The 72,089-nt window shown below is 38.8% G+C and overlaps 1 protein-coding gene across 1 annotated transcript; it reads right to left on the bottom strand.

Moving 5' to 3' along the window:
* Positions 1-24,919: 24,919 nt before the first annotated feature.
* LOC117293646 (ribonucleoside-diphosphate reductase large subunit-like) lies at positions 24,920-39,581 on the bottom strand. Its single transcript, XM_033776029.1, has 18 exons — positions 39,489-39,581; positions 39,192-39,280; positions 36,878-37,055; positions 35,690-35,790; positions 35,195-35,254; positions 33,625-33,664; positions 33,160-33,236; positions 32,807-32,892; positions 31,338-31,479; positions 30,820-30,903; positions 30,175-30,416; positions 29,530-29,731; positions 28,962-29,111; positions 28,485-28,706; positions 27,588-27,800; positions 27,073-27,168; positions 26,050-26,238; positions 24,920-25,302 (listed from the first exon to the last, which is right to left on the bottom strand). Exons 1-18 carry the CDS (start codon positions 39,505-39,507, stop codon positions 25,066-25,068), a joined length of 2,427 nt encoding a protein of 808 aa, XP_033631920.1. The 5' UTR covers positions 39,508-39,581; the 3' UTR covers positions 24,920-25,065.
* Positions 39,582-72,089: the final 32,508 nt, after the last annotated feature.

Raw genomic sequence — 72,089 nt, forward strand, 5'->3', positions numbered from 1 at the left:
AAACATTGATCAGGACTTGTTGATGACCTAAATATTAGAATTTGCCCCGCCCCGACTCGGCCCAATCATATTTCTTGACATTGCATAAAAAAAACTAAGTTTTGTGAACAGCGCCTCTTTTTTGAAAGTCACATTTTTTAATTCCCCTTGCACATAAAGTTTGTACTGTCTTAATTGTTTATTGGTTCTCAGAATATTTCCCTTTTGGTTGTGATTGGGCTATCATTATGGTTTGCATGTCTGCTGGGGAGAAACACTTTCGTTTATTGTATCCTGTTGTGACACTTCTGCCTCAAACATGGTAATTTTTCCAAAAACAATAAAAATGCATTTTGAAGAAAGGGTTATCCCTTAGATAATTGATAAAAAACAAAAACGAGCATGCTTGTTAAAAAAATATGGCACTGTTTCCATGCTCTTTAAGTAACATATAAAAAGTTTATAACCATGCTTTGCCACTGAGAGTTCTTGTTTTGTCATGACTACTTTACCTAAACTGCGCCAATAAAGTATCTAAACACTTACAAATGGTAAGATTTATCGGAACCTGAAATAGTATACAAGAAATTAATTGTTCGTTTCTATTCACCGTTAATTTCTGCACATTTTGACTTATCTTGTGTTGCGCTACGATGTTGTTTGGTGGATTTATGGACACTTGAGTGGCTTAAGGTCGAATTTCAAAAGTTGCAAAAGCCCCTATTCACCCCAATTCCAGAAGGGAACTCACATAAGCATCACACTCCGACAAAATCAAGACAAAAGACACAAACGTTTCGTTTATATGACCATGAAATTAATTGCCGTATATTTAACTTTAAAACTGCTGATATCCTGTCCCCCATTCTTGGTATGTCCTCCATCACACTGTCCTGAACGCCAAGGAGTCGTCTTCTCATACTCTCAATGAGACCTCTGATCTGTCCCTGGTCAATCCCCTGCCATTTACCGATCAGGATGCGTCGCAATCCCTCAAGAGTGGTGTCAGGCTTGATGGACTTGTTCACTTTCTTCTGCTGCAGAAGTCACCCTCGGACGGCCACTCCTTGGCAGGTCGTCCACATTTCCCTGAGCTTGGTAGCGATTCCACCATTTACTGACCGTCTCTGGTGACGTTGTTATCTGATGAGCTGCAGCTTGCATCGACGTACCGGCTTCTATCAAACCAACGATCCGTCCTCTTTCCTGTTTGGTCATTTTGAGCCATCTTATCTTGAAACACCTTTCCTTGCTTACCATTGTTGTATGCCTCCCATCTTTGATCCCTTTGCTTGGTTACTGACAACTATTGCTGATGTTCATCGCAAACGATTTATCCAACACGCGACCAAAAAAAATCATTTATAAAAGGCGGGCAAAAGAAACGCTGATCTTACTCGTCACAATACAACGATTTAGCTTGAATAGGGGCTTTTGCAACTTTTGAAATTCGACCTTAAGCCACTTAAGTGCCCGTAAATCCACCAAACAACATCGTAGCGCAACACAAGATGTGTCAAAATGTGCAGAAATTAACGGTGACTCGAAATGAATAATTATTTTTTGGCATACTATTTCAGGTTCCGATATATCTGACCATTTGTAAGTGTTTAGATACTTTATTGGCGCAGTTTAGTTGTACAGGTATGATTCACATTGCAAGAAGAGAAGTAGTGCGATGAGCATTCTTTACTATTCTTGTCTATACATGGCCTTATAACAGTCTTCTGGGTCCCCTGCCCGCTACCAAACTAAACATTTTCATCCCTATCAGAACAAAGAGGCTCTAAAAGTGAGCAAGTACTGTGTCCAAAGTATCTAAATGGCCATTCACCTGCTTTGGCCTTCTGTAAGCAGTTCCCCCATCCATGGTGGGGTTCCTTTCAATTGTACTGTTGCAAACAATAAAAGAGTTGGTTTATTTAACGTGATAAACAATTCAGCAGGTAATGTTTGACAATGTTTTTTGTTGATCGTTCTCAGAGACATATATAATAATTATGAACTAGTAAGATAGTGAATGGAAAAAATAATCAAACTAACCTGAATAAACTTTTGTCACTGCAAATCCATCTTACTTATTTATGTTGAGCAGGTGCAAGTATTTACAACTTCTTTCAATGTTGTTCCATTAAAGGAACACGTTGCCTTGGATCGGTCGAGTTGGTCTTTGAAAAGCGTTTGTAAACGTTTATTACAAAATGCATATGATTAGAAAGATATTTTAAAAGTAGAATATAATGATCCACACAAGTATCACTCAAAAACATCTTTTTAACCATGCATTTTATAACAAGCGGTTACAAACGCATTTCAAATACCAACTTGACCGATCCCAGGCAACGTGTTCCTTTTAAATGATCTCTTACGCTCATCTTGCAAATCGTTAGTATCATTGTTTTTAATAAGATCTTGGCAAACTTTTCCAACACTTTTAAGCGGGCTTTTTAATTTCCCACATTTGTGTTGGACATGATTGGATGCTCCAAACCATCTGCCTCAAGCACAGAAACTACATTGTTTATGATCTCTATCTCTACGAAAGGTTTTACATTTGGTAGCAGGCAGGGACCAAGGAGAGTAGGCCCTGTATTAAAGACAACTTGCTCTACTTGCAATGGGAATCATACCTGTACAATAGGTAAAGTAGCCAAATCAAGAACTCTCAGTGGCAAAACATTGGTTATGGTTTGGTTGGATACCATTATGTTTAAATAAAAACTTTGTATTAATTACTCAAAGGGCATGGAAACAGTGCCAGATTTTTAACAAGCATGCATTGTTTTTGGAAAAATTACTATACTTAAGGCATGATCAGTCACAACAAGATAACATAAACACAGTGTTTCTACCCAGAAGACATGAAAATACCAATAACTTTCAAAAAAAGAGGCGCTATTCACAAAACATTGTTTTATGCAATGTCAAGAAATATGATTGGGGCTGGGCCGGGCAAATTCTAAAATTAAGGTCATCAACAGTTCCTGATCAATGTTGGGTAATCCACTAAGCCTATAGAGTGCTTAGGAAAAGCTGCAAGATTGATAGAATTATTACTTTTTAATGTTATAAATTCAATATGAAGAAAAAACAATTCTTACCAGAAATAAAAAGACAAACCCGAACGGAAAATATTCTGAGACCCCTGAAAAAATGAAATTTTGAGGGCAAAAAAATTGGTAAAAATGTTGATTTTGCAAGTTCAAAAAAACATATTCTAATGCACGTTCTAAAAATAGCACAAGGGTAAAATTTATAGCAATATTTTGTTGTCTCAAGTAAAGCCAAGGATGATACTTTGTAGTGATGTAAAAGGTTTTATGAAGTATTTTTGTTTTTTGGTGGGGTGGAGTTGTAAATATTAACTACAAAAAAAAGTTTTTCAGACCCCAAAATCGGCCCAAAGTGGCCTAAACACAAATGAACTGTTACCATGGCAACGTGTTATATTATGATTTGAAATGTAAATGCTGTTTATTTGGACCCCAAGTCCCTACCATCCACAAAGTATAAGAAAAATATTCCTTTTTTTTTTACCATGGACACGTATGTCGATATTATGTGAAAAGACCCTTAAAAAGGCATTTTTTCACGTTTTTTGGAAAAAAGTCTAGATTTGAGGCAGTACTGTCACAACAGGATACAATTGCCCAAATTTTTGACACCAGATATGGAAAGACCAATGTTGGCCCTAATCACAGCCGAAAGGCAAATTTTCTGAGACCCCTGGCAAGTTGACATTTTGGGGTCAAAAAATAGGGTAAAAATGTCGATTTTGCAAGTTCCAAAAACATACTGTAATGCATGATGCAAAATAGCACAAGGGTGATATTTAAAGCAATAATTTTTTTTCTCAAGGAAGGCCAAGGATGATACTTTGTAGTGATATAAAAGGTTTTTTGAAATAATTTTGCATTTTGGTGGGGTGGAGTTGTAAATATGAGCTAAAAACCAGTTTTTCAGACCCCAAAATCGGCCTAAAATGGCCAAAAAACAAAATGAGCCGTAACCATGGCAACGGGCTATATATAGAATTGAAAATGCAATTTTGTTTACTTGCACCCCAAGGCCCTTCCACCCACAAAGTATTAAAAAAAATCATTTTTTTGACCGTGAGCAACTATGTCAATTATTTACCTGAACTGACTCTTAATAATTTAAAAAGCCTCCTGAAAGCTCCTTTAAATTAAGAGATGTGTCGGATGCCTGGACGGGACAGGACAGAACCTTCACAGCATCTTGAGCTCAAGTGGGAATGAGCCAGGGATATTTAGAGTCAAAACTAAGAGGCGGAAACCAATCTTATTCTGAGAGGTATTGGCAGGAAGACGCTGATGGACGCAGGAGGTCGAGGAGCGGATTGATCAACATTGATAGACAAGATAAAGAAAAAAGAAGAGAAATAAGACCTCCCCCCCCCCAAAAAAAAAAAAAAAAAAGAAAAAAAAAAGTCCGTGTGGTCCTGATATAGAGGAAATCAATCCATAAGAAAGAAAATAATCGATCGAAGGAAGATTTCTTCCAATTTTGTTCCCCTTTAAAAGCTCCGTAAAAAGAAACCGATATAAACAAAATGATGAAGACGAAGACATTAAGAGTGCAGAGGCAAGTCAAGTCAATAAAGAGGAGCCATTTCAAGAAATTTGGTTTCAATATTAACTAGATTTCCTTAAAAGATGGTTTATATAATTGTATTTCCTGTATCTTTCCTGGGTTTACCAAATCCATTTTTGGACATCCACTTTAATTATTTAAAATAAAAATATAAACATTAACAGCAAATTAAAAAACGAAAGCAGCTGGCTGAAAAGGACCCAAAAGTTAGTAAAAATAAACATTTTGGTGAAAAATCAAAGACAAAGTTTGAATATAAAATATTTATACTGCCAAATTTGAAAACAAAAGCAGTACAGGTTAACTTAGAAGCAAGATATATCTTTGGTTTTTTGACCCGTTCGATTATTGCAGCCCCATAATAAAGACTTATGCAATAAGACATAACCTGGAGCAGTATTATGTTAAAATAATCTGGAATTGAAATACACAGTAAGAAAATTTTCATTCATGAAGCATTTCTCATAGTAAATGTTGTTGAATCCTTATCTCAAAGTAGTGTTTCTAAAAAATATGATGCAGTGTTTCCAAACAAAGGTTGTTATGAACCACTGAAGTGCTTCTTTCCGAGTAAGTTTCATGGTTTACTATATTAAGGAGAAATTGGCATATACACCTTTTTTAAATACCAAGCGAATTCCACATGTATTATAATGCAGTATGTGTGCAGTACTTTTTGCTTACAAATAAATGCCTTTTAACGAACAAGTTCAAAGAACTTGTTTTTGTTTTCATTCGGCGAAAGTTGAAAAGGTACAAAACGCACTCCTGGAACGTTGATTCACGTGTCTCAGCTCTTAAAAAACGTGATGTTAGCTGGGTGAAATTGACTACAAAAAGCAGAAGGGGGGGGGGGCAGAGGGGAAGAAATCAAGGTTACCCTTCACTTCAATTTGTGTATTATATTCGGAAAAAAAAAATGCACTTCTGTAAATTTAGACACGGGCTGACTTCTCTAAAAACAAACGTGTCCGTTATTCTAATTTTTTAATTTTTACTTGTTTCTAGGGGGGAGGGGGGTAATATAGTACAAACAACTTGGAGGGTCTTGGCATCAGGTACTTTAACAATATATCTTGAACATCAGAGAGAAAGAAAATGGAGGAAATAAATCTCCACATCCGCACTTATATCTTGAAATCCGACCTCTATCATCCCTCTTTCGGGACACAATTCAAGGCCTGAATAATCTTGAACTTTTTTTGAAGAGTTGGTTTTATAAGTTATTGTATTTCTCTCTTTAATATTCGAGGTGAGGATAGTGTTCTGAAACGTATAGTTCAGGAGCCGTGGATTATATAGGAGGAGATGGGGTTTCAATTTGAAGAGTTTATGGAGTGGAAACGCATTATGAAACAAACATAAATTATTTTTATACAACGTTATTGATTTGTTGAATAGTAGTAATTATTATGGGCGCGGTGTAGTGTATCTGTATTCGTTTACGATAAACAAGTTTGTGATTTTTTTGTTAAGAAGAGTTCACTTAAAAACTTGTTTCCTGATTGCACAGGCATGGTATGTTTTGGGGACTGGAAGTTTTGCACCGTGCTAGGCCTACGTTTGTTGTATTTATTGGTTTATTAAAAACATTCAAACTTCGTAGCCGAAATAAATACATTAAAACATTTTGAAGATAGTAATAAAAATTAGTAATAATTGTGGATGTCCGTCACTCAGTGACGCTCCTGGCGCAGTAACATACAGTATTTCCTGCAAGGTGTGGGACTACGTTTTGAATTATGAGACCTAATTCTGATAGCACCATGTAATGTTTTTACAAGGTGCTGTGGCGCAATTTGCTGCCAATCGGACCAGGAACACCGGGGCGAACCCTTTCTCTTTTCGATAACTGCACTGAGTTCTTTTACACGCGTTACATAACACGTAGGTACAACGGCTTAACGTCCCACCCGAAGGACGAAGCAATGGTGAAGTGTCTTGCTTAAGGACACAGGTGTTTGTTTTCTATTAACATTGATCATCGTCAAAGGCCTGTATGGATACTTACTTGACCCAACATACCCACGAAATTTAGAAAAGGAAATGAGAAAGTTGACTCAATCGGTCATCGGAGTCACGAGAAGAGGGTAAAGGCCCGATCACACAGGCCCAGATAACGAGAACAACAACGAGAACTATACAAATGCACGCCCTCGATTGGTTGAATGAGCGTGGGCGTATTCTGCGTGGAGCAATTCAACCAATCGAGGGCGTGCATTTTTATCGTTCTCGTTTTCGTTCTCGTTATCGGGGCTTGTGTGACCGGGCCTTAAAGAAAAAAACCTCAAGTTTCAAATATCACGTTTTTGATTACTTATTTCTAAATATATATATATATATATATATAGTATTTCAACCGAACATAATATTTTTTACTAATTTCCCGATCAATTAAAGGCAGTATTAAAGGTAGTATTAAAGTGTATCAAATGACACTTATTGGTAATTACTCAAAATAATTATTAGCATAAAAACTTTCTTGGTAACGATTAATGGGGAGAGGTTGATCGTATAAAACGTTGTGAGAAACAGCTCCCTCTGAAGTAACGTAGTTTTCGAGAAAGAAGTATTTTGTTTTTTCCCCACTAATTTGACTTCGAGACCCCAGATTTAGAGGATTTGAGGTCTCGAAATCAAGCATCTGAAAGCACATTACTTCGTGTGAGAATGGTGTTTTTTCCCCATTATTATCTCGCAACTTCGACGACTGATTGAGCTCAAATTTTCACAGGTTTGTTATTTTATGCATATGTTGAGATACACCAACTGTGAAAACTGGTCTTTGACAATAACCACCACTAGTGTCCACTGTCTTTAAGGGCCGTTCAGTGTAATCAATTTGTACAAACGTTTCGGTTTGACCGAATATTTAGTTTGACCCACCAACCCAACATCCAACTGTTAGTTATTAAAAGACAATAAAGACAAAGCAATGCCTCAAATGAAGCAGATATTTTAGATCAATGTTCTTCCAACTAAGAATTTTTCAAGTGCCCTTTTTGTTTGGCGCCAAGCATGCAACTTTTGTTGAGGACATTTTCTGCCACAGCCTTGGAAACACTGTTACCGATATCGCAACACGAATTACTGGAGAAGAGATATCCGTACCACACAATCATCTGGCTCGATCCAGATTTCATAAACTTGCACAGCTCCTCCTGGTCAGCCTTCGAACTAGCCTGAACATCTGACGTCAAACTTTAAGGCTAGTGAATAACGCAAGATACCTGCCTCCAAACCGGCGTGTGTTTTCACCTTTGACCTCGGTCATGTCACATAGAGATACGCAGTTAAGCAATGCACTGTTTGGGCATGGAAAGCTCATGTCATTGCAAGTATCAAATGATATCATTGTACCCAACGGAATCAGTGATCTGAGTAGCAGGTACCTGTCTTTATGTTGCGCCCTCTACTGATAACTTACACAACAAGACTATGGCCCTTTTCGAAACCACTTTGGATTCGGTTTCACGTTTCCGTGCTCTCGTCGTCTGAAGCCCTACTGAGCGCATACACAAAGCAAAACAACCGCGGGGCCAAGCTAACCTGAGCCGATTCCATGGCCGATCCGTGGTTTCGAAAAGGGGCTAGTTGGCCGATGTATGCAGGAGAGACCGTTTAGGTATTTGTTTCCATTGGATTGTTTTCCATCCACCCACATTACGAAACGAAAGTTAAGACCATTATTATCCCGAACGTAAACTTTTTTACTTATATCAGGGTGGGCGGTGGTTTTTAAGGCTTTTGATTGCTTCTTATCTCCGGTGGTGAAGCCGTTTCTAGAAGTTACTGAAAAACAGAACTCATAAAGAACCTTCGATTTTGCAGAGAGGAAAACGACTGCCCATTAAAATGGATAAACAAGTTGATGACCATTATAAAATCAAATAAATTGTACTTTTTGTGAGTTAACCAGGACCCCCCAACCATTGAAAGTTTCAGCTCAATCGGTCACCTTTGACAGTTTTTATACCTCAGGTTTTAGACTCACTATGGCAATAGTGATAGGATAAACATTTGTTTATTTGTTTTACTTATTAATTTTCCCGAACAGTTAGGGCCGTTAAGGGTAATCAATTTGTACAAAATGTTAACCTTTTCTTCAAATTTGGTTTGACCAGCAACCCAACCCATGTGACGTCAGATGTTCAGGCTTGGTTGACCAATAAAACAATGAACAGCACAGAGAATACTGATAGGACAAACGTTCTGGATAAGACCGATAAGTAATCATGCTCTTAAATTTGTTTTTATTCTGGTCCTTTTTCTCAATGTCACGAGTGTTGGTTCTCATTTCCTTCTTTTGACCCAACCACCTGAAGGTATACAAAAATACCGTACTGGACAGTTCAGGGTAGGCGGTTGTCGATGGTTTTTGTTATTCTCTTATCTCCGATGGCGAAGCCGTTTCGAGAAGTTATTGAAAACAGATCTCATAAAGAACGGTCGATTTTGTAGATGAACTTTGAATGGATGACAACGACTGCCAATTAAAACAGATGATTACGTTTATACAAAAAAGAAGAAAGTCAGCTAGCGTAACAGAAAATCTTTGCTCAAAATGTCTGCTAAGTGAAAATACCTTTGAGGAATGATATTATGGTTGGTCATGCAACACGCGGACACCCCTTTATATTGTTCTATTTTATTATTCTTTTAATTTTGTTTGAGTGATATTGCATAAAACTAGACCCTAATTATGGTGCACATCTGACGACTGCACGAGGATAGCCCAAAAAATAAACCGTCAAAACAACACGCTTTTTACCATTACGTCCCTTTTCGAAACTTCGGCTTGGACTCGGGCTTACTGGCTAAGGCTCCGCCAGGCTTTAGAAGACGTGCGCTTTCCTTAACGATCCTTTGGAAGGATCCAAAGCCGAAGAGCGAAGCACAACCGAGATTTCGAAAAAAAACAACATTTTGGAAGGTGACTTGCTAGAAAAATCACTCAATTTGTTTTTATATACTTTTTTTGATTCATTTTAAGTGAAAACAAAACCTGATGGGCCCAAAACCCCCTTTTAAACTATTCCGGGATCCGCCCACGAATATGATGGATTTTATTGGAAGTTGAACAATGATTAGAAACAAATTTGTGTTGATACATTTTAATTGTCCAATTACCTAACAATTTACATATTTTGAAACCACCCTGAGCTTCTTTGAGTCCAAGGACTCCAGAAAAGTAATATTATGTCATAAAATGTCAGCCATCTTGAAAAATGTCCTGTTTTGAATGAAAAATATTTAAAACTCCGGAGGGCACCTAATCTTAAATAACTGGCCCGAAAGGAGCCTTATGTCAAATAGTTTGCTTGTTTGTTAGTTTGTTTGTTTAGATGATCTTCCCATCAAGGGAACTCGGCAAACTCCCACAAGGGGATATAAACACCAAGCTGGCAACAACCAATCTCTCTCATACAAACATTGGTTTAACGTCTACGATTATGAATTGCACAAATCAAAAAATTGTGATTCAGTAACTAGATGACAATACTTATTCTAGTCATTGTGAACTCAGCGGTTAGCCTGGTAGGATTCCAACCCACAACCTTGTGATTGTAAGTGGTGCAGTCTAACCACTGGACCAGCATGGTGACTATATGGTTTAGTACTCTAGTCATTATGAAATTAGCAGTTAGCTGGGTAGGATTTGAACTCACAACCTTGTGATTGCAAGTCCTGCAGTCTAACCACTGGTCCAGCATGGTGACTAGGGTTTAGTACTCTAGTCATTTTGAAATCAGCAGTTAGCTTGGTGGGATTCGAACCCACAACCAGCATGGTGACTAGGGTTTAGTACTCTAGTTATTGTGAAATCAGTAGTTAGCTTGTCGGGATTCGAACCCACAACCTTGTGATTGCAAGTCCTGCAGTCTAACCACTGGACCAGCATGGTGACTATATGGTTTAGTACTCTAGTCATTATGAAATTAGCATTTAGCTGGGGATTCGAACCCACAACCTTGTGATTGCAAGTCCTGCAGTCTAACCACTTGACCACGGTGACTTGCTTTTTATTCACCAGTAGTATTGTTCAGTACGCCACCTCAAACATGAGGGGAACTGACTCCCAACATGAAAGGCAAATTTACCATATATGGAAAGTGAGGTGGAATGGGTCATTATCAAATTTAATAATAATATTTATAGTAAAATATAAAAATAGACTGCAATTAGCCTATAATATGTAAAGGAAACTTGAAATATAATTATATTGACCTTGTTGATCCTTTTTTTACAAACTGTAAGAGTAAACAAGTTACCGGTGGAAAAAAAATCCCGTTAAAAATAGTGAGCCTTGGAAAAAAAATCACCTCCCATGCAGATTTTCAGAAGAAAACCGAAGTATTGAATTTGCCCAACAGCATGATGCAAATTCAAAATACGCGGAAATATCTTGAATCATTGGGAAAAGCACGTGGTGTTTGATGCCGAGTCGGATGGACGAAAAAGAAATCGTTTCCGGAGGACCTTAAAGAATGACCCCAAAATGGAGAAGGATATTATACCTGGACAGTTCCAGAAACTAATGATATTGATTTCGAGGTTTGTCGTCATGAATTGTTCAGTTGAGGCAGGTGTTTTGTACTATAGTCATCCTCACGTACACTTCGTTCTCAATATTACACCTTACAAGACTGAACTTTGTGGGGGGAATCGGCAAGGCGCTAAGGGCTTGTTTGTCAAGCATTATGATAACAAGTCCAGACAGTCCATATCAATTTAACATGTGTACTTTTTATTTGTACAAGCACTATACAACACACGGTTTAAAGGCATTGGACTCCTCCGGTGATTTCCAGAGACCAGTCTTCTCACTTGATATATCCCATGCATAAAATAACAACATTTGGACCCAATTGGTCAAAGTTGCAATAGAGAATTTTGGAAGAACGAACACCATTATATAGGATTTGAGGCATTGCATGGTGAGGTATTAATGTATATTTGGTTTGCGGTAACACCGTGTGTGTCTATCTACTTGCCAGGTAGAGTTGTTCTTAGAGAACTGTCTTGCTTTTATTCTACTGCCGCGGAGTAGATAATCGGAGGTTCGGGAGACTTCTCAGTTCTAAAAAGAACTGTCCTGCTGTTTAACTATTACCAGGGCGGATGGTATAGAAAATAGACTGGACTACTACTTTAGCTTATAGGATCGTAATACGCTAGTCGAAACGTTGAGACCAATTTCAGAACTGACTCCGCGGCAGTACAGTTAATTACGATCCTATAAGCTAAAGTAGTAGTCCAGTCTAATTTCTATACCATCCGCCCTGGTAATAGTTAATAAGCAGGACAGTTCTTTTCAGAACTGAGAAGTCTCCCGAACCTCCGATTATCTACTCCGCGGCAGTAGAATAAAAGCAAGACAGTTCTCTAAGAACAAACTCCACCTGGCAAGTAGATACACACATGGTGTTACCGCAAACCAAATATACAAGAACATCATTGTTGCACGATAGTTTGTGTACTCTCAGATTCCTTAAAAGGACTTCTTTCACTCTTCACTTTTTAATTTGTTTTCTTCTGGCCTCCAACGGGTCAAAGTACGAGTCGCTTTTTAGGGTACTTGCAATAAATAGTATAATTATCAGACAGATATACAAATCATTTTACTATCATCGCACACAATGGGTGTTTTAATCACTTGTTTTAGTCAAAATTTGCTCGTACAGCACATTGAAACAGTGTTAAGGCGCCTTATAAAATGCAATTATACAAATCAAACTTTTATCATCACATTTCCAGTAAAAATTCATTCATTCAGCATGGCAAGCTTTCCCCTGCAGTCTTACAGAGGCACCGTCCACACTGAGACCTCCCCTCCCCCATCTCCCTCTCTCTCATAATCGACCTCCACACCGTCCTAGTTCGGTTGATTGTGTTACCTCTAAATCTAATTCAGAGTCAAATCAAGTCTCGGTTGTATAAGCCCAGATGAACCATAAAATACTTAGAAAGACAGGTGTTTTTTTTTTTTTTTTTTTTTTTAATGCTCGGTGATGAAATACTAATCTACAAGGAGGATAATGTACGTGATTTTAGTCACGTAGGCACACTATGTATCCACTTCCTTTTTTATTTTTATATTTTTATAAAACTGTTGTCTGAGGTCATTATCTGGTTAACCGTCTTATAGAGTAAACGGATGAAACCTAACAAGATAGAGAAAGTCACCTCTAGCGGTATTGGTAGGCAAGGATTACGTGACCACCATCCCCTAACCCCTCCTGCGCTTACCTAAACCAGATGCACATGCTGCAACCCAAAAACCTTACGAATACTATTTTGTGGGATCCTGCTTTAGTTTGTTCTATCATTTCCTTTTCTAAACAATAGCTTCGTGCGCTTTTCTTCCAGCCTCGGATTGATTACATCTGGGCCCAATTTCATAAAGCCTGGAAGCACACAAATTAGCTTAGCATGAAATATCTTCCTTAGTAAAAACAAGATTAACAACCAAATGTGTATTTGTTGCACATTGCTACTGGCATTCAGCTGTTGTTCGCTTACCCTGAAAATCACGTGGAAATTTGGTTGGTAATCCTGTTTTTATAAAGGAAGAAATGTCATGCTAAGCAAGTTTGTGTGCTTACAGGCTTTACGAAATTGGGCCCTGGGCAGATTGGAGAAAATTGGAGCTCACTATCTTTGTATTTGTAATGCTTTCAACCGTCATTATCTCCAAACTGGTTAATTTTACTGTAAATCTGGTGTTGATGTGTTTTGTATCCTACAAAAAAAAGTACCTAAACCCCAAACTCACTTTTAAAACATGTTAAAGAACAATTCGGCTTTTGTCATATGTCGGTTAGATACAAACAACTAATGAGGCACCTATATCCTTGGCCTTAGTTTCATTTGAGATGTTTAAGAGGAAAATGTATAGATAAAAACTGTCAGAAAATACTTTCAAACTACAAGAATACTTCTACTGGTATTACTAACCGAACTACCGTTCTACATGTGGTGTGACTGGTTTCCATCCCGTTCCTGCATATAATCGCTTAGCAGATATATTAAGCATTATTTGCTGCTTACGCCACTTACACAATCGACCCTGGTTAGGTAAAGCAAAATCATAATTGTTATTCGATTTGGGAATAAACATTGTCATCCACTTTAATTGGCATCCACTTTAATTGTCCTCCTTTCAAAGTTCAGAAAACAAATCGAAGGTTGTACATGAGTTCTGTTTTTTTCAATAACTTCTAGGAATGGCTTCGCAATCAGAGAACAACAGCCGACCACCGCGAACATATTCCATTCATTCATTCAATAAGGTTTATTAAAAATATCACACAAAAAAACACGACAGAAGTTAAAAAGACTTAAGTGGGCGTGTTTGCATTGACTTTAAAAAAATTACAAACAACAACAACACACCGACTTAAAATAACAGAAAAAAAGCTGTAGGCATAAATGCCCAAAAATGATAAAATTCGATAATAATGAACCCAACTTCCAAACCCCAAGTATATTGTATCAATACTAACAGAATATTTACTAACTGTTAGTGTTAAAGATACTTGGTGATGAATTGTTTAAGTATAGGCTACGATTGAATGATAATCAATGTCTATGTGTTCAACAATAATTGTGGGTAGATGGGTCACAAGAAACAGAGATCGAATTCCAGTTTTTACTCAGGTGAACGGAAGATTTTTTTAATTGTATTCGCTGGCTTACGAGACCGGGATACAATAAAAACAAATTGTCTCAATAAAGGGGGGTTCTAGAGAGATGGAAGTTTGTCCACAAAGCCTATGGGATGATGTTAAAGGCACTGGACACCTTTGGTAGTTGTCAAAGACCAGTCTTCGTGTATCTCAACATATGCACAAAATAACAAACCTGTGAAAATTGAACTCAATTATTGGTCGTCGAAGTTGAAGGAGTAAAGTGGAAGAAAAATTAATATATAATATAATATTAATATAATACCATTGCCGAACAAATTGTGTGCTTTCAGCTGAAGTCTGGAATTCAATTCAAATATTTTAGTGAGAAATTACTTCTTTCTCAAAAACTACGTTACTTCAGAGGGAGCCGTTTCTCACAATGTTGTATACTATCAACAGCTCTCCATTACTCGTAAACAAGTCAGTTTTTATGCTACCAATTATTTGGAGTAATTACCTAATAGTGTCCACTGCCTTTAAGCACAAACTAGCTTAGCATAACCAAACTATGGATTTAGTGTTAGTCACGTTCGAGGGTCCCTAGCGTCAGTTTCATTAATTATTTTAACTTCGATATTAAACAACTCCTACTTTCCAAACACTTCCGACTGGATGGGTGTCTCGCAGTGTCCAGTGCCTTTTAGTACTAATACTAATGAGGAAATAACACAAGAAGCATCCACAAGGATCCAGCGATGGGAATGCACGCTTTCTATCCATGGGAATCAGTGAAACCGAACTAAAGGTTAAAGATGTTTTGTCAGATTTTCGGCCCCAAACATTAAAAAAATAGATTTTTTTGAGTGAATGGTATTTCAAAGAGTATCCTTCGCTCTAACGAAAAAAAGTTTAACTTTTACTTTAAATGGTCAGGAACCATGACCAAAATTTAAAACGTGTCTTATAAAACACATAATAATTGGTCACGTGATCCCGACAAAAACTAATTATGAGCACTTTATTTCACTGCTACTTATAATTGGCGGACTTTTTCGAGCAATGGCTCAAATGAAAGCTTGTAACTTTCTCGACCCCCTTCAAAATACCTATTGAATTTTAAATCAAAAGTTTTGGGTCAAATCGGCCAAAAATCTGACATAGCATCTTTAAAGGAACACGTTGCCTTCGATCGGTCGAGTTGGTCTTTGAAAATCGTTCTGTAACCGTTTGTTGTAAAATGTATATGGTTAGAAAGATATTGTAAAAGTAGAATACAATGATCTACACACATATGCCTCAAAATTGCGTGGTTTTCTTTTTACCCTGTCGACTAACACGGTCGGCCATTTTTTTTTATGGGAGTCAAAATTTTGACTCCCATAAATGGCCGACCGTGATGGTTCGCGACGTATTAGAAAAACCGTGCAGTTTCGAGTGATACTTGTGTGGATCATTATATTCTACTTTTAAAACATCTTTCTAACCATATTCATTTCATAACAAACGGTTTCAAACGCTTTTAATAGACCAACTCGTCCGATCCAAGGCAACGTGTTCCTTTAAGGCAGTGAAATCGAACCGTTTCCCCTTGTTTTTTTCACGGCGATGTATCACGGCTTTATGCACAGAAACTTGGACTGCATTAATAAAAATAAAAACGGTAGTAAAAATTCCATTATTGGCGATTCCTGTCAACAACAGACTGTTCCAAAACAACGGGTCGATGCCCGGCTCACCCAGGGACGCTAGATTTTCTTTATTGTCCATAAAAAAAAGATAAAAATAAACTTTGGGGATCAAGAGCAAGAGAACAAAATTCATCTTGATGTGGAGACAACCTCTTCTTGTTTTTGACTGAGGTGATTTGATACGCTGTGTATTCAGTCCCTGGTCCCAGGAGATAATGTGGTGAAAAAGATGGCCCTGGAAAAACGGAATGACTGAATATGTTGGACGCTCTGCACTTTCAACTGAAAATAGACAGCTTTGAGAGAGTGGAGGGGAAAAATGCACCATCAAAACAAGATATCGAGGGAGAATAAAAAATAATGAAAGTGGAATGAGGATTGGCATTCCACGGCTGTTTCATGGCATTTTTTTTTTCAAGCGATCGTTCACATTCTCTGACAACAACACTTTTGTATAATAAAAAATTCATCATTTGTAGAATAAAAGGGAGAGCCATTGACCTGCTCACACTAACTTATTCACAATTAGCTTAATAATTAGCAGAAACATCGCTATTTAAATTGGGTAGGATAAATACGTCAGTGAGAGCTTCGAATACGATGTTACAGCGACCATTTTACTACCATGCATATATCCATGAACTGCAAACAAAATTATTGGAATTGATCCGGACTGAAACAACCGTCGGGCGTCCGTTCTCGCCCGACTGCTATCAAAAGCCGATGAATAACGCTTGACTATTTTGTAGATATCATAATACACACAAAACACACTCAGAGTGAAAATGATGGGGATCGAGAAAAACAAGTTGGATTATAAAAGATTTGGGAAAAAGGGTCTGGGACGACGGTGAGGCACATCATATAAACACACACTCCGGGTGTATAGCTTTACATACGGGTTAGGCTCCAGTTACGTGTTGACCGGACCAGGGGAAAGACGTTGCAGTAGCCTACCTTATTTGTTAAAGGGAACTACACCTGTAAAATTTGACACGGATTGCACATCCGGAACGCAACATGGCCATTGTTTGTGTGTTGCGTGTTTATCACCCGATTTCGATCGGCATTTAGTGGCATTGCTTAAAGAGAGCTCAGAAAAGAAACAAAACATATCTGTGAAAGCAATGACGTAGATTTTAAAAGTACACGTGATCCAAGTTCAGACCTCAGTAGACTTTATAATATTGTTCTCTCTAAAGCTCAACAATTAAACCCAGAGTCTGTGAAGATACTGACGTAGATTTAAAGTACACGACCGTGATACAACTTCAGAAATTAGACTATTTATTACAGCTGGGATTCCATCCCAGAACCTAATATTGTATAAATCCACAAATTATTATTGAATAGAAACAGGTCAAGTCAAAATTACATTAAGTTTGGGTTCTTGTGACTGGAACCATCTTCCCATCACCATCCCCCTCCATTTCACTGCCTATTTTCAAGAAAGCACTTAAAAAACACCCTTTTTTTCCTTAATTTTTGTTTACGCTTTATTGCTCATTGTTGTATTATTTGCATTGCCATTGTTTGTCTAAAGCGCTGTGTGGTCTAAATGAAACGCCTGACCTTAGAATTGGTTCAGCCCCCAATACCCGGGTAATCTGGAATAATTATGACCAAGGAGTTTTTATAGAGCGCAACAATTATGTTTATGTACCAAGCCTTTTTAAAAAACCTATCATTTTGGTCATCAGCTCTGCAAATATTTTCCTTTGATTTGACAGTTCACGACATTAGGGAAATCAGCGACTTAAAGATAGCAAAATAATAGCAGAAGGTTAAAGTTAAAGTAGTTCGGGTAATTTCTAGAGTTCATCTTACGTACGATGTCAACAATCGTGTATCTGCTGTGGTGGATTTAAGGGTACACCCCCATCCCCAGCAACCTTATTTTCTGCTGACTGAGCAACAAATGAATTGAACGAAAAATATAGAAAAGAAAAAAAACATTGGTACAAACAAATTTTGCAGAACGCTTTTGAGATGTCAAAGAATAGCACCTACACATTTTGTTTATCCGTGGCCCTAAAGTGGTAACCGGAACCGAAGCCTTGATCAACTTATCTTAAAACATTATTGTAGGGTTGGTGAAAATAATCAACTCACAAATTCTGCTTCCATTCTGAAGATAACTTGAATCTCTTTAAGCTCCTACCAAAAGCGACACTCATGATAGTTAATGTTAATCTGTTGCTCTTTAAAAACAATTGTAAAAGGCTTTTCTTTTTATTCTTTTTCTGTAATTTTTGTTTTTTTGTTAATATATATATATATATATATATATATATCAAATAATAAACCACAAGGGAAACTGACTGGGAACATTTTTTTTAAATGATTTTGGATTGAACAAAGAAAATTGACTAGAGCGGGATTTGAACCAACGACCTCCGGTTTAACGTGCCGGCGCTCTACCAACTGAGCTATCTAGCCCTATGTTGGTGGTCTCCCAATTTTGTCAATATCTTTGTTCGGGGGTGCCTGTCAGAAGCCATTAAACCGCAAACTGCCGTGTAGCCAGGGATCACACCCGGGTAACGATACAACCTGGGAAGCGGCAGACAGGGGATCACCTTAAGGGGATGCGACTTTTTTATATCAGATATCAAATAATAAACCACAAGGGAAACTGACTGGGAACATTTTTTTTAAATGATTTTGGATTGAACAAAGAAAATTGACTATATATAATGAATAGGGTAGATGGCCTTAGCTTTCGATCCAATCCGGACCTTCTTCAGAGGCATAAGACAAGTACAAACAAATACATATCCATTTATAGAAAAAGAGAGGGGGAAAGGGATTAAGGAAAGGATCCAGAAAGAAGCGGGAAAATAACAGCCAATCAAAGTTCCTATTTCAGAAACAATATTGGGGGCTATGAACCAATAGGAGTGAAGTGGCGAGGACAAAGGATGTTTAGAATGAAAGGAAGGGTTACTGGACCATAAAAGTGGTAAATGTATTGTTCGACAACAATGCAGGGAGACATGAAAGGGTAGGATTAGAGAGCAAGTTGCATCATGATGCAACTAACAATGGTCAATTAATAAGAATAGCAAGATCAAAGGTATGATGATTTTAAAAATAGGTATGAGGGACCTGTGGAAAAAAAGGGGGGGGGGTTACTTACATCAGATAGTTACAGTGATGAATTTATAAAAACAACTTTAAACTAGGTTAATTTATACTTTATGTACAGAATATATACAACATATAAGTTCTTAGGCAGAAGTGAAGTGGAGGGTAATGAGAAGTTATTTAACACCAGTGTTTATGTTAAGTCCAAAGGGTTTGACTGTCTTGAGTTGGTGAATCCAGTGTGATTCTCTATTCTTGCGTTGTGTGTCATCACCATTGCAAGCTTCAATCACCAGAAGTTCAACATCAATGACACTATGATTGGGGCTGTTGAAGTGGATAGAGACTGGGTACGGTTTCTTAGTCTTTATGGAAGAGACATGATTCGCAAAGGGAAGACTAAGTTTGGTCTTAGTCTCTCCCACATATTGTAGCCCACATCTCTTACATGATATGACATAGACTACATTAGACGTGCTGCATTCAGAGTCGGTCTTGATGTTGTATGAAGAGCCAGTGGTATGACTCTTCACCTTAAGTGAGGGCTTAATGTGCAGACACGTTTTGCATTTGGAACGGGTACATTTGTGACAGCCCAGTATATCTGTCGGGGGTTGTGTTTGGACTGTACCTGGGGGAAGTTTGGCCCTGACTAGTATGTCACCAAGGTTCTTAGGGCGGCGGAATGCAACCATGGGAACCTCAGTGATTGCTGAGTGTAACCTGCTGGAGGAGTGAAGTATAGGCATGTTATTATTGAGAATTGAGGGAAGTTTGGGTAGTTTGGGGTGGAAGGTGGTGACCAAAGCAACTCTATTGGTAGGAGGTTTTTTAACTCCCGTGTTAGTCAACAGAGTATGACGAGGTACGTTGAGAGCCCTGTTGATAGCAAGTTGGACCCTACGTTCGCTGTGTCCCCTAGATACAAGGTGTTTCCTTAGCTCTGATGAGCGCCTCTTGTACAGGGTATCTGTGGAACAGATACGCCTGATACGTAAGGCCTGACTGTAAGCAATTGCCTTCTTACAGTGACTAGGGTGACAGCTATTGGAGAGAAGGTACTGGTGGGTGTCGGTGGGTTTACTGTAAACATCTGTGACAAGGCCATTAGGAGACTTGGTTATTGTCACATCTAGAAAGTTCACACTGGTGAGAGATTGTTCGGTAGTGAACTTTATGGTGGGGTGAAATGAGTTGATATGGTCAATAAACTCATCCAAGCTGTCTTGGTCACCACACCAGATGGAGAAAATATCATCAATAAATCTCCACCAAACTAGTGGTCGGTTGGGGGCGGAGGACAGGAGTCTGTCCTCCAACTGAGACATGAATAGGTTAGCATATGAGGGTGCCATTTTGGTACCCATGGCAGTACCCTGTACCTGTAGAAAATGCCTGTCAGAAAATGTGAAATTATTCTTCATTTGAATGTGGCTCATGAGTTCCTTAATATGACTCACTGAGGGGCGGGACTGATTACTAGCATTGAGGGCAGAGACACATATATATATATATGTTTTCCCCTTGTCCCTTTTGATCCTCTAATGCACAACAGCTTAACAAAAATTCATGTTCGTCACTAAAACTAGGCCATCACGGTGAACTTTCCACAGCCGGTGGCGTGTTTATGAAAAAAAGAAACAGGGAAACTTTCATTTTTAAACCTTTTCCTTTCTTGTTTTTTTTCTTTTCGGAAAAGGACATTATTCACAATCATTCAATAATGTAACAATTTGGGATTAAAGAGCGGAATTCTGTCAGACTATAGTACCCAAAGAGCTCTCCTTTAAAGAGACGTTCATTGCATTCCGGTATTTGTCAGATTTTCTTTTTCCTTATAGCAATACTCATAATTTAATTGGAAGGGGTGGTTAAAGTCAATTTCATGTTGCATCACGGAAATGGATTGCACCCAAGGCTAAATGAATCTTACACAACAACTGTTTGTGTTCCCAGAGACTATTTGTAATACAATTATTTCCACATCTCCATGGTTGTGTCTAGACAACCGTCGAACAATTCCCCGCAAGCAAACTTCTCTTTTCAAAATGATCATTAATGGAAGGCTTGTTTTTCCCCCTAAAGACATTTTTACAGTGAACTTGCCAGAAAACGCACTAGTTCTGAGCAGCACATTGAAATGCTTCCAGAGTGAAGTGGGTATCGTGTCAATTAAGCTTACCAAACACCGGATAGGATTCTAGTCAGTACCCTCTTAAATTTGACACTTCCAAAGAAACACAATACATCTGAAAAGTGTATGAAAATGCTTAAAGGGAAGAGGGGCATAGCTAAGCTTGTCATTAAGATTATTACACATAGATATAATTCTAGCTGTGACCTCGAAAGTTATACTTGACAGTAGAGGAACTTCCAAAGAACCACAATAATTCTGAATAATATAGTAAAAATGCTTTCCAGGGAAGAGAGGATAGCATTAAGTTAATCAAACACCGGCAAGAATTCTACGTAAGTTAAATATTAATATTCAACACAATGGTTTATCAATGTTGAAATGGCTTCTAATTGTGATTTTAATGCAACGTGTACTAAAATGAAGAAGATGCCTTCTGTGTAACTCTTTGGAATACGTTATTCAATTCTTTAAAGTCGATGTATATTAGCCAGTCAGTAAAGTTATTCAAAGGTACGACTCAGATGAGAAAACAATATTTCCATAACCAGGGAGATGTTTTAATAAAACGGTGCCAATGTCCTCTGAAAGTCTGTCACCATTATGGAAAAATGACACTGGCTGGATGAGGTTGGCTCAATGAGGACTATCCGAAGAGGCTGCAGTTCGACGTGGGGTGAGGGGGGGGGGGGGGGGCAGAATGTCCTGCCACACACAGTGACCAGTGCAACCAACAGTCAATGATTCTGAACCATTTACTGGCCGTTAAGTCAATTCAAGGATTAATATTCATCTTTGCACACCAGACTGAACAGTACAAGTACATCAGTTGCCCTAACATACAACAGTAAACCGTGATGGGTATTATTATGCGAGTAAACGGAATAATAATTGCAGCTTTCAAAGACCTGACGTAGAGGGCGGTACATCGTTTTTACAGAGCGCAACTACGTACTGCTCTAGAATAAAGAGATGAGCGAGCGCAACACACTGCAGCGTCAACAAAATATGTTGAACTATTTAATCTCTCAACCCCATGAAAACAAACCAATATTATGTTTTCCCGCAACTATTATTGTAAATTAAAGTTTTGTTTAACAAGGCTTTAGAAATGAGGAGCCAGGATCGCCCAACATGAAACACCCCTGCCATGTGCACTTTTTAAAGCAAAATGTGCGGTCTATTTTAGGGCCAGTAGTGCACGCAAATTGTTTTCTCCATGTCGACGATCAACCCGATGGGCACACGTACTATTGGACCATTTTACAAACACCCCTAAAACAGCCATGCTCTTAAAACCGTCGGTTAACAGAGACCTACTTGGGGGCTTACATTTTATTCATGTGACTTTCTCTCTTTTAAACGTGTAGTTCATCCACGTGAATACCTTATTGGGTCCATTATTAGTCTCGTTCAGGTCCGTTATTTATTTTCATGAATAAATTACGATTCAACTGCTTGAATGAAGGTCTTGATGTCAATTTATTAAGACAAAACAAGTATGTTCTTGTTGTCATCACAATTCACAATTGAACAGAATATCAGGTTTAGCTTACAGCACATTGTGGCTGGATGAAGTTAGTACAATGCAGCTTATTTCGTTCAGACCAAAGCTGCCAACATTTGAACCTTGGGATCAGGATTTTCCACAACAATCATAGAGATTACACAGAACCTAAAGGGTGAAAAGTTTCCATCATCAGGGAGATTTTCAAATTTGTTCATCAGAACATAGAAACAGAACACTTTCTGAAGAACCAGGGAGACTGTTGGCAGCTCTGGTAAACTCCTCACATTAAACCAATTCCGAAGTCTCCTACAATGCAGACAAACTATAAGCCATCATTTACAAGATTTTTGTTTGCCCAGTTATAAGTTGAATTTGTTTTCCTTTTTTTTCCGTTATTAAATAGTTGTTCACTTGTTTTTTTGTTTTGTTTTTTTGAACAGCATAAAAAGCTCCGTTTTTGTGCAGCTATTCCACAAAGTTATACATGTGTTTGAAAACCCTCCACCTATTTGTACCAACCATTCAAAACCATTCAACAAACTGGTTTTGTATAGTGGCACAACTATAAGCTAAAAGCTCTTGACATGTAATGTGTGTTAGTGAATGGTCAGACAGTAGGAGGGTTGACTATGTACTGTAGAGATGCAATCACCACCTACCACACTGCAGGCTAGGACACTGTTCAAAACCAGAGTGGCTAACAAAAAATGGTCAAACAGTAAGAGGGTTGAATGTGTACTGTAAAGATACAATCACCAGTAAGTAGCTGGCAATGTTGAAAATCATAGTGGTAAAAATGAATGGTCAGTGTTAGTATAGTTTGAATTTATCAGACCATTAACAAATAATGTTTACATCTTTTTTTTTAAAGTGTATTTAAATAGACGTCAAGCCGGCCGTTTAAAGGCAGTGGACACTATTGGTAATTGTCATAGACTTCACAGTTAGTGCATCTCAACATATGCATAAAATAACAAACCTGTGAAAATTTGAGCTCAATCGGTCGTCGAACTTGCGAGATAATGAAAGAAAAAAAAAACACCCCTGTCACACGAAGTTGTGTGCGTTTAGATGGTCGATTTCGAGACCTCAAGTTCTAAACTTGAGGTCTCGAAATCAAATTCGTGGAAAATTACTTCTTTCTTGAAAACTATGGCACTTCAAAGAGAGCCGTTTCTCACAATGTTTTATACCATCAACCTCTCCCCATTACTCGTCACCAAGAAAGGTTTTATGCTAATAGTTATTTTGAGTAATTACCAATAAAAAGGCACTTGGTTTAAGATATTTTTTTTGTCTCGGCGTAGACTGTACAATTTTAAGTTAACAACACAAAACTAAGACACATATTATTTCAACTTTTCTACATAAACTTTCTAAAGGGGTTATGAGTTATTCATATAAAATTTCAGTCCACTTTTTATAATGTGTACACATTATTCAATTTGTAGAGCACTTATCAATGAAGTTTAAAATGTACAATATACCAAATTTTCTCAAATAAATCATAATCGAATCCAATTCTCAAACAAAACTAAACAAAACAAAAAACATTTTTACAGGGCTTATACATATAAACTGGTATAAATTGTATATAAATTTATAGCAAATAGATATCTTGACAAACTTATATAACATTGGATTTAGGTGCAGAAAGAGAGAGGGGTGGAATGTGTATTTTTACAACCAATTCAAAAGGGTTTACCAGATGAAAATAGAAGGATTACAAAACTCTAACAAGAATATAAATAGTGAGGGCAGTTAGTAGTCAGGGCTCAGATTCGAGGTGGTGGGGCGGGGGGGGGGGGGATTAAGCAAGACATCAGGGCTTGTAGCTCAAACAAATCTTAACTGGACCTGACAAGAATACTTTTACAAGACCAGGTTCTAGATGCGCACAAAAGCCTTGCTACACCCAGTTCAAGAAACCAACTGTTTTCAGTTTAACAAGCCAGAGACACTTTATATCTCATTGACAGACATTCATATCAGACACAAACTTTGACATAAAGTCAACTTTGACACATGTTGACATCTGCACACGATTTGTTTTGGTTTTGGTATAACATAGTAAGGCATTATTATTTAATTGAATAAACCAGGACCATCGGACTTGTCTGGTCGTGGGTTAACCGCCCGGTCCGCGCTGTAAATTTTTGAGCCCCGTGCTTACTTCTTGCACTCGTAGACTCAGTAGTCAGGCATGAAATTCGGTCCTTGGTAAAAAGTAGGATTATTTTTATCTGCACGTGTAGGCTTTATACTTTTCAGGCTATTTTATCAAAATTTTCCTGATTGTCCCAAGGGGGAAAAAAAAATAGGGGAAATCGGACTCAAGTAGGATGAATATCATGGCTGACTAGTACAATCTGGAAGCTAGGGTAGTGGTAGGGGGAGGGAAGGGGGTGCTTCTCGATTCACCTAACCACTGCACATAAGACACTCTCCTGGGTTCTCGATGGAACAGAGCATGGCGGCTTCGTTCAGTTTCCTGATAGCTTCTTCATCGTCCACCTTGATTACGTCTTCGTCTTCCTTTGTGACTTCCTTATCGATGGATGCTTTCGCAGAGGCGATGGCCTTTGCCTTGTCCAGTGTGAACTGGATTGGGTTGGCGGCCGGGCGGGTGCGGAGGTAGTACATGCCGGTCTTCAAACCCTGTGGAATGATTGAATAAAGAGAATAAATTATGCAAGGAATTGTTTGTTTGTTTTATTTCCATTCATAAATGAGATCATCCATTGTACATAAAACACATAAGTCCATAAAGTAACAGTTAGTAGAAGGTTTTAGTTCAAATTGTAGTTCTAAAAAAAAAATATATATAATCAAGCGAAGCATAAAGGAATAATAACATTTACTAGAATAGATAACAAAATATTTTTCTCAAAATCAACATGCCTAAAAGGCGACATCTCAAAGCTGAAGTGTTCTGCTTGGATCGGTCTCAGTATCCCAGCATGCACAAGGTTCAGAACCAGAGCTTTTTAATGGATCACTGAATTAGAACCTTTGAAACTGGGATCTAGATCTTAGGAGGTATATAAGAAATATCGCGTTTCCACCTTTCGGTAAAACCCCTAGATTTACGGATTTCAAGGAGCTTTTGTGAACAGCACTAAGAGAAGTAGATCAAAGAGCAAGAAGAGCATTTTTGTTAACCAGGTAGACTTTTAAAAAGTCTGCACTCAGATTAAAGTCCGACACTTGGTTCCGGTGGAATCATTTTACCCATCCCTGCTCCAGTGGAACATCCAAAATGCTTACGTTGGTTGGCATCAACTGGCCTTTTAAGGTCTAAGGGTTAGGCCGGTCGGGATGGCAAGGAGAGTTGAGCCACTCCTCACCCATGAAAAGACTGAAATGTCCCAGTGTTTGTGGGTGAAGGCTCGTTACCATACTTACTTGTTTCCATGCATAGAAGTGCATACTTGTTAGCTTGCTGAAGTTTGGTGCTGCAATGTGTACATTCAGAGACTGGCTCTGATCAATGAACGCTCCTCGGTCAGCGGCCATCTTTAGTACAGTCTTCTGTGAGATCTCCCAGACTGTCTTGTACAGTGGCTTAATTTCATCGGGGATCTCATCAATGTTCTGGAAAGAAATAAAAAATTGAAAAACTCTGAATATTTCTTGTACAATATGAAACTTAGGATGGGGAAGTTTAAAGGCAGTGGAAGACACTTGGCAATTGTCAAAGACTAGCCTTCAGCTTTGGTGTATCTCAACATATGCATAAAATAACAAATATGCGAAAATTTGAGCTCAATCGGCCATCGAACTTGCAAGATAATAATGAAAGAAAATACACCCTTGCCACACGAAGTTGTGTGCGTTTAGACGGTTGATTTCAAGACCTCAAATTCTAAATCTGAGGTCTCGAAATCAAATTTGTGGAAAATTACTTCTTTCTCGAAAACTACTTCACTGCAGAGGGAGCTGTTTCTCACAATGTTTTATACTATCAACCTCTCCCCATTACTCCTCACTAAGCAAGGTTTTATGCCATTAATTATTTTGAGTCATTACCAAACACCATGTGAATATCTCTTTTGAGTAGTGTTGGTTCTGAACAGAACCAGTGGTTAACAACTGATTATTTCAATTAGTATGCTCCAATCGTCGTCAGGAGAGTGCTGGACTCTGTTGCTGGATGCTGATTTTGTACTGCCTTGTTTAATATTTCTTGCGTAAAAACACCCCGTTTAAAAAAGGCAAAGACACCATGTAACTTGAGACATCACATGTTTGCAAAAGAGCCCCACAGCTCGAACCTCCTGCAGCCACAAATATTGTACACAACTCAAAGAGCAACAGACCCTCAACTTTTATTCTCTTTTTTCCCCAAAGCAAATATTAATCAATCCGAAAAACTAAAAAAAAAAATCATCCACTGTTAAAGGAAAAATGAAAAATGCTTTTAAATACCTGGATGGATCCATTGTTTGCAATAAGCAAGTTCTTCATATCATCACTCCATAATCCCATCTCAGTCAGATCCTTCAGAAGATGTTGGTTAACAATCTGCAAATCAAACATTGCAAGTACATTACATTAAAAGTACCAAAAGGCTTATCACTTTGTATATAATATTGGCCTACACACGCCCGACACGCCGGTTATAAACAGCTCCAGCTGGTCATTATCAACCGTTTAAACTACCCCACATGTCGCGCTCTCCACCGATAGGAGAATACTGATTTTTTATGAATACTGATTAAAATGACACTCGCAGTAAAAATATTTAATTATGGTTTCTGTAATGTACAACATGGTAATTGGTACAATAAAAAGCAGTTAACGACAAAATGCACATACAAAATTAAACCCCCAAGATAAAAGGCCAATTGACCTAGAATTACGCAGAAGTACAATTTTATCCCAGTGATGTCCCTAGTTCAGATTACATTCTAGCAGAACTATTAATTCCTCTAAAATCATACCTGGAACTCTCCCGAGAGTACTCTTCTTGTGTAGAAGTTACTTGTGTATGGCTCGATGGACTCATTGTTTCCAAGGATCTGAGCTGTAGATGCTGTTGGCATCGGGGCCAGCAAGAGACTGTTTCTAATTCCGTACTTGGCAATGTCAGCCTTCAATGCGTCCCAGTCATGGAGCTTAGTTGGGGTTACGTTCCACATGTCATACTGTAAAATCTGAAATGGAAAATGAATAGATAAATTACCACTCTGTTACCTATGTGAGACTGCAGGAAATGCAATTACATTTGTACAAGGTTGTGGGTTCAAATCTCCACAACCCTGTCGGATTTAAACAGCAGTTTAAGAACTCGTCACTACCCTTTTATTCCCTTACTGTTGGCTAGTTACTGCATGGTATGTGCAATATATAATCATAGATGTTAACCCAATGTTTGTATGAGAGAGATCGGCTGCTGCTAGCTTGGCGTTTATATTCCCTTTGCCAAGTTCCCTTCGGAGCCGCCAACATTTTCATCTTGCAATCAGGGAGATTTTGATATTTATTTATTTGATTATTATTATTATTATAACAACCAGGGAGATATTTGAAACTACAATAAACAATACATGGACAAAGTTTCCAGCATCTGGGAGATTGTCAAATTTGTTCATCAAGACAAGGAAAGATCAATTTATTTAAAAAAATCTTTCTGCAGAATCAGGGAGTTTGCAGCTCTTTCGCTTTTTTGAAAAATCAATAATTGAACAAAAAGCGAATGTTAACAAAGAGTGGGAAAATGTAAGTCGACACTTTACTATTTTCTATGAATTATTATTTAGTTTCAATGCAAAAGTTGATATTACAGTTCGATAAAAAAAATTATGATATGAACGGCAGGAATGTTTGAAAGACTTTACCCCTTTGCTTGATGGTGATCCTTCGTACGTCTCGTACGGACCAAGCTCCTTGGCGAGCTCACAGCTTGCCTTCAACGAGGCGTAGTATATTGTCTCAAAGATCTGAATGTTCAACTCTTGCGCCTCTTTGCTCTCAAACGGAAAGCGCATCTTGATGAAGGCGTCTGCAAGACCCTGCACTCCGATACCGATGGGTCGATGACGGAAATTACTCTTCTTCGCCTGGAAATAAAGTAATAAAAAATGAATAATTAAAAACTTTGGTGATTTTATAAGTTTAAACGCTCAATCCAACAGCTTCAACTTTAGCGCCGATCAACTAGCTGACTTCAGAGGAAAAATTTACCATGGTCGTCTGCAAGATTGTTTTTTAAACTCTAAAATGTTGAAATTCATTTACCTTTCAAAAAGCAAAGGATGCACTGTCCCTTTATAAACATAAAAAATTTGGGCGAGTATGACTTGAGGTGAACTTACTTCTGGAACTGGATAATAGTTGATATCGATGATCTTATTCAGATTCCTTGTGACGACTTCAGTCACTTCAGCGAGCTTCTTGAAGTCAAAGGTGTGATCACGACGTACGTACATGGGTAGAGCTATCGAGGCCAAATTGCACACAGCAACCTGTCGGAGAGTAAAATTGAAGTATTACATTTTTTTGTCATACATCTTGGTATGGTTTCCTAATTACATTATGGCAAGTTGTAGTATTTGAGGAATCAAGGAAAAGGCACCATACTATTTCCCCTTACAATCCCACTGATGATCCAACAAACTACACAAGTTTGATAGTGACTGCGCACGATTAGCGTCCCCGGGTCGACCCCGGTGTGCTCATCTGGGTAAGCCCCTAACAAGATCTTATTGAACAATCACTCAACCTCTCGTTGTGGCATCATGCACCTCGGGACAGCCCCAAGGGACCAGGGTGAGCCCCTGGAATGACGTCAAAGCTATTCGAACGTACCGGGGTTGACCCAGGGAAGCTAATCGAACGCACCGATAGTAAACAAAATTTAAACCATTTAAGTTTCAATCATACCTCATCTGGGCTTGAATACTCGATAATCTCAGTGCAGAGGTTACTGCACTTTATCGTTCCCAAGTTCTGTTGGTTACTCTTGCTGTTACAGGCATCTTTGTACAGCATGTACGGGGTACCAGTTTCTGTTTGTGCTTGTATGATCGCCTGCCAGAGGTACTGAGCTTTGATCTTTTTGCGGAACTTTCCTTCACTCTCGTACCTGGAGGGAGGGGGGGACAGAACAAGAACATGGATTAGCGAACATCACTAGTTTGTATCAAAGTAGAGATCAAAATTACTTGAATGCTTTCCTGAATTTTTTTTTTCTTTTTAGACGGGCAAACCTTGTGTATGGCCATTTGCTGCCCCTTATGCAACTACACAAAAGCTTGCCCTGAATCATACAACATAGTAAATTGTCTTTACACAAAATTAAAGCGGTCATTTGCAGAGCTGCACACTCTCCCCGATTCTGCAGAATCCTGAAAAACTTTTCCCCTACTTCTATTGAGTGTAATTTCTAAATTTCTCTCTGATTGATGTACAAAATCTCCCGATTTCAAAATGCAAATAAAGGCAGCTCTGCATTATGACAAAGCAAGTTATGGTGGCCGACTACTCAAATCTAACTTACAAATGGCTCAAAATCAAAGATTCACTTACTTTTCATACAGTTCTTCAAATTCTTTGCCCCAGCAATCGGCCATCCCCGGGCACTCATTTGGGCACATCAGGCACCAGTCGCCATTCTGCTCAACTCGTCGCATAAACAGGTCTGGTATCCAGAGTCCAAAGAAAAGATCGCGCGCGCGGTTCTCCTCTTTGCCGTGGTTTTTCTTGCAGTCCAAGAAGTCAAAGATATCTGCGTGCCATGGCTCAAGGTAGATAGCGAAAGCACCAGGTCGCTGTAAATAACAAACAAACAGAGACAAAATTAGGTTTTATTTCTTTCATTAAACTTAAATGATTACGAGGGACAACACTGTGGCAATTTTGTTTTGAGCTGCTTAAACAGCTAAGCAAAAATACTTAAGGATACCGGTCAATACAGATTATACATGTTAAATGCTACTGGTAACCATAATTTGGTAACCATAACAAAGTTGGGCTTAGCGCCTTTTGCTTACGCAGCGCTACAAAATTGGGCTTAGGTCATTTCTTGCTGCCCGATGTATTTTTTCATTGTCCATGAAATGACTTGCACAATATTGGCAGTTCTGGGACTTTCTTAAGGGAAAAAAAAAATTTAAAAAAATAACCTATCTGACTTTTGCCATGCATATCATTAACCTTTAACCTATTACTGACCTTGTTTCCTCCCTGGTCCACGTAGCGTGCTGTGTTGTTGTACACTCTTAGCATGGGTAGAAGACCGTTTGAGTTTCCGTTGGTCTGGTGATGAAACAAGAAATAGATTCAATTACAATTAAGTTATAACTCTCCTAGGGTCAGTGACAGTATTTTGGTGACTGGCCAGCAGGACCAACTAGCTTCCCACTTCACCCATCCTTCAGGTTTGTCACTGGTCCATATTTCATATTAACGAGGGATGCTTTCCAACACCAAACTAGCTACACCCAGACCACTTGAAGAGAGTTTCTCCAGAACCTCAGGTGTTTTAACTGGCAAGTGGCCAGTTGACCATTATTATATATTTCGATGAGCTTTTAGAAACAGTATCCCCGACACAAGAGAAGCAGATACAAGAGGATTTTTTTATGCATGGAGAAAGTAACACCTTTTTTATCACGAGGCAGACACAAGAAAAGTTGGAAATTTCTTATCCCTGTGTTTCATATGGTTTCAGGATTTTGTTTAAAGCTTACCCCTGCGATGTAGCTGCCAGTTGCTCGGATACAATGAACGTTGAGACCGATTCCTCCAGCCGTCTTGGAGATGAGGGCACATTGCTTCAGAGTATCGTAGATTCCTTCAATGCTGTCGTCATGCATCGTCAGCAAGAAACAGCTGAGGAATGCATCAGGTACATCGATTACAACCCAATAATGGAGGCAATTCTAATAGAATCAGTGCATTTGTAATTTGATCATTATTTTCTTTTACTTAAAGCTACCACAAACAAAACTAAGAAAGTTGGATAGGCCTAATCAAGAAGATCAATTATTATTTGAGCAACCTAAACTAAAATAAGCTTATTAATTGCTTAAAAAGCTCCTACACAACATACCATAATGACAGGTTTGCTGAATTAAAGAACTCAGAGGAAGATTGCTAAATATTTACTAGTTCTAACAGATCCGATAGTTAACTAAACAAGCTCTTAGATTAATTGTGAAAACATACCATTATGACAGGTTTGTCAAACAACTAAACACGCTCAGAGATAGAACTTGCTAAAGATATACTATTACTAGTTATTACTAGTTGTAACAGATTTGCAAGTTAACTAAAGAAGCACATGGATGATTGATAACAAAATATTGGTTAAGGTTTTGAAATGACAGGCGGAAAAGGGATTGGGTGTCTAATTTGATAAAGGATTTTAAAGGGAAAGGAAAAGAAAAGAATAAGTGTACACTTTTTAAGACAAATAGTTCCACAGACACCAACAGGAACAGGCCCCTTCATCTTACAAAAACAACAAAAGCTCTCTTGTCTAAATAACTACAAATTGATTTTCAAGTATGATTTCTCGAAGACATGGAAAAGTTGAGAGAACAATTTTAAAGATCAATGTAAAGAAAACAGATGTATTACAAAATCATTTCCCATTTTCAAATCAAAATGCATTAAGCATGTTAGCACAGTTAAATTCACAGAACATATAAAAAACAATCATCACAAAAATGCAGACTTCATAAATAAAATGTTCAAAATATACATCAAGGTTAACATAGTTTCATACGATCAATCAATTCAATACATATTTCAAGCAAATAATCAAGCACATCAAATTCAATCAAGCAAATCATTCCAACAGTTTGATGACAGTTGACAATGAAATATATAGGGCCAAATTGTACAAAGATGACTTGCACCAAAGAATACTTCAAAGAGAATTATTGCACAGCAGAAACGGGTAACCAACCAAAATACCAGGCAATGTATGTATTTTGTTTGTAACCGGTTCCCTGCAAATTTCTGCAAAGCAGACAAATTTGCTAACAGTTTTTTAGTGCAAATTGGTGACAATTTTAGGAGTAGATTAACAGGCCTGAAATTACACGCAGGCCACGACCTTCGTTGCCCCCTTTGCCATTTCAAAACGTTCAAAACTGAAATTCCACGCCTGGATAAAACGATGTCATTGCTGTTACATTGTGGCAATAATTACCTTGAGAGTTGTGGCCTGCAGGTTCCGGCGTTGAATAGCGTCGGTGAAGCATGGGTAAACCATTTCTCAGACAACAGGTTGTAGGTCTGTAATTAAATAGAATCTTGAGTGTTAGTATGGCGTAATTTTAACAAGTAATTTTTGAATTCAGGAGACTTCTGAGTATAACTTCTACTCGAGTGGAAAGTGGGAAATCAGTCGGGACTACTACATTCACTTTAGTTGATCGAGGTGACTTCGCGTTATTAACTTCACCCCCGCGAAGTGATTTCTTAATTGGTCTTAAGGTCTTGACTAGCTTGCTCTAGTCGTCGTCAAGAGACATCATGTGACTGCGATTAACAAAGACTTACCACAATTGCTTCATCAATGTCATTCTCATGGATTCCAACAGCAACTCTCATCAACATGTGTTGTGGACGCTCAGCAACTGTCAGAACAAATAATAAACTGATAACAAATTGCCTTCTTAGTATACAATGGGTACGTTTGATTAGCTTCCCCAGAGTCGGCCCTGCGGTGCTCACTCGGGTGAGCCCCCAACAAGAGCTAATCGAACGATCACTCGCCGTCTCGTGGTGACGTCAGGCACCTCGGGCCAGCACCAAGTGACCCGTTCCACAAGCAGGGCCCTGGGGGCTGACCCGGGTGAGCTCCTGGAATAGCGTCAAAGCTATTCGAACGCACCGGTGGCAGACCGGGGTCGACCCAGGGAAGCTAATAAAACGCAACCAATAGGTGATATCTCTAGTGTTAACGCAACCGAACAAAGTTTTTACCCTTTTATTGGAAAAATGTAAATAAAGTTATTGAACTACCTTTTCCATCAAGTTTCAGTAGGTATGATCTCTCCAATGTCTATAAGAAAAAATAATTCAAGTTTAATTTCAAAATTAGTTTTTTAATAATTTTGTCAACCCCAACAATTCTGTATAGTAACTTAAAGGACGCAAGATACAATATCTGTACACATTTACCATTCACCAAGAAACAAAAGCCCTTTTCACTCTACTCTAATCTCCGGGGGGCACACTGGGGAATAATGTACAACGCTTTAACACTTGGATGGCTTTACCTTCTGCCTCAAGCAAATTAGCATACCTCGGGAAAAGCCATCCCTAGTCTGGAGTAGGAGTAAGCGGTAAAGGCCTGACACGCCCTCGATTGGTTGAATAAGCGTGGGCGTATTCTGCGTGAAGCAATTCAACCAATCAAGGGCATGCATTTTTATTGTTCCCGTTTTCTTTCTTGTTATCGGGGCCTGTGTGACCGGGCCTTAAATCACATTGTGATCTTGAATGCGCAACCAGAAATCAGAGAAAAAGCTATAGGGGCATCCCCAGGGCTGTGTTCCATGGGGAGAAAAGGAACAGTGTGATAAGGGCCATAGAATTAAAGGCAGTGGACACTATTGGTAATTGTCAAAGACTAACCTTCATGGTGAATCTCAACATATGCATAAAATAACAAACCTGTGAAAATTTGAGCTCAATCGGTCATCGAACTTGCGAGATAATAATGAAAGAAAACACACCCTTGTGCGTTAATAGATGGTTGATTTCGAGACCTCAAGTTCTAAATCTGAGGTCTCGAAATCAAATTCTCACAATGTTTTATACCATCAACCTCTCCCCATTTCATCTAGCTAAGAAAGGTTTAATGCTAATAATTATTTTGAGTAATTACCAATATTGTCCACTGCCTTTAAGAGCATATTAATCAGATTGTTTAATGAAATGTCTGAACTTGCAAAATCAAGCATGGCACGAGACAAGCCATGCTGAGTGAAGTCGTTCGATTCCACCCAATGCATTTGCAGAGGATGGTTTGCTCTATGACAGCATAAAATCATGACTACAAAACTCGGTAGGCATGAGGAACTGTTGTCAAGAAACGGAATAAGGTACTTCAGTGGGTGGAAGACGGGAATAATATGGCTTGAAATCAAATGTCCTGCCTGCCGTGATTCTAGCGTTGGACGGGACAACTTTCGCAAAGTGTTTGGCAGTCCAGTGGATATTTAACTTTAAACATGGCCCAATTTCATGGCTCTGCATACCTTTAGCAAAGAATTGACACTTAAAGGAAAGCAGGGAACTCCGCGCTTACGTCAAGCATTTTTTACAGGTCAGCAGGAAACGTTATTGCTCGTGCAGACTCTGTGTTACTAGGCATTCTTCGCTTACACAGGTATTACATGTTTGGTCCTTGCACAGTTAAACGGGAAATGGTGATCGTAAGCGTAGAATTTCGGCGGTAAGCAGAGCCATGAAATGAGGCCATGTCTGGTGGACCACCAGTCCCCCAATTTGAACCCTGCTTGCATGGTCCACACAACTATTAGTAAATAATCAGATCCAAGCTTAATACATTTTCTTTGACACTAACCTTGAATCCGAAAAACTGGTACTCGTAGTCTCTGTCGTAGATAATTGCAGAATTCAGTCTCTGTTGAGGAAAATCATAAAAGGAAATCTTTAAAAAGAAATTCTTAACCCCAAAAAGATTCCATTTGGTAGGGACCTCTGCCCATTTTCATGGAGCTGCCCAACCACCAAAATTAGCAAAGCACGGCAGCATTTTGTTACCAGATTAAGATTAACCACCAAAACAAAACACTGTACGATTTGTGATTGGTTTCATGCTCTTTTCGTTCAAAGTTTTTATTGTGTTTCATTGTTAATCATAACCAATCCATTTATGAAAAATTATCACAAATTGATGTGGGTCTTCATTTTAAAAAAAAATGTGTACAAATAGAACTTAAAAAGAAGACTTGATTTTGTGGAAAAGTAAAGTCTGCGTTCAAGTTTTTATTTTTACGCTTCAATGTGTGCAAGACTTGCACAGTTTATACAGATTCATTTGATTCATTATTCTTACCGCTTTGTGTTCCATAATGATGTCAAATGTCCACTTGGAGATGAGGGGTGAGTGCTTGCCATTCTTGGGGTTGACGTAATTGTACAAGTCGCTCATCACATCTGCAAGAATAAATTTTCAAACTCAGTAAACAAATTTAGTAAAACATCAGAATTAAATAAAAACGGGCCTTAACACCATTTATATAAAACCACCTTACACCATTACTTTATTCATTGGGTCTTATAACTTCCTGAAACTATTAATTACTCCCGTTTGAAGGTGCAGCACTGGTGCATATTCTTCCTGTCAACTGCCTCTACACTGACAAGTAGTACCCGGCAGTAAATGGGTGACTGGTACCCATTTCTTTTACGCCTTGGTGCTTCTCATTCACATCAACTGCCTCTACCCTGACAAGTAGTACCCGGCAGTAAATGGGTGACTGGTACCCATTTCTTTTACGCCTTGGTGCTTCTCATTCACATCAACTGCCTCTACCCTGACAAGTAGTACCCGGCAGTAAATGGGTGACTGGTACCCATTTCTTTTACGCCTTGGTGCTTCTCATTCACATCAACTGCCTCTACCCTGACAAGTAGTACCCGGCAGTAAATGGGTGACTGGTACCCATTTCTTTTACGCCTTGGTGCTTCTCATTCACATCAACTGTCTCTACCCCGACACGTAGTACCCGGCAGTAAATGGGTGACTGGTACTCATTTACGCCTAGGTGCTCCTCATTCACATCAACTGCCTTTACACTGACAAGTAGTACCCGGTAGTAAATGGGTGTCTGGTACCAATTTTTTTTACACCTTGGTGCTGTTCATTCACATCAACTGTCTCTACCCTGACACGTAGAACCAATGAGTTTTGGTACCTGGGGCCGATTTCACAAAGAGCTACTATTGATCATAACGGCAAATCAAACGTAGTTGCTAGGTCACAATACAAATCACTATGGTAATACGGATAATTTGTCTTGCGATGAATTTCATTGCTTTGTGAAATCGGCCCCTGGTACCCATTTGCTCCTGGATACTAACATGCAATGAGCCCAAGTGGCAAGTGTCATGACTGGGATTCGAACCCACAAACTGACAACTGCGCCATCAGAACTCGAGTCTGATGCCCTGGCCACGCCACGCATTCTTAGCTAGCGTTTGAACATCAGGGTAGCGACTAAACTTTCGGGGGAAAACCTACCAGAGAAGCATTTCTTGGTCTCTTTGTGCAAGTTTGACACTGCGATACGAGCGGCGAGGACTGCGTAGTCAGGATGTTTGGTCGTCATGGTAGCAGCGGTCTCGGCAGCGAGGGTGTCCAGTTCCACCGTAGTGACACCGGGGTAAACGCCGCCGATTACCTTTGTAGTGATTGCTTCCTAAAAATTACCGGGAAAAAAACACAAAGTTCACAATGGATTAAAATTTATCAACCAGTGCTTGAGTTTTTTCTTTTCTTTTAGAGGTGAACAACTGTTGCGAATTCTCGAATTTTCGTTATGCAGGCCTCGAAATACCAGGTGCCCTGTGCCATTGCAGTGATGCCCTCGAAAAATAACGACAATATATTGCCTGCCCTTTTTTATCCAACGTCGGTGGCCCTTTTGTAAAGTTGTTAATGCATACTAAATGTCGGCTTGTATGTTTACACTTTTACAGTTGAGTATGGTTGAGATAATTATCTAAAAAATTCACTAGAAAGTCCCACAAAACACAGACCTACCACTCCGCAATCACAATTTATACAATGCCCACAGCAGTCACATAGTTTCCTAAAAAGGCTTGTAGTCTTTTTTATTTGCATTCTACAACAAAGGCAAGAAACAATGAACGCTAGAGGGCTTTTCAGAACCATGCAAAAGAATAACAATAAACGCCCCCTATTGGCGAAATATCACAGTGCATCACGCGATACCGCCTTGACCAAAGACTGCACATGTCTGCACATGCTTAGGCAAATGCGTTTCCCCCCCGAATTGCAATAACCACCAATGCTGGTGTGCACGCTTAAACCGTATAACAGCATAGTCTTCGCTGGTATGCACGCAATAAGCCCCTGACAGCATGGTCTGCGACGCACTTATACATGTAGTTCCTCGGAATATTAGCTTGTTTATGAAAAGGACCAAAATGACGCAAAATTTCGATACCTTGGATCGATAGAAAGATTATTTTACTGTGTAACATTAGTTTTTTTTCTTCCTTGTTCGGGGAAGTATTTTAGCAAAAAATGCTGTGATGAAGACGCATTGACTTTTGATCCCATGCGCGATTGTGTAAAAAAAAATGTTAAAACCTTAGTTTGTAAATTTTAGTCTTTTCCATGATAATGCCCTTCAAATTTTACAAAAATGCCGTGGTGCCCTTTTTACACTTTCAAAGCAGCTGCGGTTGGTGCCCTTCTAATTCTAATAAAAGCACAGCAATTATTATTGCAGTGCCCTTTTGAACACAGAGTTCGAGGCCTGGTTGTGAATTTGTGCCATCAAAATTTGAATCGCATTCGCAGGAAGTACGACCTGGGGCCGATTTCACAAAGCAATAAAATTCATCGCAAGACAAATTTTCAGTATCACCATAGAGATTTGTATTGTGACATCACACTTTACTTAGCAACTACGATTGATTTGAAGTTGCGATCAATTTGACACCTTTGTGAAATCGGCCCCTGGGCTTTAAAAGAATTTTGCGTTTCCTTTGTTTGGTGAACCTCCTTCCATTGTTGTTTCAATCAACAGTTGACTTGCCTGCCAGCATTGGAATCATTTTTTTTAATAATGACACTACCCGACTGTGTTAACGCACAGCCACAATATATTTACATGTCAAAGAGGGCGCTGTATTATCCAAGTCTGACACTGACACTGACAGCTTAACGAATAATAAAAATTTAACTGGTGCCCGGGTTAAATCTTCGGGACTCCGAATCCAGGTGTGTCACTGTCACCCAAACGGTAAATTTACATGGGCTGAAGGAAGTTGGTTCAATGGACAATGCAATTTACATGGGGTGAAGGAAGTTGGTTCAATGGACAATGCAATTACATGGGCTGAAGGAAGAAAAAAATTGCTGTATAAAAAAAGGGCGGACAAAAACTTCCAGGGGGGGGGGCAAAGTTCCTGCAAAACTGGCATTTCGTCCTACTCCTACCAGGCCTGATACTTCACGGAGGCAACGAAGGCGATTGCCTTTGTTGCCCCTTGTCATTGCCTTGGTGCCCTTGAAATGTTCCAGTAGGAATTTACAATGTCCTCATAGGGTGCCCTTTGCCAAAGAGAAAATGCCTTGGTGCCCTTGCCCTTTCAAAAACGAAGCATACAGCCCTGTCCTACCCTACGCCTAGTCTATTCAATAAACAATGTTTGCTAGGCCTACTAATTATTCACTAATTATTCACTAAATGCAAAAAAAAAAGGTTCTCATTCATTCAAGAAACATTTTTACAATTAAAAAAAAAGACAACAAATCACAATATAACATATTTTTATTGGAAGAAAACTGAATTGAAACCCACCACATCCAAAAATTCCATGTTGAGGCCATAACAAAGCTTGCTGATCCGGGATGTAATCTTGTAAAACATCACTTTCTCCTTCCGACCGTCTGTAAGATATTTGAATTTTAAATCATAAATTACAGTTTTGTTCGGGCAGACAAAAATAAAAGTATAATTATATAACGAAAATGGAGGGAAATATTCACGTCATTTCGTCACACACATTTTCGATTATTGAACAAAATCACCCAAAGTGATTGCAAAAACATTATTTTCTTCAACAGTACACACTGTAATGATTAGCTTAATACTTACCTCTCTTTATGACAAACATGATGGTGTATTTGGAGCAGAAATAGCCAAATCAAAACAGGACGACCCTACGCTGACGATGTTACTTGAGTGAACTTCTCAAATGCAGCGCCAAAATTTCAGAACGAGCTTTGCATTTTATACTCCCGAACTGGGATGTGATGTTTACCTTTGACCTTAACACGTGACCATAATTTACCAATAACGGGCCAAGATCTGACATTAGTATGAATATTCATATACAAGGCTAACAAAACCTCTCGCTGGTATGCGGGTAGAATGTATGAAAAGATAAGCTAAAGTTGGGCACCGTTGATGACAAATGGCAGTTCGGCGCGCGCGCGGGACATTCAGTCAAACATAAAGGGTCCTTCAAAAATATTGACAGACACGGAAAACAATGAAGGCCCGAAACATCATCGATGTACACATAAAACACTGCATTTTTATCTGAAAATAATACGGCGAACAGAAGCATAAAAATATGAAGATCCGCATACATAAATAATATGGATTATTGTTTTGGGAACACAGGCAGGTTTTGTGATCCTGTAAGTGGCTGCGAACACGTTAACAATGCTAGGCTTGTTTTTATGAGGCCCTATTTATTAATGGTGTGATGTGACACGGGGTGGGGGGGGGGGGGGGGGTGGAGGGGACAGGGAGTCTTCAATCAGCAACATCCTTATCCATTCCCGGAAAAAGGATCGGAAAAACACAAAGAAGTATAGTTCTTAAAAACATGACCCTGCAAATTTTAGTTGTTACCCGCCGCCCCCCCCAAAAAAAAATAAAAATATATATAATAATAATAATAATAATAATAATAATAATAATAATAATAATAATAATAATAATAATAATAATAATAATAATAATAATAATAATAATAATAATAATAATAATAATAATAATAATAATAATAATAATAATAATAATAATAATAATAATAATAATAATAATAATAATAATAATAATAATAATAATAATAATAATAATATAATAATAATAATAATAATAATAATAATAATAATAATAATAATAATAATAATAATAATAATAATAATAATAATAATAATAATAATAATAATTATAATAATAATAATAATAATAATAACAATAATAATAAAGATAATTAATAAATGAATAAATAAATTAAATAAACTTAAATAAAACAAAATTAACGGGGGGGGGGATGAAGACTCAAGTAATACCACTCCATGGTTGTTATTCGTTATAAAAATATATATATATTTATTTCATTTCAATAATTTTTTGATTTAGCCTATGATTATTGTTATTTAGCCGGGAAAGTGAGTAGTGCGCGGCCCTACACAAATAACAGTTCCACACCACAACAATCTACGCTAGAAGACAACGACACTGAGTAATTAGCAGTTCAATCATTTACCATGGTTCAACCATGGACGAGATACGTACGAGAGTAGCCCAGGTTGAACTCCTCCGTTGCAGGCACGACGGGCGTCCCCCCAGGGCTAGCCTAGGACGAGGTTTGGTTCAACCATACACTGGCTCGACTGCCCATTCATTGAGGAATAGAAACCTTCACATACAAATGAGCAGTAAACCACAAACAATACCACAACAAAAGAAACATCTGCAAGGTGACATTCTATCACTGGAGCGCCCAGCAGACGCGTGTGACTTTAATCACAGGCCGGCGAACTCTATCAAAGTGCTACGCACACACATTCTCAGGAAAGTACGACCTCTAGCGTTTCATTGATTGCCTTCAATCTGGAAGACTGCAGAAGGGGTTTTAATGTTGTAGAAAACATGTATCCCAATAGAAGCACCATTTGAACCCCTAGGATCCTAGATCTCACCCGGAGTGTTCACGGGCTTGAAACATCTCATCAATGGTAATGTTGCCCCCCAAGACCTAACACCGGGGCCGGGCCCTAGATGTTGTATGTTTTTTATAATCTTTGTCAAACAATAAGGAAAGGGGTAGTATTATTCATGGCTTAGGACCAATATTGAGCTAAAGGGTTCACAGATTTCTTATTTCATGAAGTGCGAATAGGCCTACTGGTAATTGACTTTTGTAAGCTATGTTGTCCATTAATTTGCCTTATGTTATTATGTGTATTTCAATGAACCGATTGCGCTACCAATGTTTACATTACGTGACCTATATATAGTGGGTATAGAAAAACACAGCTACACAGTAAAAACATGGGAAGACTCGTACCGATGTACCATAATTGGCTGTATTTGAAATAAATAATACCTTCAACTAAAAACGGAGCCCTTTTTATAAAGTTGAATATCATGATGTTAATCACATTAATTTTGCTGTTTGATGCTCCCAGAAAAGAGGTTTGAGTATGGTTAGAAGTTAGACTAACTAGGTTTGAGCGAGCAAACGCGCCGTGGATTTTGTGTTGTGCGCGGCGTGAAGTTGTCCGACTCATAGCTGACGGCTACCCCTTCTAATAAAATATGTTGATGGTGAAAATAAAGGGATTTGCAGTTTCTCAATGAGATTTGTTTTGAAAATATTGGCAGCAAATTCGTTACAATGAGGGCAATGTAAAACCACACTTTCCGTGCAGAAACACATGACATCATGTGAACATTCTCTTTGAATTTCCTATTTTGGTGGAACTGTGTTTACCCATTACTGGCATTGTTCAGCCACCGGTAAGGTCTCATGTTACAAACTCGGGAATATTCTGCAGTGATTTAAGGGCATTTAGTCCCTTTTTGAGCCAAAAAAATGCATTAGTAATCGTGTCTATGTAATAATAAAAAAAAAACTATGTAAGAGGGCGCCCTTACACTGACCATAAAGTGTGTTGTGTGACGAACCGCCTGTGGGGGTTACGCAAACCTTACTAAACCGTATGTGTTACATGCTGCTGCCCACAAGTGTGCAAGTGTGCTTTATATTTTATTCCACACAAGGATATTGTTTCTGTCTGATTTCTGGTAATTCGCTTCTGAAGAAATAGGCTAAGTCTTTGAGACTCCACGTAGGCTCTGTTCACAATTTAAAGAGCTCAGTAAAAGTGCTCCCCGTCGACGACTGGGAGATGCTTTTAACGTCCTCCGCAGAGACATAGACTCTGTAACGTCTTTCTGATTATAATGTTCCCATCGCGTGTGTGGGAATCATTTACCTGTTATGGTAGATCAAATGTCCATGTCTAGAGAGAAGCTATGACTAGTAATGAGAACTGGCTCAGTGTCAGTGGAATCTTTAAAGTTGGGATGATGTCAAGAGGAATGGTATATCATTGAAAGCAGACATCTTATAAAAAAACAAAACAAAAAACACACATTATCATTCCCTTACCCCCCCCCCCCCCCCCAACAAAAAAGAGGTTGTGGCAAGGACTGACGTGTAGAGCTGTCTAGGTCGAGTTCACAAAGCCTCAAGATTCGTCTTTAGAAGTGTTGTCAGTGTTACCATAGTGATTTATATTGTGACATCACACTTTGTTAAGCAATTAAGATTGATTTGCAAAGATCAAAAACCGCTTTGTGAAATAGAGCACAGGGGTTCGATTCAACTCCTCAAAGATACAATTTTAAATTGGTTATTATAGGGAATTAATTTGTAAGTTTAGTTTATAAGTTTAAACCCGCACAAAGGAGGGCGGTTGTCAGCATATGCTGACAGAGAAGTTTCCATGACAGTTTCTTAAAGGCACTAGGCACGGTTGGTACTCAAAATAATTTGAGCATAAAAACTTACTTGGTAACAAGCATACGAGAATGGTTGACAGAAAAAAAAAACATTGTGAGAAACCGCTCACTCGTTTTCGAGAATAAAGTTATTTTCCACCAAAATATTTGAATTTGATTTCGAGACCTTATAATTAGATTTTGAGGTCCCAAACAGGCATCTGCAAAAGCACACAACTTCGTGTGACAAGGGTATTTTTTTCTTCCATTATTATCTCGTAACTTCGACGACCATTGAGTTCAAATTTCCACAGGTTTGTTATTTTGTGCATAATTTTATGTTGAGCTACACCAAAATAATGAGAAGATTGGTCTTTGACAATACTAAAGGTGTCAAGTGTCTTTAATTAAACCTGGAACACACGGTGTCAATCAACAGGGGTCGTTACTGATGTGGCCGTCGGTAGGGGACGGAAAAAAACTTGTCCAGCATCCTTTAACTAAACCGAGATCGGAGCCAAAGTCGAAGCCAAGGCAAGCCACAGCCGAAGCCAATCAAGCCATAGCACAAGTTAGGGCCCAAGCCGGGCGGCCCAAGTTGGAGCCCAAGCCGATCGAAGCCCTTCAAGCCGAAGCCCAAGTTTGAGCCAAAGCCGGGCGCCCCAAGTTGGAGCCAAAGCCGGAGCTCGTTAAGCCATGCAGAGCCCAAGTTGGAGCCCAATTGAAGCCCATCAAGCCCAAGCCAGAGCCCAAGCTCTGATACAGAGGAACACAAGATTATTGAAAACTACAGGTGATACAAAAAAGAATGCCAGTCTCGCGAGACCAACATCACGTACTTAGCCTTGACTTTGTGAGGAGATTATCTTGGCGTCTAAAATGTCTTGGATCCAGGTACAGTAGTTTCTTTTGTTGTTCAAAAAATCCGGCTCAGGGAGTTTTTCCCCACAATATTAAATAACATATCGTGTGCACCACACAATCGAATTCAGTCGGACTTTCAATAAAAAGGAAGGACGATGCATCAACAAAAGAATACTTTCGTCAGAAGATACGAACATCCTTTAGACATCCTCTCCCAACCTAAAAGTAGATCTATTGCATTCACTCCAAATGTATACTCTATAAACTGGCGTAAGACTTTAATACAAAAACCCAATCCGCAATATTAAAAGGAAATTCTCCATGCGAATGGGTCTGCTGCGGGTCACGCTGCGGGCCTGAAATCCATCCGTTCTGTAACAGTGTTTAATAATATTATCAACTTATACATCAACCACGTCAAGTTATACTAAACAGGGGCAGTAGCTCACGCAGATTTTAAGCTATCGGCATTTTTAAAGTCACTGGACACCTTTGGTTATTGTCAAGACCAGTCTTCTCACTTGGTGTATCTCAACATATGCATAAAATAACAAACCTGTGTAGATTTGAGCTTAATCGGTCATCGAAGCTGCAGATAAGTTTGAGAGAAAAGAACAAAACATTCTAAATCTGAGGTCTCGAAATCAAATTCGTGGCAAATTACTTCTGTCTCGAAATCTACATCACTTCAGAGAAAGCCGTTTCTCACAATGTTTTTTACTATCAGCCTCACCCCATTAATCGTAACGAAGCAACATTTTATGCTAATAATTATTTTGAGTAATTACCAATGGTGTCCAGTGCCTTTAAGGGCTCAAATTGGAAAGAAAAAGTTACACAATGGAAACGTGTCTTGTAAGATGTTGAGTGCTTAACGTCTCTTTGAATAAACGTTGTCCGGTAAAAACATAAACACCCACAGTCTGTCCTCCTGACGCACTGCCCCTCACCCTTTGTCGCTCTATTAAGATTCGATGAAGCTGACAAATAGCTTTATTGGACTGGAGGTTTCCTTCTATTCTTCTTCAAGGTCATATCAAATGACATTTTCAATTAAACATTCACATTCTGCGCTGAAAAGATCGTCTCCTATTTCCAGTTGGAATTGAAAGGCATTTTGCCGTTAGAGCTTTGGCTCATGGGCGAGAACTCACAATTGCCAAACTCAAACTTTCCGTCGCGAGTTTTGACTCGAGATAATTATGAAAGACAGTGGACACTATTGGTAATTGTCAAAGACTAGCCTTCGCAGTTGGTGTGTCTCAATGTATGCATACAATAATTAACCTGTGAAAATTTGAGCTCAATCGGTCATCAAACTTGCGAGAGATAATAATGAAAGAAAAAAACACCCTTGTCACAAGAAGTTGTGTGCGTTTAGATGGTTGATTTCGAGACCTCAAATTCTAAATCTGAGGTATCGAAATCATATTCGTGGAAAAATTACTTCTTTCTCAAAAACTATGAAACTTCAGAGGGAGCCGTTTCTCACAACGTTTAACACTACCAACCTCTCCCCAATACTCATCACCAAGAAAGGTTTTATGCGAATAATTTTTTTGAGTAATTACCGATAGTGTCCACTGCCTTTAAAGGTCGTTGGGAACTGTCCTTGCAATAGTACGTTGTGACGGAGTTTGCCTAATTGGGAAAAGATACTCATATAAGAACATGAACAATAGGAAGAGCACGACAAACAACAAGAACCACACGAACAACAGCACGAAGAAGAAGAAGGCTTAACACAAAATTGTTTTGAAAGATTCGAGATCTCAAAATAATCTTAGTAAGGTAAGAATTGGCTTTTTGAGAACTGTAAATAAACTTCTGGTAAGTTTATGCTGAAACTTCGGTCAAATTTGGGACAAGAGTTGGTCTAAAAAAAAAAACGGGTCAGTGTTGACCGGAATTTTGGGTATAACCTTTTGAACGGATGTATTTCGGATTCAGTATGACCCAGATTGTGCAAAAACATACTCCGAAATGGGTCAAACCATGTCTATAATATAATTTTTTCATAACTTGACCACAGTGTATTATCTCCATAGCCCTTCGTTCACATTCACTGTTATCAGCTAACCCGACACCCCTTTCTTCCTCCACCGCTCATTTCCAGCTCACCATGACACGCTATGGCGATCGTGCTTCCTCAGTCATAGCTCTAACACTTTGGAACAAGCTACCCACCCACATTCAAGCAGCTCCTTCATTGGATATACCTTTACAAAATTACTTGTCAATCTGATTAATAGTCTGTTATAGCGATTAGAACCATAAGCGCTCTATAAATGCTGCAATATTATTATAAAACATAATGAAAACAAAAACAAAGTTTCAGTGTCAGTCTGACTCACAATGGATCAGCCCCCGGACCCGGAAGCCGGCTCAGTTCTGACTCGAAAGTCTGAATAGTGTATTAACATTATTTTATGTTCATTTCCATGCACAATGTTTCACTATGGGTCACAACTGCTGTAAGTTTTTTCTCAATAGTAAATCTTTGTCTGCAAATAATTTCTGTCAAACATGTTTAGACGAATTGACCCCCAAAACTCGAATTTTGTACTCAAGTGTCCAATGAACGTGCCCGTCACGCACAAAAGCATCGACTTTTCTTTGCGACGTACCATTTAAATAATCTAATTACCAACCAATAATGGTAAAAGCACAGTTTCAAAGACTGAACTTGTCATTTTGAAAAAGAAAAAAAAGTCTGATGTTTCACTTAGTGTTTGTCGACAGATGGTTAGATGGTTGAATCAATCGAAATGGTTACTACTGAATTAATACTTCTGTAATATTGTGTTATCCAACCGGGGTCGCCACGCCTCAATCGTGAACAAAATTAAAACTAGCATGGCGTGCAAGAGGGAGTCTATTTATAGATGTTGAGATTGAATAGAACGGGAAGATTCACAACATGCGATCAAGGGCAAGGAGTTACTGGTTCGTACATCGTAAAAGGAGAAGCTAGAACGTCAGAGAGCAAATGTTGACTTTGTTGATGAAATTATTATTAACATGGCGAAAAAGTGGAACAGTCGCTTGCGGTTTGACGAATTCAATAATATATTTTTGGAACTCTTTGGAACTCCTTGCCTGGTGCATGTTTCCTTTCATCCTATGATCCGCCATCATTGAAGAGGACTATCAGTTCCTACATTAAGCTCCACTGAGTTTTTTCATTTCTATAATTTCTTCATTGTAGCCCTTTACCCAGAGTGGCTTACTTGCATTAAAAGGTTTTCCTATAAGATGGAAATCACTTATAAGGTCAGAAGGTAAATATTGACTTTGTTGATGATTATAATTATTTACCAGCGAAATTGAGACATCCCCTTTGTTAAGGTTTATGCTTTTTTCTACGACAATCACTTACGAATGAAAGTACAAAGGTTGTCAGATTTCAACACCTTACATTAAAGACCCAATTTGACAATTGGACACGTGCGTGTCATTTTCCAAACTGGCAGAAGAGCCAAATTTTATAAAGTACTCTCTGAATGTCAAAGAGTGAAAAAGTACTCTTTCAAGACCCATATAAAGGACAACTCTTTTTCGAGTGGTCTTCCACTCTTTTAGATTGAAGTTTGCAGCTTTTTGAGTAAGTTTTTCACTATGTCCTGGAGTGAAACCCCTCTAAAAGAGTGAAATACCCACCACTCTTTTTAAAGAGCCATATGAGGGACAGCTCGAAATGTAAAGAGTTGTGTTTTTCACTCTTTTACAATTAGAGAGTAGCTAAGCAAAACAACACACTTTACCCAAAATAAGTTTACAAGCCAAAAAGCAGTTCCACACAATGCCCCATTATCACTGGCGCTTATATTTGGTTAAGCAACGTTGTCTGCTTAAAGGGAAGGTACACGTTTGGTAATTGCCAGACCAATCTTCGCACTTGATATATCACAAAAATAAGCATAAGATAATAACCTGTAAAAAAATGAGCTAAATTGGTCATCGAAGTTGCGAGAAAATGATGAGAGAAAAAACACCCTTGTTGGACGAATTTGTGTGCTTTTAGATAGGAATAAAAGACTTCTGGCTGGCTGGCTGGAAGTCTTTTATCATTTTAGTGAGAAATTCCCTCTTTTCCCAAAATCTACGTTACTTCAGAGGGAGCCGTTTCCCATTATGTTTTATACCATCAACAGCTCTACAATGCTCATTACCAAGTCAGTTTTTAAGTTAATATTTGTTTTGATTAATTACCTATAGTGTACCTTCCCTTAAAGTAGCTCTATGATTCTGGGCCCATAATTATGAACAACAGGCTCCGGGTGTTGGGTTCCATCATTAATTTATTGTTGTTTGTTTGTCACGTTATCTCACTTCCAAGATAATCTGTAAAAGTATGTTCAAGTTGACTTGCTTTATGGCTACAAAAAGGAGATGATTAACATTATTAGGCCCTTTATAAAAATGTAGCTTTAAACAAGTTTTTAAATTCATTTAAATAATTGTATGTTCGCAATGATATTTTATTTTATATTTATCAAAGTGTTATATATCCAGTCCATTATCTCATTCTGCATTTGTGTCTGGTATGGTAATCTTAGAGCCAAAAACAGCCACCGGCTGGAACGTGTCATTATAACGGCTTCCAAAACGATTGGCCTGGACATTAAGGATTCACATTTTATTTTTCAATCGGCCTTTACCTCTAAGATTCAAGCCATTATGCAAGATCGTACCCATCCACTTCATTATTGAATGTTTGTCAACAAATCAGGAAGAATTCGTCCTCCCCCACCCGCATTAAGCGTTTCAGAATGTCATTCTTGCCTAATGCTTGTCACTTGTTCAACTCCATATTCAAAAGATAATCCCCAACTTTTGTCCTCTTAATGCTTTTCCTGGTTTGCTGGCATCACTGTCAATTTCTACTTTAGGTTTTTATTAATGCTCCTCTTTTGTGATATTTATGGTTTTTTTTTCATATCCCCTGTATTTTTTTGGATGGTTGTAAATATCTTTGTTTATAATTTTTGTACCTGTAGTTTGTATTTATATTTATATTTTTTAAATTCGGTGTTTTTTATGATGCACACTGGAAGACAATGTTCGTGTTTTTAACGTGATGTGAATAATAAATTGAATTGAAATTAAATTGAATTAATTAACCGCACACAACACGGCCCATTTAATTAGAGATTTTCCAATTCTGGGAACAATGGCTTTACCAGGTAGGTCTGCTGCCACCTATCGCCCAAGAAAGTATCTTATTGCCTGAGGAACTTTCACAATGAGTTTAGTCTTTAGGGATAATGCACTTATAGCATTGTGCACTTAGATCCCACAGGTCTCAAGCATCGCACCTGACATAATTCGGACTGTGACAGCTTATACAGGTGCCGATCTTAAGCCTTCTTCATCCATCTTAAGACATCAATGCCTCGCACTCTTCTATCTGTAAACATGAACCTAGCCCAATTTTGTATAAATGCTTAAAGGTGCGATCTCGTTGCATGTTCTTCGAAGAGGCGTTTTCAGCCCTCGTGTACAAAACTCACTTTAATATTAAATGATATGATTGATACAAATTTAGTTATACACATATAAATTAATAAATAAATCGATAAATCAATCAATCAGTCAATAATCACCAAACAATCAGCTAGCTTACATCGAGTATAAAAACCATTTGACTTTATTGTGTTCGATTTGTAATATTGCTATCTGTTTCATCCTAGATCAACAGTTCAATCATTCATCGTTTTCTTGTTCAGTCTTGTTGACGGTTCCAAAATGTTTACACGTTCCTAAACCACTAAACCAAAGTGCACGACACTTCCATATATCCATGGTCACAAAGAATGACTGCTGAAGTTTATGATTATTTAATATGCATCTTGTGCCTGCAACCGAGTCAATCCCACTATTTTGTGACCAAGTAATGGTTGCACCTTTAAGAAGGTCGTGCTAACAGTATTAAGGCTTTACTCAAATCAGACACAAACACAAACACCAATTGACTTCTTATAAGGGTTACATTTCTTTAAAAGAGTTTTTTATATTTCCTAATCCCTCCTTCACGACTCAAAAAATATCGTATTAACAGCATTTTAGATGCGTTTACATTGCCTCATTGGCACGTTCAAACCCAACAGCGTCATGAAAGAAGGTCGCCTTTATTAGGCGGTCTCTGGAAGGTCAAGTTTGTTGGCATACCTTTATTGATTTCTAATAAACGGATACACTTCAAACAAAGCCATTTCGCAGGATATTCAATACTACCATTCAAATAAGATTTCGGATGCAAATTAATTACACAATTTCTTTGAGGGTCATGACCAAAGTTTTACCCTATACCTTTGCAGTCTCATCTCTAAAATATTTGTCTATTTGTGTTTTGTGTTTCTTTTTCCCGAGTATAATATAGGCGCCTTGGTCGTTTTTCTTGGAGAAGAGCACAATACAAGTTATATTATTAATATTTGTAACATTTATAATATTCTGATCACATGTTCTTTTCTGCTGATAACTCTTATAGACAGGCTAAGTCCCGTTCAGTCTATACCCTCACAGTCGTGCTTATCTCGGATTGGTGCCAAGTGCTCCAACTACCACGGTATACTCTCACTTTCAACTGCCAAATCTTACGAATTTCCTGGCAAATTCTTACTTCTAGATCGTGTTTACCTTCTTCGAAGCTACCCTAATATCTCCCGGTACAGCTAAAATGTCAAAAGATGGCACATCCTCTTCGTCTTATAAACACTAAGACATACTTATAGACGTTACTCTGCTTTAACATGACCAGTCTGAATGTTAAACTCTCAGAGGATCTTGACCTAGTCGGTCTCTACAACTGTCTCCACAGAACATGGTCGTACCACAATTTGCAATCACAAGGAGCATCATATCCTCTTACGGGAGGGAAGGTTGAGTTTTTGAAGAACGCCGGAGCCGTTTTGAGCATTGGGTCCTTAAATAACTCTATGGCAAGGATGCTTTCAGTGCGACCTCCGTGTCAGAAATAAAATTAGTTTGAAAATGAATTTGATACAATAAGAGGTTTTTCTTTTGTCTTGATCCACCTGAAAGCATTATCATATTTAAAGAATCACGTTGCCTTGGATTGGTCGAGTTGGTCTTTGAAAAGCGTTTGTAACCGTTTGTTATAAAATGCATATGGTTAGAGAGATGTTTTAAAAGTAGAATACAGTGATCCACACAAGTTTGCGTGGTTTTTCCTTTTACTAACACGGTCGGCCATTTATGGGAGTCAAAAATTTGACTCTCATAAATGGCCGACCGTGTTTGTCGACGAGGTAAAAGGAAAACTACGCAATTTCGAGTGATACTTGTGTGGATCATTATATTCTACTTCAAAAATATCTTTCTAATCATATGCATTTCATAACAAACGGTTAAAAACACTTTTCAAAAACTCGACCGATCCAAGGCAACGTGTTCCTTTAAATAACTTTAAGGGCAAGGATGCCTTCAATGCGACCTCCTTGTCAGAATTCCTATTTCCAAAAAATAAATTGAAAACTAATTTGACACAATAAGAGGTTTGTCTTTTGTCTCATTTTACCTGAAAGCATTTTTAACCCGGTGCGTCTAAAAACGTACAATCGGTAATTCAAAGCCCTTTGTTTTCTTAATTATAAACGCGATAGAATGAAGTGCGTGCACGCAACAGTAAGCTGATGGACACTTTAAGTATTCTATCAATCTTGTCCTTGGGACCTAGCGAGAGATAGCTTTTAAAACCGACCTATATATAACTAGATATTTATGTGCTCTCTGTCAGTTAATCAATTTCGATTCAATACATGGAGCCAAATTTTTCTAAAACTGGGGCTTTTTCGTCCTTGCCCCCGTAAATTTATAGGTCTCGAAAAACACAAAGGTCACCTGCAAGTGTTTCTTTTGTGGTTTTCGTTAACTAGAAAACAGTGTACACGATCACATAATGTCAGCGAATTTTGGTTCAGTTTCCATTGAGCACATACGAACATATAAGGGTTGCTGAGTTTCCGCAAAAGTACATTTTTTTATCATTAAAGGCAGTCGACACTATTGATAATTGTCAAAGACTAGCCTTCACAGTTGGTGTATCTCAACATATGCATCAAATAACTAACCTGTGAAAATTTGAGCTCAATCGGTCATTGAACTTGCGAGATAATAATGAAAGAAAAAAACACCCTTGTCACACAAAGTTGTGTGCGTTTAGATGGTTGATTTCGAGACCTCAAGTTCTAAATCTGAGGTCTCGAAATCAAATTCGTGGAAAATTACTTCTTTCTCGAAAACTATGGCACTTCAGAGGGAGCCGTTTTCACAATGTTTTATACCATCAACCTCTCCCATTACTCGTTACCAAGAAAGGTTTTATGCAAATAAATATATTGAGTAATTACCAATAGTGTCCACTGCCTTTAACCTACGAGTTTGCCCAGATTGGTGATAGGCCTTCCTCATTAACGTTACGGAATTGGAGCTGACATTTCTATAGTCTATGACACGGCAACATTATTTATTTATGTGGCTTCTTTTAAAGACACTTGATACTATTGGTTAGTGCAAAGACCAGTCTTCTCACTCGGTGTATCTCAACATATGCATAAAATAACAAACCTGTGAAAACTTCAGCTCAATCGGTCTTTGAAGTTGCGAGATAATACGGAAAGAAATAACACCCTTGTCACACGAAGTTGCTCAAATTAATTATAAATCTGAGGTCTCGAAATCAAACTCGCGGAAAATTACTTTGTTTTTTTAAAAAACTACGTAACTTCAGAGGGAGCTGTTTCTCACAGTGTATTATACTATTAACCTCTCCCTATTACTCATTACAAAGTAAAGTTTTATGCTAATAATTATTTTGAATGAGTACCAATAGTGTCCACTGCCTTTAAAGTTGTTAATAACACAATTGGATTGTCGAATAGGGCATTATCGAATTTCAATCTGGAAAAACTTATGAGTTGCTTGAACAAACTGAAATATTTTAAAAGAACAATTGGTTTTTGAATGTTTGTGTTTATAATGTGCGTATAAAACGAGAAAGAAACAAAAAACAGTTCCATATTCACTATTCAACCTTTGGCACAATTATCATTATAAGTAACGTTAAAAAAAAAAAAAAAATTAGTGTGTTCCTAAAACTTTAGTTTATAACAAATTTGGTATTACTATCAAGGGTCACTTAAATTATTATGTTGTGTTCCTTTTTTGTTTTACCCGGTATCAGTTGTTGGGTATATTTGAGGTATTATTGAATACAATTTATTATTTTATTATAAGCATATTGGACCAAGGGCAAACCCTCAAATGGAAATAAAAGTATGACGTTAATTAGTTTGCTCTAATTAATCGGTAATGTCAACAGCAGATTGTGCGGGTTTGAACCCCGGCCATGACACCGTTCCTTTGATCAAGCAAAGCACTTCACCATAATTGCTTTGTAAAACGTTGGTGAGGTAGTGCATTCTGCTCCACCCGCCAGGCTCAAAGAGGATGATACCCATTTTAAAGGCACTGGACACTATTGGTAATTACTCAACATAATTGTTAGTATAAAAACTTACTTGGTAACGAGCAATGGAGAGCTGTTGATAATATAACACATTGTAAGAAACCGCTCCCTCTGAACTATTTGGAAAAGAAGTAATTTCTCTGTAAAATATTTGAATTGATTTCGAGACCTCACGCGTGAGGTATCGAAATCAAGCATCTGAAAGCACACAACTACGTGTGACAGGTTGTTTTTTCTTCCATTGTTATCTTGCAACTTCGACAACCAAATTTTCACAGGTTTGTTATTTTGTGCATATGTTGAGAATCACCAAGTGTGAAGACTGGTCTTTGCACTAATATAACCAATAGTATCAAGTGTCTTTAAAATAATGTTAATAATGTTCATAATGTTGACAACTACCAAAGGTGTCGTCCAGTGCCTTAAAGGACTGACCCTGTTTCAGCCCCAGGAGTAGTTTACAATTGACTTGGGTCGATAGCCCAAATCGGTTCAAGGCAGTGGACACTATTGGTAATTACTCAAAATATTAGTTAACATACATCCTTTTTTGGTAATTAGTAATGGGAAGAGGTTGATAGTATAACACATTGTGAGAAGAGGCTCCCTCTGAAGTGATGTAGTTTTTGAGAAAGAAGTAATTTTCCACAAATTTGATTTTGAGACCTTAAGTTTAGAATTTGAGGTCTCAAAATCAAGTATCTGAAAGCACACAACTCGTGCGACACTGGTGTTTTTCTCTTTCATTAATATCCTGTAACTTCGACGACCGATTGAGCTCAAATTGTCACAGGTTTGTTGTTTTATGCATATGTTGAGATACACCAAGTGAAAAGACTGGTCATTGACAATTACCAAAGGTGTCTAGTGTCTTTAAGTGTAGCCCTCAGTTTTAAAGTGGCCGTCCGGCCTTGTGATGTAAGTTGATCGCTCATAACCGAATACTTATTACAATTCAGTAACACAAGTGCTATTTAACAATATACGGGTATTACTCAAGAGGTAAGAGGTTAGAGTAATGACCCAGAAAAAGTGTAATTTCTATCCGAAAGCTTCCTTGTTATAGAGACGGTAATGGTACAGTACAAATCATGTGACATTATTTCGTTTGGAAGGCACCCGTCAAGTACAAGCCATTACCAACATTTAAAACTGAGTGAATCGTTTCTAAGACCACTGAGGGCTGGCAGGTGTCTGATTCCGAATTCTGCGACCAGGGGTCGATTTCACAAACAGTTAGGAGTAGTCCTTTAAAAAACGTATGGCTAGTCTAAAGTCAGGACGAGTAACTCGTCCTAAGTAGAGATAAGACTAGTCTTTTAAAGCCATTGGACACTTTCCGAACAGGAAAAAAGTTCACAGATTTACAAAAAACTTACAGGGCTTACAGAAGGTAAAGGTGAAAGACTTCTCACAGCCGAAGGGCGTATCAAATGGCATTTGGCATTGTTACCCCTTGTCCCTGGGCCGTCAATCATTAAGCCGGTGCTGCGAGCTCCAAGCTAATCATTTACATAAACCATCTCCGCCCTCACTGGTGCCCATTTTATCCCTGGGTAGGGAGAAGCTTACGGTAAAGTGTCTTGCTCACAGGGTCACAAGTGTCACGACCGGGATTCGAACCCACATCCCGATGACCTAACCACCTGCGCTCAAGTTCTTAGAGCTGCTAAGCACACAAATTTGCTTAGCATGACATTTCGTTCTCTGCTAAAAACAGGATTAAAAAAAAAAAAAAAAGTGCATAATGATTGCTTGATACTGGTATTAGCTGTTGTTTGCTTCTCTGGAAAATCACGTGTGTTTTTATAAAGAAATAAATGTCATGCTAAGCAAATTTTGTGCTTAGCAGCTCTATGAAATTTGGCCCAGAACTTTAGTCCGATGCTCTTAACCGCTCGGCACAACACCCCCAGGAGCTCCAAATTGATATGCAAAAGCAATTTTATGAAATCAATGAAGTTACACTAATGCCCTCTGAGCAGACAACATGAGACAGACCTAGAACTCACATAAAAACGCGGTAAAATAAAAAATTTCGACTAAGTGTGATAACATGAAATGCACGCACTGCTGCTCTGACGTAATGAGAACGGATGGTGGGCAACGTTCCCTTGGCCACGCACAGTCAACCAACTACAGATAAGCCATCCGTAATGCGGGGTCGAGTGAAAAAAGTACACGTTGACAAGTCCAAGGTCGTCACACTGAAGTGGAAACATGCTCCCTTAAAGCCATTGGACACTTTCGGTAAACAGTATTGTCCAAAGGCCCACACTTCGTGTATCACAACTTCTGTGAAAATTTAGGCTCAATCGGTCATCGGAGTCGGGAGAAGATAACGGGAAAAGCCACCCTTGTTTCTGCACGCTTCGCCGTGTCATGCATGTGTTTAATATTTAATCCGTTATTCTCGATATCGAGAACGTTATTCTCGATATCAAGAATTGATAACTGTTTGAATGTTTTATCAACCAGTAAAGCATTTCATGGAATACTATTTCAAGGGAAGTCTTTCACCATTACCTTCTGTAAACCCTGTAAGTTATTTGTAAATCTGTGAACTCTTTTTTGTCTGTTCCAAAAGTGTCAAATGGCTTTAACATTCATACTATAACTAAAACGTACATTTTCATTTGGTATTTAATTCAGCAGATGTGCGGGATGTTATGATCAGGTGTTTTGAGCGGAAGGTCACTGATCCCGAAATAGTCAATTAAGGAAGAGTAATTAGCAAGAATTTTTATCTCAATAATATTTCCTAAATATAGCGAAGTTCAATCTGTCGTAGTTCGGTCAGAACACATACATAAGAGTGAGCTGTATTGAACCGGTTAATTTAACCCATGTGATCTGACAGAAACCAGTGTTAACCCTAGTTATCTGCCAGTTAAAATTGGTTTATTACGCGCCCTAGTTATCTACCAGGGTTCAAGTTAGTAGTTTGGTCGGAAAGTGCGATCCCAGTGCGTACTCTAGTCGTTCACGAAGCTGTGTATTACAGACTGAGTGGCCAGACTATTTAGTCCCAGCCTGTCGGTTTAAAAGTGAACAAACGGACGTACACACATTACCCGCAGCCATGATAAAATGGCTCACTAAGAAGCAGGTGGCAACAGCACAGCCGATTTCGAAGTTAACGTTTTGGGCTTTTAGGCTCCGCCGTGTTTCAAAGTGTGTTCGTTGAGTGTGGGGCGTCAATTAATAGGCAGTCGCTGTCGTTTCGAAAAGGCCCATAAGCCATTCACTCCATACTATGACAGAAACAGACCATGTGCAATGCCACGTAGAATTCTCAATACGTCATTCTTATAATAATTTGGCACTTTTCGAAATCAAGGCTTAGGTTTGGGCTTTGGCTAGCGGTCCGTCCACACCTGACTTGAGCTCAGAGGTCACGCCCGAAGTATATTATTTATTTTTGGGGCTGATGGGCAAAATCTTACGATCGCCGTTTTTGTAACTAAGCGGGTCTGAAAATATTATTTACGTGTCATTAGGTGCGTATGTCATCTCCTAATAGTTCATCTAATTGTTATTACACATTGTGTGTAATTTTAAAGGCACTTGACACTATTGGTAATTACTCAAAATAATGGTTAGCGTTAAAAACTTACTTGGATGGAGTGCTGTTGATGATATAAACATTGTGAGAAACGGCTCCCGCTGAAGTATTGACGTAGTTTTGAGAAAAAGGGCCGTAGTTTCTCTTAATAAATGACTCCGCCAGCTTATAAAGCCTTTTTATATGCATCTTGAAAGCAACAATGGCTGTTCTTGTTTTTGTAATTTTTTCGTAACTTCGATGATCAACATTGAGCCCAAATGTCCACAGAGTTGTAATATTTTATGCCTACATGTTGGGATACACCAATTTCATGGCTCTGCTTACCGTAAGCACAAAACCGGCGCTTACGGAAGCAGATAACTCTTTGCTTACAGCAAGCGTATTTCACAGGCTAGCGGTGAATTGTGGCTTCTGCGCGTGTATACTCCACTTATTAGGCATTCTACGCTAACAAGGCTAGCACAGAAATTCGGCGCTTGCATCGTGATCGATAAGCGCAGAATTTGGCGGTAAGCAGAGAGCGATGAAATTGTGCCCTGGTCTTCGACAACAATACCAAAGACAGATGTCCAGGACCTTTAACTAGCACCCTCTGAACCACCGCATTTTATTATCCAATTCGACGCCATTTCAACACAAGTTAATCAGGAGCAGACTAGTGCCTGTGAAAAGATTAAGGTTCTTAATTCACGAGACCTTCCTCAATGCTAAAAGGAATTACCGAGGGTCGTGATTGTCTGGTGTTACAAATGAAGGTGTTGGGAGTCAGACAAAGTGTGACTAAAATCAGGGCCGCCAACTTTCCTCGACTCGTTCCCTGTATATGCGCATCGCGGTATGGAGTAGGTGCCAGACTGTACCAAACCTGGACAAAGGGGAACCAGACTATGTATCCAGCCTAAACGAAGGAGGGCCATACTATACCAAGCCTAAATATAAGGTATTTTCGTTATCCATTTTTGCGCGGTCTGTGTGCGGAGACAATATTACATATAATTTTAACGATTTCTGGTCTAAACATTTAATTTGTTCTACCATTATGTGGCGAGTGGTGGTGCGGGGGGGGGGGGGGGGTGCAGACAACAAAGGAAGAGGGGAAATTGTCAATACATATGAACATTTCTTTTACAATTCAACGTAGCAGTCATCCTCTCTGGTCAATGACCCACACAATAATAGAAAATATCCAAGGTTCAGCATTTGAGATAGACCCGTCATTAGCCAGAGCCGCATTGGGAGAGTAACGACAACTTGAGATTAGAAGCCATTTTGTTACCTAAGAAACGCATGGGCGAACACGAGGGTGCCAGACTAGTCTGCCAATTGGGTTGTGCTGCATTTGGAGACAACATGGCGTCCAGCAACCACGTGACCAAAGAAAACTGGTCCCTCCATGTCGCAATTCTCTCAATACACAGCCCTGTCATTAGATCCAAAACAGCGCCCTCTTGAAGTTCAATGAAGACCTATCAATGGTTCAAAATTGTGCTTCGGGCTTGCTAACCTGAACATCTGACGTCACACTTCGAGGCCCGTGATTAACGACAGGGCCCAGTCTACGGGCATACTTACATTTGCGTTTCGGTTGTTTGACAACAGCAATGGGAAGCCAATGCAAGGGTTCAAGTTACACTTTGCAGGTCAGCCATTTTACGAGTTGAGCTTTAACTTGGAGACATCAGTGAATATATTATCAACTCTGTATTGTCACAATGTAATGACACCTATCCAAACAGATACATAAATACAATACAAATGAAGCACGGAGTCGAGGCTCTACATGGAGATCCGTAAAGGTACAGAAGATGCCGTAATACAAAGAAGAAAACAAAAACGCAAATTTTAACATGCATTTTATACTTTGCAGCACCAAATGAATTATATTTTGAAGTCAGTCTGAATTTGTTTTAATCTCAGACGTAGGAAAAAAGGGCCGGCTCACACTAAAAACGCTAAGCACACAAATGATTTGCGTTGCCTAAATCGGTAACCCCATTTTTGCGACCGGTTTCACTTTAATTTCTTGTAATATTATTGATATAAAGAGACATATGATATCTGCCAATGTAAACGCCCTACAGTCAATGGGCTGTTTATTTCATTATAAACCATCCAAACTCCCGGGGTGTATACACAACCTGTGCTGCCACTAGCCACTGAGCCAAACAAAATCACAAGAACAATCTCTGCCGACCTATTTACTTCTATGTGAAGGGAAGCAATTATGGAAACATTTGTGTTGCTCAAGGACACTGGTGTCATGATCGTGATTTTAGCCTCCAGTATTCGAGTTTGGTGAAATACATTTTCTCATTGGTGCTGTTGCTGCTGTTGTTGTTATCGTCATCGTCGTCGTCGTCGTCGTCGTCACTGTCGTCGTCACTGTCGTCTTCGTCGTCGTCGTTGTTGTTGCTGTTGTTGTTGTTGTTGTTGTTGTTGTTGTTGTTGTTGTTGTTGTTGTTGACGTTTTCGTTGTTGTTGTTGTCGTTCGTGTTGTTATTTTTAGTTTTTTGTTGTTGAACAAAATCTATACTGTGATTTAATTTTTGTAAAAAAATTGTTGTGGGTGTTTTTTTTTGTTTTTTGTTTGTTTGTTTGTTTGTTTGTTTGTTTGTTTGTTTGTTTGTTTGTTTGTTTGTTTGTTTGTTTGTTTGTTTGTTTGTTGAGATTTGTGTTTGTTTGTTGGTAGTTAATGTATTGTGGTTGGTGTTGTTACTGCTGCTAGTGTTGTTATATCTTTCTAACAAATTTAATTTGTTGAGTTGAGTTTCTGCTCTTGCTTTATGAGATTGGACTCTACACTCCACCGAGCATTCCCAAAACCTCCAGGTCTGAAGACATTCTCATTCCCATCACCTGCGTCAAGAAGACATCAACCCGAGCCTACGGCATTTTACCTTGACCTCCGGCTTAAAGGTCACCCAAAGACTACACCGGTTCAACTCCAAGAAAGTACTCTGCTTCATGCTCGCATTACTACAACAAATAAACACAAAATGAGCTTCCTGAAAACACAAGCAATGCTGGAAGCAATATCTCACCAACGTCCCCAAAGATGTAGGTCATAAAAACGTTGAGGTTTTTGGGTGAGAGCGGGCACGGCACTTTTTTAGTTGTTCTCCCGTAACTCCGAGAGATGAGCGTGTCGTGACGGAACAAGGCCCCCGTGTTTTGACACGAACGCACCGCTTGGAGGTATGAGGTTGATGGGGTTGACATATGGTGAAAGGACGGGGGTGAATGGTCAGTTGACATACAACTGTCAGACTGAAGATCGGTGCAATGAACTTCTTCAGCAACTGCTTTTTGATACTAAAGTGTGAACTCGGCAGCGCGTTAGAACGTGTTTCACCCATAGATATAGAATAATTCTATATCTATGGTTTTACCAAAGAACGAAATTCTCGAATACGCAAGTTTTCAAAAAGTCTGCCGTTGCTTGCTATCTGTCAATGGCCATAGCAAAATATATATTTAATAGGCATACTCTGACTGTGTGAAGGCACAATCAAGGCAGCATTTTCCCACGCATGATTCATCATGTCTATACCCTCCACTGGTCCACTATTTCATCAGTGATGCTTTTTAACACTCAACTATGCCTGCCAGACCGCTTCTATTACGGTCCTCCAAACATCTGAACTAACACTTTGCCAGGTGGACCATTGTGAGATAAATTATGTCGGTAACGCAATGTGTGGGATGTCACTCTTGGAGCTCCGTAGTTAGGGAAGAACGTTGATGCTGTGTATTAATACCAGTACTTACATTTACTCTGGTTATGGAACCTCAAGGCCTGAGTACAACTGTAAACAGTGATGCTTGCTATGGGTTAACCCTATGTCATGTTGGTCTTACACTTTCGTATCTGTATCTGTGTACAGCACAAAGGAAGAGTTCTATACAGGGCTAGGTTTAATAACCCTTACTCCTCCATAAAAGTGTTCTGGTTTCTTTTTACACAACCCACCATACGCGAGACTCTCACCGTATTCACACTTGATCCTGCTAGGAGGTCACCGGCTAGTGTGAACGCGCTCAGGGTCGGGATCAGATCCTCCTTTTCGACCTCCCCTTTTCTGCGAGATCATAGGGAGGAAATGAGATCCCTCAAAGGCGATCAAAAAACAAGTGTGAACGAAGATCGAGATCAGGTCCTGCAATTTAAAATGCAGCAATCCAGCAATGTCGAGTCATGATCGAGTCGAAGAAAAACACAAAATTCCATGATTCAAATAGATTTTTGGACGTTAAAAACGCTACATTGTTGAATGAAAATGTTTTTTAGATATGAAATTATTGATGAGACATAGCAAATGGTGAATTAAAACATCGAAAAGCTTTGCCAAATGACGTATTCTGCTTCCGTTTGAACAATGTTTTTGCTTCAAGGTTTGGGCTGGTCTAGCATCTGGCCATAAAACCCACCAGCCAAACGGATCGTAGTCCAGCGTTGAGCAGATATACATGTACATGTATGTACATGTACATATGCATGCTATAGTTCGCCCATTTCTTCCTCTATAGTTCTTCACGTGTCAACGCAGCGGTCCCTCGTTACGATCGCAGGCATTCGGTTCAGACGATGGCTCCCCGTGATTATAACATCGATGCGATTTTTTGGAGGAGGTCTCGATCTGTGTTATGAACAACACGGGACCCAGGTAATTTCGTAACATACATAGCATTCACACGACGTGGATTTGCGATTTCATAACATCGATGTTATGAAATCGCACGGGACCCTCGTTTGCAGCGCTCGTGTGAATGGGCCTTAAGCTGCTTACATCCGGCCAACGCTGTGTAATCTTCCTCCATGGTGTAATGTACATGGGGATTGTATACATTGTGCATGTGCTCTCTATCCCCGTCCCCGTAATTTGTATGACACTGGTAACTGGTGCGATTGCATAACTCACATGCTTTGCGTCCTCCAGAATTTTCAGTACCGACCTTTTTTTTCGTTCATCATCTAACGCAAGCATATATTTTAGCAATTAATTGTTTTCCAATGTATTTTTTATACAGTTAAAGCATAGGGAAGTTATTGTCAATTATTTCAGGGAATATGCGCGCGCACAATCAATGAACTCGCACAGTAACCTTTGCCGTCAACTGAACTGAACTTCCGTTTAACTCTGCGAGATCAATGTGAGATCATACTAAAGTGTGAACGCGGCACAAAAAAATGCTTGATCTCGCTTTCGGGATCTGGTCCTCCTTGGATCCTTGTAGGAGGATCTAGTGTAAACGCGGTGTCTGAGCTTAAAGGCAGTGGACACTATTGGTAATTGTCAAAGACTAGCCTTCACAGTTGTATCTCAACATATGCTCAATCGGTCATCGAACTTGGGAGATAATAATGAAAGAAAAAAACACCCTTGTCACACGAAGTTGTGTGTGTTTAGATGGTTGATTTCGAGACCTCAAGTTCTAAACTTGAGGTCTCGAAATCAAATTCATTGAAAATTACGTCTTTCTCGAAAGCTATGGCACTTCAGAGGGAGCCGTTTCTCACAGTGTTTTATACCATCAGCCTCTCCCCATTACTCGTCACCAAGAAAGGTTTTATGTTAATAATTATTTTGAGTAATTACCAATAGTGTCCACTGCCTTTAACGTCCTATCCGAAGGACAATGCAATTACGATAAAGTGTCTTGTTCAAGGACGGGGGAACCGAACCCACACTCTACTGGTCAGAACCAACAGAGCTTGGGTCCAGTGCTCTTCAGCGCGGGCCAATGACACACCTCAACCGTGACATTGTTCTTTTTCATCGGCATCATCTTTGCGGGGGGGGGGGGTTGGGGCAGTCCATATTATAGGATACGATATTTTACCTGACGCATCCGATTCACCATCGGCATATATTTTTTAAACCACAGCAAGCTGCTTCCGGTGTTTGAACGAAGAATATACTTCGTTATATGTTCGTATGTGTTTGAAGTGTACACGTTCGTACATAATAAGAATTATTTCTGCACCACACCTTCCAATTTATATGGTAATTGAATGTTTTTTCGGTGAAAAGCGGAAACCATGCACTGTGTCACGAAGCAACACTATTAACTGTGTGAACTGTTGCGAAAGAAATCGATGAAGAACCTCGATGAATTCCATTGGTTTGGATACACTCTTTCAAAAAGAGAAACAGAAAAGCAACAAATTGAGAGGATTCTAATTATCTTAAAAACACTGTACACTATTGGTACTTGTCAAAGGCTAGTCTTCTCACTCGGTGTATCTCAACATATGCATGAAATAACACCTGTACAAATTTGAGCACAATCGGTCGTCGAAGTTGCGAGATAATAAAGGAAGACAAAATCACCCTTGTCGCACGAAGTTGCGTGCTTTCAGATGCTTGATTTCGATACCTCAAATTCTAAATCAAGAAAGTTTTTTTGGTAATTATTATTTTGAGTAATTACCAATAGTGTCCAGTGCCCTTAACATTTTCCATTATTCTTGTTTTGTTTTTTATTATATAGAATTAACTTGTTTCGTTCCACTGAAATGTTATTTTGCTTACCTCGAAAAAACATTTCGAAAACACGAAGTGTTATTTTGGGGTAACAACAAAGTTTTCGAGGAAACGAACAACTATTTCGAGGTGACGAAGATATTTCAAGGTTAAAACAAATTAATAATATTTCGAGGAGTTAAATATTTTTTATTATTTTTTGTCACCATTCTAATATTGTTTTACCCGTCACTTACAATGTACTTTCAAATGTATGTATGTTTCAGTACATTCATTCAAACGCTTATTCATATTAAATACCCCGGACAGTTTCTCTACTCCTATTGGTGGAGAGCTCACGTGGGTGTGCAAAAACCTTTTGTTAATGAATGGTAAAAAGTGTTAATTCATGGACGTTTTCAACCAGTGGTTTAAACCTGCCGTCGATTTCACAAAACTCTTCCTAACTTAAGACTAATCTTAGGACTTAGGACGAGTCCCAACCCTGCACTGTAGCATGCAGACCTTAAGATTAATCCTAAGTTAGGAAGTGTTACTCGTCCTAACTCGAGATAACACGAATCCTAACTCTTTGTGAAATCGACGGCTGGTTCTTTATAATTAACCTCGACTTCATCTCAGTAAATTATCAAGAACCAGGCCTCGTTGGGATTAAACCACTAGTTGAAAACCTCTTTACCACACATTGATTCTCTTATCTAAATTTTCAACATAAACAGTACCATAAAATAAAACATGATTAAAATAGATAAACTTGTTATCAGTAAAATACTTCGGTATATCCGGTAAACTTCATGTTTTAATATCATCAGTCATCTCTCCACTCCGGTCACATCAAGCTTGGAGGTCCCCTGTACTTTCACCATCCCGTGGTTATTATCTTTAAAGTGAACTCGAGAATACTGAATTTAATAATTCAATGTGAAAGTTGTTTAGCAATGTTGTCCACGTCCAACACATGTCCCTTGGGCTCGAGTTGAGCATTAAAAAAACAAAATGCTATTACAGTTTCTGAAAGGGGAATGAACGCTCACACACCTGTCGCCCTAGCCTGTAGGTCTATATTATTTTGAGACAAAACAAAACGTGGTTAAAAATTTATTGGAAAACTGTTCCTCATCACGGACACCAATCAACGACAAAATTGAAAGATTATTTTTGTTTTGTTCACATGATACAGCCTGTTCGCCATTAATTACTGGGTGTGCAGTGCTGGGGCTTTTCAAAGGGAGAAATGAAGGTTCACTTATATGTTCAGTGAAAACAACAACACTTTCATGTTTCTTTGATTGATTAATAAGAAAAGTTGTGACTCCAGTAACTTTTTAAGGCACGGAGCCCTCGGTATTTACTTTTGATTTATTAAAACATCTAAACTAACACTTTGGAGGATGCAGAGAACGCCTTAAGGATTGGCTATGCTTTTTTGGTTGTAAACTGTAAACCCAATACACGCAGTAAACTTTCATGAGTAAAGCACGCACAAATTCTCTACGAGGAATCTGAATACCGGCTTTTAAATCCTTAAGTTGTTGGACCCAAACTCAGGAAGTACACACAAAATCAATACAATTGTTCAACCAATAGTTACTGGCTTGGTAGCAAAGTCGAACAGTTCGATTGAGAGGGGAAGGGCGTGGGAAACCATAGGAAATTACACAGGCTGGCAGGCTCTGCTATCCTGGCAAAAAGAACACATGATGCCACTTTGTCAGAACATGTTTTTTGCGAAAGGAATATTGTAAATAATTAACACCAAAACCACATAAACAACACACCCAAACGCTACACCACTCTTAGACATCATTCCCCTTTTGGATAAGTGGAATTGTCCAGTCTAGGACATCAAAGTATTTAACAACAACTGTGCACTTTGGACAAATCATTGAAGAAAAAGAAGAAAAACAAATTCAAAGAGTTTGTGTCACCTAGCGCTTACTCAAGAGACACAATTTTTGTTGTAGGAAAACGCATCTGTTTCGATCCAGATTTAAAGACTTGCCAAAACCTTGTGAGTCAGCCTCCAAATCAGTCCAGGTTGCGCCCTCTACCGGTGAGTACCGTACTACAAAAAACAGCTTCGCAAAACAAGACTACGTAAATAAAATTCCGGCCAGAAGCCAGCTCGTATTTATACATTGATTCATGCAATCCTAGGTTGATCCACAGGGCAGCCCCACTGTTGTTATTACAATCATTTCAGCTTTATATGCGGGTATTTTTTCCTTGGCGTGTAGTTAGTTATCCAGGTCAATGTTGTATATCTGGGTTGACGGCCATTTGTTTAGGCTGAAGGGGACTAATCGCTCCCTCGTCGCGTCTTAAAATAGTGATGGTAATCCTTGCCAGTTCGGAGCCAGGGCCAAAGGTCATTATAAAGGTGTCTTGGCCCCTTTTTGGAGGAAATCAACTTGCGTTGCTGAGGCGCTAGTTGGGAAAGTACACAAATGTTCCGTTGACCCTTTTTTCTCTTTCTTTCTTTTTGTCATTCGGAAAGCACATCAATAGTTTAGAATTTGTCATTGTCGAGAATGTAACTTGATCTTAGAAACGAGGACCTGATTCTTATGACGTCATCGATACACCATCTTTAGGGAAGGCACTAAAAACTAACCTCTACAGCGGTTCGGAACTTTTCGTGTGCTCTCGGAACATTCCGGCACGGTTCGCGACGATCCCCACGCAGCAGGTTTGGGGAGTTGTTACATAAGAGTGGACTAACCACTAGGACCTGGTTGTTTATATTTTCATGTTTAAAAGATGCAAGCACTGCTTCAGACCCCTTTATTCAAGTACATTTGTAGCAGCAGGTTTGGGGAGTTGTTACATAAGAGTGGACTAACCACGGGACCTGGTTGTTTATATTTTCATGTTTAAAAGATGCAAGCACTGCTTCATACCTCTTTATTCAAGTACATTTGTAGCAGCAGGTTTTGGGGAGTTGTTACATAAGAGTGGACTAACCACTAGGACCTGGTTGTTAATATTTCCATGTCTAAAAGATCAGTACTGCTTCAGATCTCTATATTAAAGTACATTTGTAGCAGCAGGTTTGGGGAGTTGTTACATAAGAGAGGACTAACCACTGGGACCTGGTTGTTAATATTTTCATGTCTAAAAGATGCAAGCATATGCAAAATGACGTCATAAGGTCATTCTCGCTCGGGTATTCTCCGATGGGCCGAACCGCTGTGGAGTTTAGTATTTAGTGTTACATACGAGGGGACTAACCACTGGGACCTGGTTGTTTATATTTTCATGTTTAAAAGATCAGTACTGCTTCAGATCTCTATATACTAAAGTACATTTGTAGCAGCAGGTTTGGGGAGTTGTTACATAAGAGAGGACTAACCACTAGGACCTGGTGGTAAATATTTTCATGTCTAAAAGATGCAAGCATATGCAAAATGACGTCATAAGGTCATTCTCGCTCGGGTATTCTACGATGGGCCGAACCGCTGTGGAGTTTAGTATTTAGTGTTACATAAGAGGGGACTAACCACTGGGACCTGGTTGTTTATACTTTCATGTTTAAAAGATGCAAGCACTGCTTCGGACCTCTTTATTCAAGTACATTTGTAGCAGCAGGTTTTGGGGAGTTGTTACATAAGAGTGGACTAACCACTAGGACCTGGTTGTTAATATTTTCATGTCTAAAAGATCAGTACTGCTTCAGATCTCTATACTAAAGTACATTTGTAGCAGCAGGTTTGGGGAGTTGTTACATAAGAGAGGACTAACCACTATGACCTGGTGGTAAATATTTTCATGTCTAAAAGATGCAAGCATATGCAAAATGACGTCATAAGGTCATTCTCGCTCGGGTATTCTCCGATGGGCCGAACCGCTGTGAAGTTTAGTAGTAGGGGCATCGGTGAGCCAATACGCAAGGCACATGATCGGCCAATGAACAGTCTCCCTTTGACCTGTAGGCGTTTGCGCCAAACTCAAATGAACCTATGTGCATTTTTTACAGAGAAAATCTTATTTTTTGATTTACAACTATATCGTGTGTAATGTACAATATATTTTGTACTTTCCCGGGTCCTGTGAACAAAAAACACCAACACAATGTTCGGATGGGATTCAAACGCACGGTCTTTGCCACTCTAGACCACGGAGACTGCCCCCGGGTAGAGAGGCTGTTCAAATCCTGTTTTAGCAGTGTCTATTTAAAGGAAAGATGAGCTGTCTGGATCTCTCAATTCAAAACAAACCTTAATTATTCCACTTTTAACCACTCGAACAGAATACAAACTCACAGGTAGCTTTTCGCATCAGTTATCAGCTGAATGCCTGTTTCTCATGGTTACAAAGAAGGTCCTTTAAAGTCGCATGCCTCAAAGTGAAATTGAGTGACAGTTTCAACAAACCCCAGAATCGAAATCACTTTAATCCTATGTATGGAAATGAAATGGGCTCCTTGGCGAAAATGACAAGGGGTACCTATTAGGTTTCTTTGTTAATAAACTTTGTTTGATTTCCCCCAAACAACCATTTGATTTATATATTTTTTATTTCAACTTGGGACCGTTCATCAATGCATAAGTTTCTCCCTTTACAACTAAATGTAGGTCAGTGCCTTCTGACTAAATGACCGTGTTAAGTCTGTGTGTAGGAAGGTTATCCAGCTATAATGTAAGCAGATCCAAGCTAATTTGTGCACCGCATTAATTTCCCTCATCCCCACAAGCCCAAAATAGCAACCGAGGTGTCAATTTGGACACGTCCAGATACAGAAACTAAAAAGACAGAGTGTGCGATAGCATTTAAACTTATGACAAATTCTCTCATACATCTAAACAATCTCACAGTTGAACGAGAGTTTGCCAAATGATAAAAGACGAACCCCATATTTTAGTCTCCGAGACTCCAGAGAGGCGGAGGGTTAGGAAGGGAGCAATACTGCCGTTAATCCAGGCCGTCGTCAGGCGTAGCCCAACACCGACGGCTCGCTGGGATGACGAACATCTCGGCATTTATAAAAGTGAATGATTCGAACTGTCGTCGAACGGTAGTTTGTGACTGTGTCTCTATAATAGATTATTTCGACCAAGCCATGTACGTGCGCACTGCGCTGCCGCCACGATAATTGTCACACATCAGACGTATAGAAAGAAGTGATATACAAACCCATAGACTTAAAGGCATAGATACCTTTGGTAATTTTCAAAGACCTGTATTCTCACTTAGTGTATCCAAAGATATGCATAAAAAACAAATTTGTGAAAATTGTGACTCGATTGGTCATCGTAGATTGCGATAGTTGTCACACATCAGACATGTATACCCTAACCCTAACCCTAACTTAAATTGGGTGCTTTCCCTACAGCAGGCCTAAAGTTGTTTAAAGTTTGAGTGAGAATTTACCTCGTTCTCAAACACTACGGTACTCTAAAGAGAGTAATTTCTCACAATGCTTTTTATTATCAACCCCGACAACTCCCCATTGCCCGTTACCGAGTAGGTTTGTATGCAAACATTTATTTTGAGTAATTACACTTACAGATAGTGTGCACAGTGCCTTTAAAACGCAGTGCCAGACCATGGCCAGACTTAGATTCTTTCCACGATGACCCCAAGGCAATATTATGTTCCTTCCCCACAAACAACACGTTCTCAAAACCCCGCTCTAGACTTTAATAAAAGCTAATCGAATGAGTTGACATAGTTGACAGTGTAAGCGTTAGGGATGGATACGAGGTTGATACAACCAACACATACCACTACGAGATGAAAATGGGAAACAATGCCCCTGGCAAACATTATGTGTTGTCACACTTGCGCGTAAACAAAAATCACAAAACGAAAAATTATTAAATGACAAGGTTCAATGCCAGCAGCGATTCGATTAAATGTTATTCGGTTACAAACCCTGGTTTAATTCCATGAGCTTACTCAGTGTAGTTCAATCACTCATTGAACTACCCGCGACCGAATATAAATAGTACCCGATTAATATTCAGGGGTCGCAGGGCGTGCTTTAAATGTAACTACTCGATACTTTTACGTATCGTATTCGTTTCGGGTTTCCCAATCGGTATTCGACAAGCGAATAACCAAACTCTGAAGTAGTTTAGCGATGTAGTCGGGTAGAAACAGGTTTCGTGGCTCATTTCTTGACCTAAATAATCACTCCACGGCGATCGATTGTTTTTAGTTGTCACGTATTTTGGTTAAAGGGTTTCACAACTCTCTCAATCACGGTAGGAGGCTACCCACTCATTGTCCACAAAAACACACGAACCTGTCGGCAATTACCAACTAACAAATAAGTAATCGATTTGCAACGTGCTACTGGTATGCCACACTAAAATGGAAGGAATGCTTACTGAAAGGAAAACCGCATCTACAGCAACTGTAGCTATTGGATGAAGAGACTTTATTTTATAAATAAATAAATAAATAAATAAATAAATAAATAAATAAATAAATAAATAAATAAATAAATAAATAAATAAATAAATAAATAAATAAATAAATAAATAAATAAATAAATAATTATATAAATAAACTAAGATTATAAATTAGTTAAGATGATACTTATGTATAGAATATACATAAGTAGAATGACAAATATATTATATTTGTCATTCTACTTATGAGTGCCTGATGGTACGTCCAGAACAGACCTATGCCAACGTCTGATTAAGCTCTTATTCTGAATTTATTGGAAAATAAATAAAGAAATGAATATAAATTTCGATCCAAACCGTCAGCGGTTTCACGAAGTAGCACTCACTGCTATACCAGCAAAAAACAACAATCAAAGAAAACGGCCTCTGAAGTTGAACACTTTTTAGAAACCCGCCTCCCTTCAAAACTTCAAAGTATTTCCATTAAAAATTTTCAATGTAGATATTTGATGACTTGAACTTATCAATTAATCTCATTTTGACTCATTTGCATAATTAATTATGAAACTAGACACAAGAGAAGATGCGTGCTACTTCGTGAAACCCAAAAAGTGCAAAATATGTCTTTTTGCGTTTTCACGAAGTAGCACTCGCCTATGTTCAGTTCAGTTCAGTTCAGTTCAGTTTTATGCTACAACACAGCATTTTGTATTGATTTTTGAAACTAGGTCAGCGCGCGCGCGCGCGCTCACACAACTTGCGTGCTACTTCGTGAAAACGTTTTTATCACACTTTAACTCGAGTGCGTGCCATGCATACACTGGTAAACAGAGGTTCGGGTGCTACTTCGTGAAAACAAAAAATGCCACGTTTGTGCCAAAATTGAAAACACTAATTAGCTTAATTAAAAAAGTAAAGCTGTCTGAGCTTCGAAACATTATGGAATTGTATGTTTTCGTGCATTATCAACAGAAATGTAAAAAAAAAAAGTATGTGTAAAGCACGTAGAGTGCTACAACAAACAAACAATACAAATATCCATATACACTGTATAGCAAAAAGAGAAGCAAATGATTTAGGGAAGGTATCAAGAAAAAAAAAGCGGGAAAGTCATAGCAAATCAAAGTTACTAATTTGTAAACAATACGTGGCTAGGAACCAATAAGGGTGAAGTGATGAGGACTATAAAGGATGGCCAGTTTGAAAGGGTGGATTCTCCCCGTCTCCCCCGATGACCTCAACACATACAACCCTCTATATTCAGCCAATATAGCAGGGTTCCCGTCCTGACCTCCATCATTATTAGGTATAATTTAACAACTTCTCTCTTCAATTCTGACATTTTGTAAAGATCAAGTGTTTTCCCGCTCTTATTCAGCTCACGGAAAGTCAAGTTGACCGTTGCTTGCGATCCACGAATTTCCATTTGAACAGTTGCTCCACTCAAACAGCGTAAGATAAACATTGATGCATACTCGTGCGTACTCACTCCTACCGATGATGTCACCAAATGCTCAGCGCGTAGGCTGGTTATGTGTGGTTCATCTCAATCATTGCCAATTTTGGTACTATTATGCAATCCGCAATGTCCCAACATTTTATCACATTTTTAAACATGGTGCTAGGGCAAACCTCACATTTGACTCCTACCGGACAAAGTTTCAAATCCTACTCAATATTGTTGTTGTTTTACAGTTCCCCGCCGACGACGCGCGCCGTTGAGCTAAAGCTTCATGGTAGCTAAACCGTATCGGCAGTGCTTAAAAGTAGCCTACACTTAAAGGCACTGGACAATATTGTTTATTGTCAAAGACCAGTCTTCTCACTTGATGTATCTCAACATAAAATAACAAACCTGTAATGCATAAAATAACAAGCTTGTGAAAAAATGAGCTCAATCGGTCATCAAAGTTGCAAGTAATAATGAAAGAAGAAACACCCTTGTCACACGAAGTTATGTGCTTTCAGATGATTAATTTCGAGACCTAAAATTCTAAATCTGAGGTATCGAAATCAAATTCGTGGAAAATTGCTTCTTTCTCTAAAACTACTTTTCTTCAGAGGGAGCCGCTTCTCACAATGTTTTATATTTTGTGGAGCGGGTTGACAAACAATTCTTGGGCAGAAAAAATAGGTGTCAAATTGTGAGAACGGCGTGGACTTAAATCACCCAGACAGTACAAG

The sequence above is a fragment of the Asterias rubens genome, chromosome 8 (genome assembly GCF_902459465.1).
Source record: "Asterias rubens chromosome 8, eAstRub1.3, whole genome shotgun sequence".
NCBI lineage: Eukaryota > Metazoa > Echinodermata > Asteroidea > Forcipulatida > Asteriidae > Asterias > Asterias rubens.

Excerpts from the sequence above, each read along its gene's own strand:
- LOC117293646 (XM_033776029.1), bottom strand. Across the intron at positions 37,056-39,191 it reads ACATGGAATTTTTGGATGTG|GAAGCAATCACTACAAAGGT; the intron begins GTGGGTTTCAAT and ends GGTAATTTTTAG. Across the intron at positions 30,417-30,819 it reads TGGACCAGGGAGGAAACAAG|CGACCTGGTGCTTTCGCTAT; the intron begins GTCAGTAATAGG and ends TGTTATTTACAG.